This window comes from Chenopodium quinoa, unplaced genomic scaffold (genome assembly GCF_001683475.1).
Source record: "Chenopodium quinoa cultivar QQ74 unplaced genomic scaffold, ASM168347v1, whole genome shotgun sequence".
NCBI lineage: Eukaryota > Viridiplantae > Streptophyta > Magnoliopsida > Caryophyllales > Amaranthaceae > Chenopodium > Chenopodium quinoa.
The window spans coordinates 2,602-74,690 of NW_018743206.1; the positions used below are offsets into that span (position 1 = coordinate 2,602).

At 37.3% G+C, this 72,089-nt stretch overlaps 1 protein-coding gene and 2 long non-coding RNA genes across 3 annotated transcripts; all 3 read left to right on the forward strand.

Annotated features, from left to right (window-relative positions):
- Nucleotides 1-19,827: 19,827 nt before the first annotated feature.
- LOC110734005 lies at nt 19,828-20,280 on the forward strand. Its single transcript, XR_002513737.1, has 3 exons — nt 19,828-19,868; nt 19,960-20,064; nt 20,143-20,280. It is a non-coding gene; the product is annotated as an uncharacterized LOC110734005 (long non-coding RNA).
- Nucleotides 20,281-20,326: 46 nt separating this feature from the next.
- Nucleotides 20,327-20,829, forward strand: LOC110734006. Its single transcript, XR_002513738.1, has 2 exons — nt 20,327-20,397; nt 20,501-20,829. It is a non-coding gene; the product is annotated as an uncharacterized LOC110734006 (long non-coding RNA).
- A 22,506-nt stretch (nt 20,830-43,335) lies between these two features.
- On the forward strand, nt 43,336-56,913 carry LOC110734007 (protein MALE DISCOVERER 2-like). Its single transcript, XM_021914060.1, has 13 exons — nt 43,336-43,435; nt 43,554-43,686; nt 43,840-43,911; nt 44,069-44,212; nt 44,304-44,444; nt 49,198-49,251; nt 49,360-49,427; nt 49,508-49,891; nt 50,841-51,031; nt 52,232-52,364; nt 52,465-52,622; nt 53,622-53,789; nt 56,541-56,913. The coding sequence occupies exons 1-13, from the start codon at nt 43,336-43,338 to the stop codon at nt 56,799-56,801; spliced, it is 2,007 nt and encodes a 668-aa protein (XP_021769752.1). The 3' UTR covers nt 56,802-56,913.
- Nucleotides 56,914-72,089: the final 15,176 nt, after the last annotated feature.

The following is a 72,089-nucleotide window of genomic DNA, read 5'->3' on the forward strand; positions in this document are numbered from 1 at the left end:
GATCTTGTTTTTGATTTAATTATGATTTGTGAGTAGTTTCCTTAATCCGGGATCTTGCTAAGCCCGATTATGATTGATGTATAAAGTAGATCTTTAAATTCCCCAATAATAATCCCAATTGACATGCTTAATTGATTGTGTTTATGCCAATACTAGATTAGGGATAATTAGTATTGTTATCATCCCTTTGTTCTTATTGCAACGGAAGTTGGGTATTAACGGGATTAGGTTATTTCAATTAAGGGTTTGAAGATCATCACGGAAGTAGATGATTGAATAATTAGGAATCTAGGCATGGTGTTTAATGTCCCTTATTCGCTTGATTCCACGGAAGTAGGCTTGATAGTTAATTTGGGAAGCCATTGATAACTCGGAAGAGACCTTTGGTATTATTATTAGGGATTGCTTTTCTTCTTGTCAATTGATTTATATATTGGGGGTAGATTTATTAGTTTATCAATCATAATCGTGGTGATGCTTGATCTTGGATGCTTTAGTTTATTGATTAATATTTCCTCTAGTTAATTGTGTTATTTAATAAATTAGTTGATTATTATCATCCATTATTGATTGGTCACGTGCTTAGTGATTAATTGAGTCTGATTAATTGAATGAACCATAGTCTCTTGGGATTCGATCCTTACTTGCCCTACTACACAGTTAGAAGGAATAGTTAGGTTATTTTTGTTAGGTACGCGATAATTCCAGTCTCGGAATTGTAACTCTCCCGCAGGACATCAGAAAACCCCGAAACATTTGGCGCCGTCTGTGGGGAGAGTACTTCAGAGATGGCATCCAAGTCTGTACGACTCCTGAAGAGAGGCGTCCCTAAACGACCCTCAAGTTCAGTCGGACCATGACACCGAAAGTGAATTTGAAGTTGAAACTCATCAGCTCCAGACGGGACCCTAAGGGCCCGACGTACCCGTCATACCGAAAGGAGGGAACGGGAGCATCTTCAAACAGGAAGCGAGCCAGCAGGCGCACGCCTGCTCGGCAACAGCCGACTGATGGGTCTGCTCCCATCACAAGGAACGAACTCATGACCTTCATGAGGGACTTCAAGGGAGAGATTCAAGAGTTGATCAACAAGAAAGCCGCCTGCTTCAGTCAAGGAGCAGTCGGCCAAGAAAACCTCCACTTCACTAAAGAGGAAGCCAGTTCAAGGGCGAGAGGCGACTCCTCATCCTAAATCTAGAAGCGGGAGCCACCTGCCCTTGATTTCACAAAATTCCGTTATCCTACAGGAAATAGGAAACCGGTTCGTCATATTCAGGCGGACGGGTCAAAGCAAACATTCACAGATGCTCGGCTACTGCTAGAGCAGAAGAAGAGTGACCGATTGTCAGAGTCGGCTTCTACTTCAGACTTTCAAGACAGTTTGCGAAATGCCTCGATGAGGCATACTCAGTCGTACCATGAGAGTCAGTTAGGCGGCACCTCCCGTGAGTCCGGCTTTCATAGTGCCCAGGCGGTACCAAACTTACCATTTGTGCCGCAACAACAGTATTTTATGCAGCCACCTCCATTTGGTGGACCTGCAGCAAAAAACGTCCAACCTATGGACTGGCAACTACGGTTGCTTAGACTTGGTGAACAGCCGTCGGCCTTCTCCAAGGAAATTACTGACGCCGCTCAGCCGGCCAAAGTAAAAAATGTACAAGTAGGCGCCTATGACGGCACTACTAACCCAGAAGACCATCTGATGGCATTCACCAACCTGATGTACCTTCAAGGGTTGGATGATCCCACTTGGTGCAAGTGTTTCCCAGCGACTCTCAAAGGAATCGCACAACAATGGTTCGGCAACCTGCCGACTGGTTGTGTAAATAGCTTCAGGACGCTTGCTTACTTATTTGCCTCCAACTTCGCCATGAACATCCCTGCGAAGAAAACGACCCTTGATTTGGGAACAATTCAGCAGGGCGAGAAGGAGGGCTTCGCTCTTACATCAGGCGGTTCAACCTGATGAGAATACAGATTCAAGGGTTACCGGATGAGGTAGCTTATACCGACTTTTTTAGAGGTCTCAAAGACGGGTCTACCTTCAAATTTGATTTAGTTCGAAAAAAGGGTGGCGACTCTTCAAGAGGCCTTGATTGAAGCAGAAGCCTATATACAGGCGACTGATCTGTGTACGATAAAACAGTCGGACGGGAAAAGGTTCGACAAAAGAGAAGGACGACAGAAACAGTCGTCTAACAAAGATGAGAAAAGAAAAGAGGTCTGGGCGGCTGATTCCTCTAAACAGCCGACCCAGAAAAAGAAAAAAGAATTCAAACCATACTCCCCAAAGTATGTGTTTAACAAGGATAACCAGTTTATCCTAAAAGAAATAAAGGGACGGATCTCAATTGAGAAGCCGGTCCCCATGAAGGGTTCTGCAAACAACCGGAACCAAGATAAAATCTGTGCTTATCATGATGACGTTGGTCATCACACCAATGACTGCATCAGTCTCATGCGGTACCTAGACCGCCTGGCTGAGCAAGGTGATCTTGACACTTATGTCAAAAAATCTACGGGGAACACTTCCTCAAGAAAGCTGTCGGCCAAAAAGAATCAACAGGCCGACAGCTCCGATACAGATGATGCAGTCGTCTACACCATTGCAGGCGGCTTCTCAGGAGGCGGCCCCACTATTAGGGGCAACAAAGATAATATAAGGCGGTTAGATGTAAATTCCGTTCACCAAGAACGGCCGTCCAAATATACATTTCCTGAGATTGTCATCACAGAAGAGGATCTAGGAGGGGTAAGGGGGCCGCATGACGACCCTCTCGTTATTGAATGTAAAGTGGCCAACCAGAGAGTTGGCCGAATCCTCATAGATACCGGGAGCTCCTCAGATCTCATCAGCAGCAAATGTCTGTCGAAACTGAAGTATCAGACTGACTGCATACATCCGGCCTCCCACCCTTTAATAGGGTTTGGAGGAGGAGTCGTCCACCCACTGGGACGAGTAGATTTACCCATTCGCCTGGGCGAAAAAGGGGAAGGACGACACATGGTAGTTCGGTTCCTTGTAGTAGAGGAACTCTCGGCCTACAACATGATTCTGGGTCGACCAACCCTGAATAATTCCAAGGCTGTTATAATCCCGTCTCTTATGTTGCTCAAGTTTGAGAGGGATAATGGAACAGTCGGCTCCCTAAGGGGAGATCAGAGGATGGCCCGAGAGTGCTATCTCTCGGATGTCAAGCCCACTGTTATGGCCACTGGGTCAAGTGGAGAAAAAACAGACCTTGACATTGTCAAGGAGAGTGCGCCTGTTCAAGAAACAGGCGACAAAAAGAGAAAGGCGTCCCAGACAGAGTCCGCAAGAAAAGCAAGAAAATAGCAATCATTGGCAGAGGAGCGGCCAGATGAGTTCCGCCCTCAGCCGGCTGGTGAGCATGCGGACCTGATCTTAGACGACTCACGTCCTGACCGAACAGTCAAAGTTGGGACGACTGCTCTGAGAAACCTTGGTGACGACTTTCACAACCTATTGAAAGAATACAAGGACATATTTGCATTTGAAGTCCATGAAATGCCAGGCATTAGTCCTGATCTGGCGGTACATAAACTCGCTGTGGATCCGAAAAAGAAGCCGGTACGGCAAAAGAAGCGGAACCATGGCGAAGAAAGAAGTCAGGCGGCAGCCGCCGAAGTTAAAAAATTACTTGATGCAGGGTTCATTCGGCAATGTTACTTCCCAGACTGGGTTGCAAATGTGGTGCTTGTTAAAAAGCCGAATGGCACCTGGCGAATGTGTGTAGACTACACAGACTTAAACAAGGCGTGCCCCAAAGACAGTTACCCTCTGCCTAAAATTGATAACCTGGTCGACTCAACAGCCGGCCATGCCTTGATGAGTTTCATGGACGCCTATTCTGGTTTCCATCAAATTCCCTTATGGAAGAAAGATCAGGAGAAGACGGCCTTCGTCACTGATCAGGGTTATACTGTTACACGGTCATGCCGTTTGGTCTTAAGAATGCCCCGGCTACCTTCCAACGAATGATAAACACTGTGTTCTTTGATCAGATTGGGAGAAACGTCGAGGCATATATTGATGATATGATTGTCAAGACTAAACTTCAGAAAGATCATCTGACGGACCTCCGAGAAACTTTCGCCACACTCAGGCGGCACCATGTCATGCTCAATCCCAAGAAATGTGTATTTGGAGTTGAGTCTGGGAAATTTCTCGTATTCCTTATCAATCAGAGAGGAATAGAAGCGAACCCTGAGAAGGTGCAGGCGGTCATCGACATGCAGTCGCCTTGTACCATCCGAGAGGTTCAGAAGTTAACAGGTTGTCTGGCGGCCTTGGGAAGATTTCTAAGCCGATCAGGCGACAAATGCCTATACTTTTTCCAGGCAATTAAGAAAAAGGCAAGGTTTGAATGGGGGCCGGATGCTGAGGCCGCCTTCCAGAAATTAAAAGTTCACTTGCATTCCTTGCCGAGGCTGGTCAGCCCTTTGCCCAAAGAGGATCTCTACATGTACTTGGCCGTCTCTGATCATGCGTTAAGCGCTGTTCTCCTTGCTGAAAGGGACGGCTGTCAGCTCCCGGTCTACTTTGTCAGTCACGTATTGAAAAATGCCGAGTTGAGGTATCCCCTAGTGGAGAAATTTGGTCTTGCACTCTTCATGGCTGTTAAAAAATTGAAGCCCTACTTTTTGGCACATACAGTCGTCGTGTATACAGACCAACCTATCAAGCGGCCGCTGACCATCATGGAGTCGTCAGGCCGAATGATCAAATGGGCCACAGAAATACAGAGCCTCGAAGTTACTTTTGAGCCTAGAAAAGCAGTGAAGGGGCAAGCCTTTGCTGAATTTATTGTAGAGATGACTCGTCCTCCTGACTCTCAAGTTCCAGACCAAGTATGGAAGGTATATGTGGACGGAAGCTCTACTTCAAATGGTTGTGGAGCAGGCGTCATATGTCAGTCGCCAGAGGGCGACAGGTTCGAGTATGCTCTACGCTTCAGTTTTCAGGCTTCAAACAATGAGGCAGAATATGAAGCTTTACTAGCCGGGATCCGCATGTCCAAGGCGGCAGGGGCAAGATAAATAGACGCCTGTTCCGATTCACAATTGATAGTGAGTCAGTACAATGGCGAATACGAAGCAACCCATCCGGCCATGATCAAGTATTTACAGGCGGTCCGACAAGCAGTCGGCTCCCTTGAGGATTTCCATCTGATCCAAGTGCCGAGATCAGAAAACAATCAGGCGGATGCACAGTCAAAATTAGCATCATCCGCCTCCTCCGATACTCCTCGAACTGTTTTTTGGGAAGTAATGGAGAAGAGAAGCATCGAGGAAGACCCTATTGGAATCCTAGACAGAAGCTCAACCTGGATGGATTCAATAAAGGCATATCTGACAAACGGTACACTGCCGGATGATCCTCAACAGGCGGCAGCACTGAAAAAACGAGCCACTTGTTTTGAAATGATTAAGGGAGAACTTCACAAGAGGGGGTACCTTCAACCTTTCTTAAAGTGTGTTACTCCAGAAAAGGGACGAGAGATACTAGATGATCTTCACTCTGGTTACTGTGCTTCTCATATAGGTGGTAGGATGCTTGCTCAAAGGGCAAGGCGGCAGGGCTACTTTTGGCCTACTTTGGAAGCAGATGCAATGGAGATGGTGAAAAAATGTGACAAGTGCCAAAGGTTTGGCAAACTAATTCACCGTCCGGCTACTGACCTCACTACTATTCACAGCCCACTACCGTTTGCTAAGTGGGGCATGGACATTCTGGGTCCATATACGCCTGCTACAGGCGGCAGAAGGTACATACTTGTTGCCGTTGACTACTTCACTAAATGGGTAGAAGCGGAGGCTGTAAAGGGAATCAAGACGAAAGATGTAATTTCATTCATTTGGAAAAATGTCATCACTCGGTTCGGGTTCCCATGTCTATGGTTTTTGATAATGGTCCCCAATTTGAGACGCTTGTTCTCAAAAGCTGGTTGGGAGACCAAGGAATTGCACACTACTTTGCATCTATCGGCCGTCCACAAGCAAACGGCCAGGTAGAAGCCTTTAATAAAATCATCTCAGACGGTCTCAAGAAAAAGATTGAACGAGCAGGCGGCCTATGGGCGGATGAACTACCACATGTTCTCTGGGCCATTAGGACGACTGAAAAAGGGGCGACTGGAGAAACTCCATTCCTCCTAACTTATGGTGCGGAAGCTGTTCTTCCAATAGAACACTACGAGCCGACTCTTCGAGTAATGCTATATGACGAAGAGGCAAACTGGGAAGCCATGCGCCTGGAATTAGACTCACTTCCTGAAAAGAGGGGCAATGCTGTTTTGCGCCATGAGATCTATCGCCTGAGAATGACTAGATCATACAACAAAAAAGTACACAGGCGTCCACTCAAAGTAGGGGATTTTGTACTTAGAAAAATGGAAGCAGTTGGTAGGGCTAATGAGTCTGGCAAACTAACTCCCAACTGGGAAGGACCCTACCGAATCTATGAGGAAGTCAGGGACGGTACCTACCGTCTGGAAACACCAGACGGACAACCGTTGCCTCGAACGTGGAATGTAGATAATCTTAAAAAATATTTCTTCTGAATGATGTAAAGTAAAGAGCTACTTAATAAAGTTTGCACTTACTATTCAATTTTGTATTACGAGGGGCATGCCGTCTGTACCTTTACAGTCGGCTACTCTCCATTGAGTTTTTCACTCTATCTTCAGAGGGGCATGCCGTATGTACCTTTACAGTCGGCTACTCTCCATTGAGTTTTTCACTCTATCTTCAGAGGGGCATGCCGTCTGTACCTTTACAGTCGGCTACTCTCCATTGAGTATTTTACTCACAATACTTAGCTAAAAAGATTAGGGCCTGGCCGACCCTGTGCCTAACAGGCGGCTACCCTTCTTTTACTTAGCACCTACGTTCACCAAGAACTTACCAAGGCCACCGGCCGAATGATCAGACCAGGCGCCAAGCCAACTGATCAAATCTACAAAACTAATACGACCTGTCCCAACATCATAGCAGGCGTCCGACGGCATCCCTCCGGATGAAATTCGTCGCAGAGAGCAGCTCCCTTTTGGGTGGAACATTGTTCTATAAACTAATTACACGGCACCTATACGACTGTCCCCAAGGGCAACCACGTAGCCGTTTTTGAGACAAGGATAACTCTATCACTAACCAAACCAGTGGTAGCAGTTGACATCTGAGTCAGATGACCGCCTGCATTACTTGGGATAAATGCAGGGGTACCTATTGAGTTAATAGCCAACAAACATTGGCGAATCAAGGGGTCTAGCCGGCCTACGCCGCCTGGTACCTCTACTTCTCAAACAAAAGTGACGACGACTGAGTAACTCCAACGTTAACTCATAGTCACTCCTTCAAATTTGGTATGGAACCTAAAAGGTTTGAGTCGTCCGCCTGTTTTTAACAAACAAGGGCACTCAAACCCCTATTCCTACTAGGTAACCTATTGAGTTAATAGCCAACAAACATTGGCAAATCAAGAGGATCAGCCGGCCTCCGCCGCCTGGTACCTCTACTACTCAATCTAGAGTGTGACGAAGACTAAGTAACTCCTATGTTAACTTAATAGTCACTCAAACTTAGTATGGAGCCTAAAAGGTATGAGTCGTCCGCCTGTTTTTAACAAACAGGGGCTCTCAACCACTACTCTTGCTAGGTTAACAAATTATGAGTTAAAAGCCAACAACATTGGCAATATAGGGAAACAACCGGTACCCGCCGCTTGTTATCTCTACCACTCAATTCCTTGGCGACTAGGTAATATTCTATTTACTTGGTCAGACCACTTTCCTACTTGGTTAAAATTACAAAAAGACAGGCACGCCTGCCTAAAAAGGATCCAGACAAAATAGTTCGAATACCGATTGAATAAATGGCCGACTGATCGTCTATCCTGGAAACAGACAACTAGTCGTCCAGGGGCATAGGCGGCGTACTAACTATCCGTACCTGTCTGCAACGTTCGGCCATGTACAACAGTCGGTCTAGTAAACAATGGGATATTAGATATGGAATACTTGGACAAATTTGAAGAAAAACAAAAATTCATTAAAAATAAGCCGGTCATTAAAGACCAGCAAAATATTCAAAGCCCCGGCCCCCTGGCCGGGTAAATACAAAGCAAACGGCACGCAGGCCGTGGAAAAAAATACATTAAGCTTAAGAAGGGGGCAGTTCAGTATTAGCAGCTGCCGCCTGGTCAGCACTCTTCTTGCTGGACTCGGCTTCAGCTGCATCCTCTTTTGATGCCTTACCCCCAAGTGGCACAAGCGCCACAACCGGCTCTTCCTCCTCCTCCAACGCATCTCCCAACACCTCTTCTTCAGCAGCCGCCAGGATCTCTTGATTATATGTTTCCGAACACTGGCGGTACGTTCTTTCCCAAGAGGCAAAGTCGGCATTGGGGAACAGGCGGCCCCAGGTCATGCGCTGGATTTGAGCGGAGTCTTCCATCATCTCCCGGACGAGCTCTTTCTTCTCTTGCTCGGCCTTTTCCGAGAGCTCTTGGGTAAGACTCTTCTCTTGGCTCACCAGGCGTTCTTTTACGTTGGCCAAGGATTTCTCCATGGCTTCGTAAGAGTACATTTTTTGGCGAAGAGGTTTCAGCTCGGCCTTAAGATTTGTGATGGTCGCCTCCAGCTCGTCATTCTTCTTCTGGGCCGCCTCTAACTGAGCCCGAACAGCGGCGGTAGCCTGCGCCTGATAATAAAGAATATCAATGGTCAGTACTTCATTTTGGGCAATTTGAAACATTGCCTTATCACAGTTAGAGGCGGCCATAGCTTTTGCAGCCTTTACCTCTTTGTTTTTCCGATCAAGCGGCTTGCGAAGGCTGTTAACTCGGAGCAGGGCCTAAGTACAAAAAAAAAAAAACAGGCGTCAGTTTCCAAACCAAAAAGATAACAGGCGTCCTGGAATTCAAATACTCAAAAAGTATACCTCAGCAAGGACCCCTGCAATCCCATCAAGGTCAAGGGTGCCGGCACCCCTGACCGCCTCCCTTTCAGATGGAGGAACTACTTTGATCATGGACTTGGCTACCTCAACCAAGTCAAGCCCCTGAGGGCCGGCTGCATCAAGCGTAAAAAAGCAAGTTAGACCTAGTCAAGAAGGAAGCAAGTGTAAAAGTTTTTACAAGTAATTGTCCATACTTCTAGGCGGCCCCGCCGAGTTTTAGAAGAAGTGGCCGGCTGCTTCTCAGCCGCCACTGTTTTCCTGGAAGACCCAGGAGAGCTTGCAACAGTCGTCCTCCGGGCCTTGGGGTCCGGCTGTTGCGAGGAAGAAGCTCTTGGAGTGCCCGACTGAAAAAAAAAAAAAAAAAACGTCGGTACAAGAGTTAGTATATGCATAAGACAACTCCTAAAAGAGGAAGAGTTTCGAAGCCTACCAAGGGTGCCCCCTTGTTGGGGGAGTCGGTACAAGACTGTTGCATGAGAGAGGCCCGCAACATGGCCGCCGCAGTCTTGGATGCTATTATTTTACTCATGGCGTCAGCTGCAAAAAATAAACAGCAAAGTTAGTAAAGATCCCAAGTAAACAAAGTGTGAAAAAACAGAGTATTTGACAGGCCGGCTACCTCTAGAGCACCGACTGCTGAGACCACAGGCGGCCAAAAAGTACTCGTCATAGAGCCACTTGAAGCTCGGGACGCAGTTTAGGGGTACTTGCTCTCGTACCCCTGAAGTAGAGTTCACCCTAGTCTCTACTTTGAAGAGTCCTTTGTCTAGGATCTCTTTTTTAGCCTTGGGGGGAACAGGCGGCATGCTGCGGCCGCCTGCGAGAAGAGGCGGATCCCTATTCCACTTGTTTAAGCGTTTGTTCAGCTCCGTGTCTGAACCCTCGATGATAAGGAAGGTGTTCCGCCAATCCTTCCATTTGTTCGCCTTACCTCTCGTCATGAGGTAGCCCCTATGGCTTGTTAATTGATACCAGCTGGTACCTCCCGACTTAGGGGTCCGGCTGAGATAGTTCATGTGGGCGAAAGCCTCAAAGCTTGGCTCCACCCCGTACATTTCGCACCCGGCCACATAGCCGAGTACGTTTACCCAAGACTTGGGGGCTAACTGCCATAACCCCAAATCATACCCATCTAAAATCCGCTGAACAGCCGAATGTAATGGGAAGCGCAGTCCAGCTTTGATGGCCGCCACATAGCAGCCAAAGCAGCCGTCATCATAGCTGGTACCAGCCGGCCAGACGACAGTGTCTTCTGGATCCGGCACGAACAGTAAAAATTCCGGGCCCATTCTGTGGTTAGCTATAAAGCTCTCCACTTTGTCTTGCATGGTTGCGATCCGACCCCGGGGTACCGTGCAGTAGTAGGGGGTGTTTTCCTCTCTGTAAGAGGCGGACGGCTCCGCCCAATTGTCCCCCTTCTCAACTGCATGAGAAAGCCTCGCCTCTTGTAGGCGGCTGTTTCTTTCTTCTGAGCCTGGAGAAGCGTGGCCAGAAGAGCTGGACTCAGACTCGTCCTCTGACGATTCCGAAGAGGACGACTCCTCCCCTCTCCCAGAGGGGCCCGCCTCCTCTCCCTTAGAAGGAGCAGGAGGAAAATTAGACATATCAATGGTGAAATGGGAAGGGACCACCTTGACCCCTCCCTCAGAACTGCCGGCTGTCAAGCCGCTTTGCTTCACTTCTACATGTGGCGCCTGGTCAGATGTTTCACTAATGAGCACCCTTTGGGAGGAGCCGTCCGAGTTTGAGATCATAGCAGTCTTTTTCGTTCTGGCCATCACGTTCTGCATAGACACAGATACAGTCGGACTTTGTATAAAGGGCAAAGATGGGTCCAGAAAAGGGCAGGCGGCACTCCTAGTCCTAGATTCAGCCGTCCCCGGTGACCGGCTGATCACTAACTTAGGTCGTGTCGTGTGCTTCCGTGGTGCCATTTCAAAAAATAAAAAGAAAATTAAGAGTAAGAGAACTGAGTTACCTGAACGAGTGACGGTTGATGAAGTTCTGGAAATCCGGTGCAGTCGGCTTATCAGAACAGGCGGTAGGCAGAAAAGGTCCGAAATGTCAGAGCAAGTTCAGGGGTCCGAATGTTCTCGCAAAGTTCTCAAATGTGAAAATGACCGAAGTCAGCACTTCCTTATATAGGCAAAGTGAGAAGGCGAAGGGTCGCTTCCAAATTCAAAATTTGGGCGGGAAAATCTCTCGGCCATTTGCAAGGTGACACCTGTAGCAGGTCGTCGCCTGTCACCGTGCGGCACCTGTCACAGGTGACACGTGACCAGTCACGTGCCACCTGTGAGGGGCAAATGATTAGGGGATTTTTATCCACCAATCACCGTCTGACAAGTGGACCAACCAGGTTCCGCCACGTGTCCTTCACGTAGGCCAATAGGAGCCTGCCACATGTCAATCACAGATACGTCCTCTACGGACCAATTGAGACACGCCACGTGTCCACCCATGCCAAATGGGAAAACCGGCCAACAAGGCCCAATCCTGTTTAGAGGCCCGGTCAGCCCTAGGTTTACCCTAAACCTAGAGAGTGGCACGCTTCTCAAGACTATAAATACTTAATTAATCCTCATTAAAGGGGAGGAAGCAATTAATCTCACCTGAAGAACGGAACAGAACAGAAACGTTACGGAAGACACTAATAACCGGCTAATCTCGCTAACAAAGCAGATTACCAACATTAAACACTCTCACCTAGAGAGATCTTATTACTTTAATTTCCGTATTAATTACTCCTTAATCAGGTACTAACTTGACCGTTGGAGGCGGAGCTCTCAGGAGTCTCCGTTATTTTGCAGGTACAGGCGTCCGGTTCCAGTCTCGGAATTGTAACTCTCCCGCAGGACATCAGAAAACCCCGAAACACCTTCCACTAAACAAAAAGAAAAAACAAGTTGCAACTCCAGTGAATTTCTACAGCCAAAACACCCACAAATTCGACCCTTAAATCCAACAAATTCGGCCAAAAAAACACCGATTCCTCAGCAAATTCAACATTCAAAATCGCAATCAAGTTGAAGACCTATAATCGGCAGCAAATTGAGCAATTTCGAGCAAAAATTTGGACCAAAAACCCTAAGAAATCCGAACCCATAAACCCTAGAAAAATTGAGCATTTCCCACAAAAATTCCCCCATTTTGAGCAAAAAATCTACTCAAAACCATAGGAATTCGAACCCTAGAAACCCCAAAAAAATCAATTAAAATTCCTGGCCTCATATTCGAGCAATGACTGAAAGTTTCGACTGGAAAAATCGATTAATTTCACCCCCAAAAACACCGGGGAAGTTCTAGCAAATTACAACAACAATAATTGAAGTTTGATTAGTGTAGCAGTTCGACATTGTTGAATTTGTTGAGTTTATTTCACCTAAGGTAAGATTTCTTGTATTTAGTGAAGTTGTATTTTTTTTTCGTCCAATTCATTAGTTCTGTTCTAGGGTTTTTTTTTTTAATTTTTGATTTGTGTTTCTGTAATGCGAAAACATTTCATGAAATTGAAGTCATAATTGCTATAGAATTCAGAATATGGTTTGAGGGAATGGCTCAATCATTTATCTTAAAATGCAATTTATAATTTCTGAAAATGGTTTGCAGTTTTGTTCTCTGAAAATGTGTTGAAAATGTCAATGAAAATGTCAAAAAGTATTGAGAATGTTACAAAAGTTAAGTTATAACATATCAGAACAGAATCTAATGAAGAGACTAGAAAACGCTTACTTATTTTGATCTTAGTCAGAACACTCATAAGAGATCAGAACCTATAGATTGAGACAGTCATCATCGCGATCAGCTGAAGTTAGCTTCTGTCATTCTGATCTCAAGCTGACTAATAATGATACAAGTATATATGTATATATAGTCTATATCCTCTGCTAGATTATTATTATTATGTATGACTTCGATTTATTGGGTTTCGTCGAAGCTTTAAAGAATATGGCATCCTTATGATCATTGGCAGCTTTGATCATCCAACTTAGCTATGTTTGAGTTAGTACTTGAAGGCGTTGAAGCTAAGGATCAAATGAGAAAATTGCTAAATGATGCATGGAGCTTTTGTTAACTATGTTGGTTTAATTCTCTAAAAGAAAAAAAAAAAAAAAAACTATGTTGGTTTAATATATGTAATTTTTTATGGCAGATTCATAATTATGCGAAAGTGAATTCCACAAGTTGCTCGAGGTTCTGGTTGTGGACAAACGATTAAGGCGGTAGTACGCATACGAGATTGTCTTCACTTGTGGTATATATATCTGAAGCATTCTTTGCAATATTAACTTATTTGTTCTGATTGGTATAATGATTGTGAATTGTATGAGATTTTTAATTGTGATATAATTGATTGGAATTGCAATAATACTTGCATCATTGGCTTAGATACCCGTTCAGGGCTTACTCATTAGGAGTAAGTCTTGAATAGTCCCAGGTTTGGGACTGTTCTTGAATGTTCTATCTCATTTAGGTGACAACTACTTGAACTGTTTTTGGGTCTAAGAAGATCATGGATCACTATTTCCCGATTGTTCTCTGGGTACATATGTAGATAGACGATTATCTACATTGTGTGCTTGGAGAACTATAGGGAAATGCTGCCGGATTTTCTTTAGAACCAAACTTTACAAGTAGTTATTAGTGAGATAGGACATTCAAGAATGGGTTAGGTTGGAGTGATAAGAGCCTTATTGGATCATGTCGTTGCATTTACATGAGATAAACTTTGAATGAAAATGTTTGATGCCTTATATTCTTGTTTATGGTTAAGGAGCTATATATGTTAGAAAATATACACATTATCTTAAAATTAATTTTGTTTTTCAGTGGTTGAAAATGGATCGAAGTTGGATGTATGGTAAACGAAATTGTACAAGTTTTTTACGAGGAATTGAAGAGTTTAGCACTGTTGCCTTAAAACACCAAACAGAGAATAAATCAAAGATTATTCTTTGTCCTTGTTGTGCCTGTAATAATTCGAGGGGATATCGTGATATAGTTGATATTAAAGATCATCTAATTCATCGTGAGTTTAAAGATAACTACACAAGGTGGACATGGCATGGTGAGAGCATATATATTGAGGCAAGTTCTAGTTATTGTCCAAGGGAAGATGAGAATCATTGTGATAATGATAATGAACACCAAGGTGAGGATATCGATACAGCTGATATTGGTGTTGAAAGTGAGAGTGAAGTGGAGAAGGACAGGATAGATGAAATGATGCATGATGTTGAAGACCATTTCACAGAGTGTCCCCAGAAGTATGATAGTATTTTGAGAGCTGAAGAAACCCCGTTATATCCTGGTTGTACGAAGTTCACTAAACTTGGTGCTTTTATGAAGTTATTTAACTTAAAGGCGAGCAATTGTTGGAACGACAAGGGTTTTACGTAGTTGTTAGAAGCCTTAGTAGTAATGTTTCCCGAAGGGAATGAACTTCCAAACTCCACCTATGAGGCCAAGAAACTTATGAGCCCCTTGGGTATGGAGTATGAGAAGATACATGCTTGTCCCAATGACTGTGTGTTGTATCAAAATGAGTATGCTGATTTGCATGAGTGTCCAAGGTGTGGAGTTTCTCGTTACAAGATGAATGATACTGGTGAGTTGTGTAAGAAAGGGTCTCCGACTAAGGTATTATGGTATCTTCCAATTATACCGAGATTTAGGAGACTCTTCTCGGATGAAAAAACTGCAAAATTATTGAGGTGACATGCTGATGGGAGGAAGAAAGATGGGTTAATGAGGCATCCTGCTGATTCCCCACAATGGAGGAACATTGATCGAAAGTTCAAGGACTTTGGTGAAGAAGATCGAAATCTTAGGCTTGGTCTCAGTACAGATGGAATGAACCCATTTGGGACACTAAGTACCCAATATAGCACTTGGTCAGTTCTTCTAACTATCTACAATTTGCCTCCTTGGTTATGCATGAAGTCTAGATACATTATGTTGTCCCTTCTAATATCTGGGCCTAAACAACCTGGAAATGACATTGATGTGTATCTAGCGCCTCTCATTGAAGATTTGAAATTGTTGTGGAATGAAGGTGTCCAAATTTTTGATGCATATAGTAAAACCAATTTCACTTTACGTGCCATGATTTTTTGTACGATAAATGACTTCCCAGCTTATGGGAATTTGTCGGGGTACACTGTGAAGGGAACAACTCCTTGCCCCATTTGTGAAGATGATTTGGAGGCATTACGCTTAGACAATTGTGGCAAGCATGTATACATGGATAATCGCACACATCTTCCTGAAGACCACCCTTTTAGATTCAATAAGGATGATTTTAATGGAAAAGTGGAGTTGAGAGAAGCTCGTGGCCCTTTACGTGCAAGTGAGGTTTATTAGCGGGTCAAAGACATTGAGAATGAGTTTGGTAAGCCTTACAAATTCAAATCAACTGGGGGTTACAAGAAGAAGTCTGAGCTGTGGTCTCTTCCATATTGGAGACATTTGGAAGTTAGACATTGTTTAGATGTAATGCATATTGAGAAAAATGTTTGTCATGCCATTGTGGGAACTTTATTAAATATGCCAGGAAAGACAAAGGATGGAGTTAAAGTAAGAAAAGACATGGCTTCTATGGGTCGTTCAGAGTTGGCACCCGAATCTCAAGGAAAACGCTGGTATCTTCCCCCAGCTTGCTTTACCTTGTCTAAAAAGGAAAAAACTAGCTTTTGTGAGTCATTGCATGGTTTAAAGGTCCCGGCTGGATTTTCTTCTAATTTTCGTAGACTTGTGTCAATGTCTGACTTGAAATTGGGTGGCATGAAATCTCATGATTGTCATGTCTTGATGCAACAATTATTACCAGTTGCCATTCGAGGAATTTTGCCACCTTAAGTGAGGTATACGATTACAAGATTATGTGTCTTTTTTAACACTATCTGTAGCAAGGTCATAAATCCAAGTATTTTAGATGACTTGCAAGCAGATGTACTTGAGACAATGTGTCGATTTGAAATGTATTTCCCCCCATCTTTTTTTGACGTGATGCCTCATTTGGTTATTCATCTTGTACGTGAAATTAAACTTTGTGGACCAGTGTGTATGAGATACATGTATCCTTTTGAACGAGAAATGGGTGACTTAAAGGTAAAAGTCATGAATCCGGCCAAACCTGAAGCTAGTATTGTACAACGAACAGTTGCTGAGGAAGTGGCAGCATGGGTTGCTCAATATCTTGCACGTTCACAGCAAATTGGGTTGCCAAAGTCTCGACACGATGGGAGGCTTGGAGGTCAAGGTATTATTGGCAGGAAAAGGATATCCATGGGCTTTGAAATGAAAAATAAGGCCGAGCTTTTTGTATTGCAAAATCTTAGTGAGGTTCATCCTTACTTGGACGAGCACATGCTTTTTCTTAAAAATAAATATCCTTCCAAAAGTGATCTTCAGCTGATAAAGGAGCATAATTGTTCATTCGTTACATGGTTCAAGGAACGAGTGATGTCCCAACTATCCACCACACCTAACGATATATCTGACACATTGAGATGGTTGGCATATGGTGCTAAATGCCAAGTCATGTCATATGAGGGATACAACATCAATGGGTATTCTTTTTACACTAGCCGACAAGATGACAAGTCAACAATGCAAAACAGTGGTGTTAAAGTCATCTGAGTATGTTAGTGCACATGATAAAAACACTTGTCGTGGATAAGAAGAAATTTTATTATGGAATCATTGAAGAAATAATAGAGCTGGATTATGTTGATTTCAAGATTCCTCTATTTCAATGTAAGTGGGCTGATAGTAGCCATGGTGTAAAAAAAGATGAAGGGGAACTTGACCCTTCTAAATCTTGGTCGTCGAGGGCATCTAGCTGATCCATTTATATTAGCTTCACAAGCAAAACAAGTTTTTTACATGGCTGACCCAGCTGATTGTAAGTGGTCAGTTGTTTTAGAAGGTAAAAGAAGGATACTTGGCATTGAAGATGTGGTGGACGAGGAAGAATATGATGAGCAATTTAATGAGTCACCACCTTCCGTTTGGAGCACCCCTCCAATAGTTGATGATTTTGACACAAAGTTGAAACGAAAAGATCATAATGAAGGATTTTATGTCGCAAAAGAGAAGAATGAAGTAGGTATGAATTCTGTGATTTTTTTTTTTCAATTTGTGTTACTAATTGCATAAATTGCTTATTATTGTTATGTGTACAAGTTTATAATTTAAAAATGATACAAATCGATGTCTTAATTTATTTGTCTTTTTTTTTCTTTTCAGGTAAGGGAGGATGAGGATATGCATAATCGTTCCATATCTTCGCAAGGTGAGGAAGTTGAGCCACACAATCAATCACAATCAGAGCAACAAACAACCGACATTCAGAAGAAGAAAAAGAAGCCAAGAGGTCCTTCAAAGGGCCTGAAATCCATGTCTGGGGTTCCTAGAGTGCTTGAATGGGATGAATTGTGTCGACCCATTGGAAAGTGGGAAAAAGCATACAAAACTCATCTTGGTGAAATAAGCCGTGCAAAGGTGTCTATATTGTATAAAGATTAGAATCAAGTTCCACAAGGAATAAAAGACACTTTGTGGGAAGATGTTAAGGTAATATTCACTATTGAATGTTAAATGTTATACTATTATATGATCATTTTGACATTATTTGAATATGATGAAAACAATTTATTTGAATATGATGAAATTCTTTACTAACTTTTTTTAATTTTTTTAATTTTTTTTGTAGAGAGAGTTTCAAATAGAAGAAGATGAAGACAAGAAAAAAAAGGTCCTACGCACTTGTGATAAAACTTGGAGAGATTTTAAAACAAAATTGGTCAGTGGTTGGATCTCATGTACTAGGAATATGCCGAAGGAGAAAAGAATGACGTATGTACTCTATGATTTCATATCTGAAGATATGTGGAAAACATTTGTGGAGGAGCATAGTACAGATGATTTTAAGGTTTGTGTGTATTAATATCAATGATCATGCAGGTTATTAATACTTTGTTAACGGATTCTTATGTACTAATCTTCATTTATGCTCGTGAAAATAGAAAATCAGTGAGAAGGCAAGACAAAGCCAGTCTTTCAACGAATACCCTCACCATTTAGGAGCCAAATCATATGGTGAAATGAATATTGTATGGCGTAGAAAAGGGTATATTCCCACAGCTTCTTCAGCATCCAGTACTTCATCTTGTTCTTCGGTTGTGTCTAGTTTGCCTGATAGGACATATGCTTGGCTTTTAGCAAGATCAATAGAAGATGATAAGGGAAATCCTTATTTGCCGGATGAGAAAACAAGAGAGGTGAAAGAATCCATTGTAAGTATATAATAAGTCTTTATTTCAATTTTTAATATATTTTGTTAAGTTTATGTATTGCAACCAAAGTTTTCTAACTTGAAGTCTTTGTGTAGGATAATTGGAGAAAGCAACAAGCTGATGGAAAATTTGTTCCTAATAGGCATGATGATATCTTATCTCGTGCCCTTGGGAAAAAAGATCGTAATGGTCGGGCAATAGCATTTGGCAGTGGAATTGGCATTAAAACTGTATGGGGATCCGGAGAGAGGCGTAGTGGCCGACGTGGTAGGGAATTCGGAGATGCTGAGCTGGAAGAATTAGAGGCAAGAGTAGCCCGGAGGGTACGGGAGGAGACTATGCAGGAGATGGATTCTAAAATGGATTCCATGGTTCAAGAGAAGTTTATGTTATTTGCTAAACAAATTGGTATTCAAATTCCAACTGAATTGATGGAAATGAATAACATAGGCCGGACGACTCAACAAAATCCTAGTAGTTGACAATCAGTGGGTGATGATCCATTTGCAAACATACAGGTATCCAAAACTTTGTTATTTTATATTTTTTATCTTTTTTTTTTGTAATGATTTATGACTGCGACATACTTTTAACTTTGTAACTCAGTTTTCTTTTTTGTTTATAATGATTTTTTTCTATCTTTGTAAGGAACCGGTTCCATGTCTGCTATCATTGTTGAAAAATGACTCTGAGAAAGTCATTGTCGCTGAAGGTACATATCATCCGGAGTTAATCCTTGATCATCATAGTAACCTCCTTCCAGATCACGTGAGGGTAAGTGTTAATGATTTTTTTGACGAGTTCAAAGAATTCTCGGTTCCAGTTCCTTCTTCAGTCATCAAGAAACTTAAGCATGCTCACGGTACATTTACCCAATGGCCGAAAGACTTGGTTTCACTCATGCATGACAAGGTAAATTATTTTTGTAACAATTTACTTATAGTTTTCCATACAAAATATAGCAAATTGTTGAATAGATTTGCTTTACTATTGATTAGGAATTCATATCAAATAAGAACGATGATAACAACAAAGCGGCCAAAGAAAACATGCAAGACAAACTGAAAGTAGTTGAAAGTGGTCACGAAACAAAAGAATCCAACACCAATCCAAAAAAAGTTTTTCTTATGGATTATGCTTTGGAAAACTTGTCTCAGAAGTGTGGGTCTTTGAATGGTTTGTTATCTTCATTACCCGAAGGTGAAACTATTAAGGTAAAGGTTGATGCTTGGACCTTTAGTTATGAAGATAGTAAGGACATCATTATCAGACGTGGAGATGTCAATCAACTTCTCACGGGAGCTTGGCTGAATATTTCAGCTTTGCAAGTTTTTATGATGTAAGATATTCAAATTTCACTCTTCCCATATATACTTATTTATTACCATTTATAATGTTATTACATGATATATATGTAGGGCCTTGAGTGACTTACTCGATACGGTGGATGTGGCTTCCATTGGATTCATGTGTCCGGAAATGATTTCAGAAACCTATTTGCATAGTGTTGCATATCGTATCCTGCTATACATGACACATGTGATAACAAAAATCTAAGCAGTTCATCTTATGCCCATACCATGAAAAGTATAAACTTTGAACTTGTATTTATTTGAACTTTGCAAATTGTTGATATTATTTTACTCTTTTACAAATGTGTGTCTAATTTATTATGTAGGAATCATTGGGTTCTTTTGGTCTTATGCATGGCTAAGCGTGAAGTCATCATCTTTGATTGTTTGAGGCAGAAGCGAAATTTAGCAATTAAGTTTGCAATGACAAAGTAAGTCTAGTTTGTTATTAATGTCATGATTTTATGTGTGTAAGGATATCATATATGTTATTTGTTTCAAATGTGTAGTGCTTTTCGAAGTTTCAAGGCATTAAGTGGACAATCTAGGGGAAGTAAATTAACATGGCATTTGGGACAGGTTACCTTAATTTCTTACCCTAACTTTTAGTTTCTTAATAATTTAAGTATAGCAATTTAATTCAACTTATAAATATAATACATGTAGTGTCCTCAACAATTGGGTGGAGTGAGTGTGGCTACTACGTCATGCGTTATATGTACGAAATACTTGAACATCACCAAAGCAGTGAGGATCTTATTCAGGTATGAGTTGTCAAATATTTCATTTTTGTTTGATAAATACAATTTGATGTTAGCTACAATCTTGAATTAAAACTTTCCTATTGTATATTTGTTGTGTTGATAGGATTTTTCAAGAACTACACCGTACACCGAGGAGGAGATAAATGAGATTCGAGATATTTGGGCAGAGTATTTTATATGTAATGTTGAACTTTTGATTTACACTTAGCGCATGTTGGACTCTTGTTTTGGATTATAGGCTTGACATGAAAGATTTTGGTTAATTGGTGTTGGGATGATGAGTATAATGTCTATGATATTGAGATGAAAATTATTGGACAGGTTGTTAATATAATGTCGTCATTCCCAATTTTATGGGTAGGCCAAAATACAAAGGAGACTCTGCCGAAATTTACATTTGCATTATTCAATAATATTGCATTTTAATTTCAATTATATTAGCGTTAGCATATAACTTTATACCACTAGCAAGGAAAACAGGTACTAAAAACATATACAAGGCAATTATTATAATTAAAAAAAAAAATTCACCTCTTTTGCGTCACTCATTAAACAAACAAGTGACGCAAATAAAGCAATTTTGTATTGTCTAGTCAGTCATTTGCGTCACTCCTATATAAACAAGTGACGCAAATAACAAACAAGAAGTTTATCAGAAGACTCATTTGCGTCGCTCCTTTATAAAGGAGTGACGCAAATAACAAACAAGAAGTTTATCAGAAGAGTCATTTGCGTCACTCCTTTATAAAGGAGCGACGCAAATGATTCTTATTTGTGTTGGGCCTAGGAGCGACGCAAATGATTTTTTAAGTCATTTGCGTCGCGAGCAGTTGCGTCGCTCATAGAAGCGACGCAAATACACTATAAATGAGCGACGCAAATACCCTGTCACTCTTTGATCTTCCTTGGAGCATATCGTTACTACTTTGGGGCCAGGGTTTGACGATTGGAAATGGCGACCCTCCACCTTACTAGTTGCATTTGGCAGACTTGGTGTTTATTCTGCAGGTGATGTTCGTCATTATGCCTTTCTTGCCTCTCGGTTAAAGCCTGCTGGGTTACAGACAAAGCTTTTACGGCATGATGGCGTTGTTGGCCTTGGTTGAGCCTTCGCGGATGCGTTGCTTCTTTATAATGGAGTGGTTGAGTATGACATTCTGAGTAATCCTAGTGAGCTTGCTGCCCCTAAACTCATGAAGAAATTGGCAGATATATATTTCACAAAGGTTACCCCATCTGTAGAATTCACCTTCTCTTTGTCTCCTCGTCAATCAGCATTGTGGAGATCGCAGCAAGGAGTTCACACCTCTTCTTGGATATGGGCTGTCCCTATTTTTGGGTTGGGTCAGACGATGAACAGGAAGATATACCGATGTGTGCTGTGCTACCGGATGGGTGTTCCATTATTCTATGTCGGGACGCTGTGCTCTGCTTGTTCCCGAGTTTTTACTGGGGATATTTTCAGCGACCACACGGTGTCATGTTATGGTATTGTGGGTATTAGACATCGGCATAATGTTGTTCGGGATATCCATGTTGATATTTGCAACAGATCCGGGATTTCAGCAAAAAAGGAGGTTGACATAGGATTGTCTGGTGGGAATGACGGGGCCCTCAGACCTGTCGATGTGTTACTTTATTCATGGGATTGTGGTCGTGATGTATGTGTCGAATTCACAAGGTCTTCTCCTTTGACACATACAGGGCTAGCTGACTTTATTCTTGGACGATTTGTGGCTGATGTGGCTCATCGGAAGCGAGTTAAGAACGAAGCTCGTTGTAGGGAGAATGTATATGGTTTCATTCCCTTCTCCTTTTCTTCTCTTGGGGAATTAGAGAAGGAGGCTGTTGCGTTGCTGAAGTGAGTTCAGAGGTTATCGACGACATAAGACATTGGGGCTCGTGCAGCAGCTCATATCTTCCCTAGGTAGGCTTTGCTATAGCTAGAGAAGTGGGAGCCCAGATTGTATATCGGCTTCCCACTAATTTATTGTAGGTTGTTTGACTTTTGTTTTTGAGATATAATAATAATAATAATAATAATAATAATAATAATAATAATAATAATAATAATAACAACAATAATAATAATAATTGTCTGGGCTTTCTATAGAACTTTATGGGCTTTCTGACTTTGATCCTGGACGGGTAGTGACTGATGCGGACAATCGGAAGCGGGTCAAGTACGAATCTAATTGTCGAGCAATTGGATATGGCTTCCTTCCTTACTCTTTATCTTCTCTTGGCGAGTTAGAAAAGGAGGTTGTTGTATTACTAAAGCGGATCTACAAGTTCTCAAAGACTGATCACGGCATTGGGGCGCGTGCTACAGCTCATATTTATACTAGGATCAGTTTTTCTATAGCTAGAGAGTGGGAGCCCAGATTCTATATGTTGTATAACTCTATATGTGTAGACACCCATTTGTGTCTCCCCAAAACTAAACCCAGTGATGAGTACCTTTCACGTCGAATCATAATCGAATGAAGCGAAAGTGTGGAAAGGTCTAGTGTTGCGGAAAGTTTTTATTTTCTTTTCTCTTCTCTCTGTTTTTGAAAACTTATTTTAAGAAAACAACCAATCCAGTTTGGTTGGTCCATGATATGGGTCCAATAGTAGTGTAGTTGGATGGGGCTTGCAAAGACCTTTCCAACGATATATTATAAGCCCAATTCCGATGAATATTGAGGAAGTTATGGTCAATTTACTAAACTGGGCCCGGTTTGAGCTTTATGTACGGCCCAATGATCTTGGGGAGGGCCTAATATGATTTATCAGTCCTAATTCAATTAGCATTGATAATTTGACTTTGTTGACTTTTCAGAGTTTGAATCAAGATCAAATAGCATTTTTGAAGAAATTATATTATTTTTATCCTCTAGTACGGTAAACTTATCAGATTTTTCGAAAACGCGTTAAAATCGAGCTTGGCGTCCAACCCCAGGCCTTGGCGCGATTGCGCCTGGCGCTAGTGCTGGTGCCTGGCGCCAGCTAGTCAGGGTTGGCGCCAGCTCTGTTTTCTGAGCGTCAGACTCTGTTTTGTTAAATTATCCTTTTTGGCTGATTTTCTTTATAAATATCGTATTAAAAACTCCGTTTTCATTCACGAATTCTCACCATTCATTCACCAATTATCACCATCTACATTCATTCACCAATTTTCATCATCTACATCCATCATTCATCAACAATCATTATTCTTTAGCATTCTCTAAATCATTCATCTTTCTCTTCATCTTTCAATTCTCTAAACTTTGTTTTCACATACAAAATTCCGCATTCACAAGATCTAGAAACACCTAGCCATATTCGAAGTTGCCTTCGCCCTAGACGTGAAAGGTTTTAATTTCTGAGGGTTTGGTCCCAAATCTCTCTTTCAATTATTTAATTTAATTGTTTGATTATTATTTTCCTTGAAGTTACTAACGTGTGTATTTTGTTATTAGAAAGAGGTATGAGGCATCAAAGTAAGTACTTTAATGTTTTATTGATGTTATGATGTTGAAATCATGTTTACATTGTTGTTATGATATTCCTAGTATCATGTCTAGGGTAACTTTAATATTAAATATGATTGTTACGATGCTTCCTATGTTCTTCCTAATACTTATGATTGTTAGTATCATGTTAGGGTTAAAGATTTGATTTTTATTGCTTAGTGACATGCTAGGGTTTGTTATTAATCTTGTTAGTATCATGCCTAAGCTAGGATCTTGCTATGTTTATTATGCTTTAATATTAACATGAACATGATTATAATTGTTATAATTTATAATTATAATTATTGTTATGATTATTATTGTGTTGCTTGATATTTATATTGTTATTGCTTGATCACACCTTTTATGCATGTTTAAAGGGAATTTGTACTTGTAATCACGCTTAATAAGATAGTTAATAATCTTGTTTAGGTTTAATGTGATTATAATTCAAGTGATCGCCAATAATAGTTTATTTGTGCATTAATGTTCAACCAACATAGATTAAACAGGTTTAGGATTAATCCTATTGATTGCATGTTAATCAGAAAGCGCACATGAATACGATCAGAATAAAGTAGAGGCCTATTATTAGGGCAGATTCAATCTCTTTTAGGTTGGATTTGTACCTTCATCCCCGAACCCTTATTTGGTTCAAGACCTTATGGAGTTGAAGATCTCTTGGATCGTTAAAGGGTGTAACCTTTACCTCGTGAACGGTTCACAAGTTCCTTAAAAAACTTGTTGGCGACTCTTTTGCTCTATCTTCTTCCCTTTTGGACGCCACCGTACTTTAGTGTATGATCACAGTGGGGTTCAAGATAGTGGGATTTAAAGGCTTGAATTATTCCCTACAATATGATTTTGAGATATAATAATAATAATAACAACAACGGCTACTACTACTACTACTACTACTACTACAACAACAACAACAACAATAAAAAGAGATTTATAAGGAGGTATATGGCAAATTTTTCATCCTAATGTGAGATAGTGTTAGTTTTTGTACTACGTGTCCATCAACAAGTTGTCAAACTATGTAAAACTTATTTAATACTAAGCTATAATATGTAAAATGATTTTTACATTTTAAAAAAATCATCATTATAAAAAAATTACTCAATAGTATGGGTCTAAATTAGTTCTCAAATTTCTACATCGTACGAATTTTAAAAGATAATGTTTAATGTTTTTTTAAAAAAACTTTGTGACGTAAGCAGAAAGAATGTTTTTATCTGCTTAGGTATAATTTTATATTGTCATGAGTTCGTTAGTATTTCTCCTCCCTTTTCTCAGAACCTAATATTTAGTTTTTATAACACGATCTCTCTCCTAAAAATCATATGTTTAGATGTTGCTAAATTTTCCCCAATACCGAACCAGAAATATGCGTTTTAATTTCGACCGGTTTTTGGTATTGTTTGCTCTATCCTACTTCCTGATTGAATTTTTTCTCATTTTTCTAAAACCCATATGTGTTCTACATATGGACATAACCCTCTGGGAATTCATGCTCCATCTACCTGATTGAACGCTCCGTGCAACAAAGGGTACATCCGAGATGTTGAATTCACCAAACCATGGAAGCGAGTTTTTCCTAAAACTCGTGGTGTCCCATCCACTCGCGCCAACCCTTCACGGTTAGGCTTCCGCGCGGTGCATCCGGACAATTAACTATGGACCCTCTTTGACTAAACCATATCCCGAAATTTAGAGAACTAGAGCCATGGTTAGGTTGCGAACTCATTGCATCATATTGTGCCTACTTAACTAATTGTGCATTATTTGTTGTGCATATATATTCTATGTTTCTCTTAACCATTTGTTGACTTGTGTTGAGATTAAATAAATTAATGACTTAAAGAACTTTGCCTAATTGGTTAATTAATTAATTAATTTGAGTCTATAAAGTCTATTTTTATTTTAATCGAAATTGACCTAGTACGACTTTAGGCATACCCCAGTTGACTAATAACACCGAAAACAGTCCTACACCGAAGTTCCAATATTGGCGCCAAGGTCTGAGCTGTAGCGCCACACGGTGGAGTGTAGTGCCTGACGACAGCTATGTTGTCTGGCGCCAAGCTCTACAGTGTGACGCCAGTCCTGTCGCTTGGCCGACAGTTCGGATTATTTGTCGAGTCATCACCTAAGGTCTAATTAATCAGTTTTCTGTTTAATTCGGTTAATTTTGCTGTCAATAATGTTTAATTGAATTAATGATCGAGTTTAGGCACTAAGTCCCATGGTCTTACACAAGAGTACAAACATGTCACTTACACTCAACGCACACACCAATACACATACTTTGACCATGATTAAGAGAGTCTTGTGTGCGCGTTTTTCTGTCATTTTTTTAAGGGGGTAAGTCGGATATTAATCCTCCAATAAAATAATAATACTTAATTCCCTAAAAATATGTACATTATTTTTTGCCAAAAATATGCACCCTTTTTCTTTTTTCTTTTTTCCCTTAAAATAAACCATAAAGTCAAGATGATTCGAGTCAAGTAATAAAACGCAAAATGGTTTAATTTACAGCGCGTGGTCAAGAAAGAAAGGACGATTAATCAAAGATAACCTCTTCGAACAAGTCCAACTTTTCGATAAACCTATAGCTCGCAAGAGAAAAGCTAGGGTTATAATGGCAACTCAAGAAGAAGTCAATGATCTTAAGAACCAACTGGCTACTGTGACTGAGACACTGAAGCTTCTCGCACTTAGGATCGATGATCCCGTGAAGCAACAACAAATGGACCTCATGCAAGAGAGTTTAAGCAAGTTGTCTAGTGACTACAAGTTTCAAGAGCTTACATCACAAGGGGTCTCGGTGGACAAAGATCTTCTTCCGCAGAAGTTCAACGCCAACGACATCCCAAAATTCAGAGCAATTGACAACCCTTACTTCCATTTAAGAGCATTCGAAACAATAATGAGTATCAAGGGTATTGATACGAAGGTCTTCCCTTATCTTTTCTCACTATCTCTCGAGACCGTTTGCCAACAATGGTTCTTTTCTCTCGAGAAAGAAAAGACCTCTACTTGGGAGTCTATAGCAAATGCTTTCGTTGATAGGTACAAGTGCAACATTCAAGTTGAGACTGACCATAGAGAACTTGAAATCCTCAAACAGAAAGAGAATGAAGGCTTCACCTCTTTCTTTAACAAATGGAGAGAAACCTCAGCTAAAATGATTAAGGTGCCAAGTGAAAAAGAGTTTGTGAGACTGTTTATCAAGAATCTCCAAGAAAAATATTCCAAGCATCTTAAATATCAAAATAACCTCCATACCTTTAAGGATGTTTATGACATTAAGATCAATATTGAAGATGACTTGGCAAAGTCAAAAGCTGCCAACAATAACTCCAACAGTGGCTGGAAAGGAAAGAAGAACGACAATCCTTCTTCTTCCAAAACCGCCCACTCAAATAATGTTAGCACCTTTAATTTAGGAGAAGTTCTTGCCATGAACAACCAAGGACAGAAGAAACCATTTAGGAGGAACTTCACTCCTATTGGCATGAGTTATGACACCGCATTTGATCGATTAAATGCAAAAGGTCTTATAACTCCCATTGGACCATTTGGGGACCTACCAGTTGAGAAGAGGTCGGTTAACTGGAACCCCAATGCACACTGCAAGTATCACCAAGGTAGGGGCCATTCCATTGAAAGCTGTTGGAAGCTTAAGGAAGCTATCCAAGACCTAATCGATAATAACAAACTGCCATTGCCCCCTGCTAGTAAGAAGCCAAGCATCAACAATGCACCTCTAGCTCATACTCTATCTATCTCCGATGAGGAAAACAAGGTTGACCCTTCCTCTCTCATTAAACCTGTCAAAGAAATCAATGCCATTGAAAAAGAAGAGGAGACCTTTTTCGATGTCAAAGATAGTCTTCCAGAAACGACAAATAAGGAAGATATACAATTGCTCACATTGTCTATGAAGGAGGCATCACAATTACTACGTGAAGCTTTCAAGGTTATGAACTAACTCCATAAGAAATATGATGAGCTTCCATGTCCAAAGGAAGAACCTAAAAGAGAATTCACACTAGTGAGAACGACTTATGAGGCAAAATATTTTCCCTTACAAGTCACTGAAAAACCCAAGAAGAGCAATAGAATCTACACTCCTATTGGGATCCTATACGCGCAAATGTTCGAAATGCTCTCCGAGAGTGGTGAGGTCAAACCTCTCGAACCGAGACCATTCGAGTCATTGGAAAGGACAGATAGATATTACTATCAGTACCATCAATCAGGGGGGCACACTATAGAAAACTGTTTCAAGTTCAAGGATTTGGTACAGAAAATGATTGATGAAAAGAAATTAGTCCAAGTTCAACAAGAAGAGGATATAACCATCAATGGAGTTTGGGACAGTGATGAAGAAGATGTCTACCTAAAGGACATAGTAGGACCTTCACCTTCTGTATCATACACCACAGATGACATTTGGGCTGAAGAAGATTCATCAATGAATGTCCTCACAAGATCCGGGAGAATGCAACCTCCCGTTTGAACACAACCTATGCCCATCGTACATCAATTTCCCATACCTATCATCGAAGACAACGACATTGTTTAACAGTTTAAGAAGACAAAAGTTGAGATGAATGTGTGGAAACTTCTGGCAACATCTCGAGAGCATAAGTTGGCTGTAATGAATGCCTTGGATAAAATCAGGATAAATTCTGACACTACTCCTGAGGGACTAGCCAACTTCCTCACAAGTGACCTTCCTAGTCCGATTAATCTAATCACCTTTTCTGACAAAGATTTACCCCCAGAAGGTGACAAACATTACAAAGCATTAAACCTCACGGTAGTCTGCAAAAGGATGAATGTTCCTATAACTCTTGTAGACAACGGATCAGCTATCAATGTCTGTCCACTTAGAACTGCGAGGATGCTCGGCATAAGGGACGAAGATTTAACTCCGTCCACACAAGGAATAAGAGCCTACGATAACACTCGTCGTCAAGCTCTTGGCAAAATAACCCTAAATGTAACGGCAGGGGCAATAGAACATGCTACTACTTTCCAAGTAGTGGACATCAAAGCCTCATTCAATTTGTTATTGGACACCCTTGGCTTCATGAACTAAAGGCCGTCCCTTCATCTCTCCACCAACAAGTAAAAGCCATAGTTGGGGGAATTCCAATCACTATCGATGCTTCGCCAATGAGAATCAAATCAATAGAAAATCCAATCATCAATGTGGAGCACGACGAGGATGATGAAGACCTATGGGGCTTTAACGAAGAAGTCTCCTTAATCCAGGAGGATGAAAGGACATCTCTTTGCCACGACCCCCATTCCAATATGATTGTCAACACCATGTTGAAGAAACAAGGACACTTTCCTGGAATAACTTTAGGAAGAAGAAAGGAATAGCACAATCGCTGGAGTCATCTGGCCTATCTAAATTAGATACTTTTGGACTTGGTTTCAAATCGACTCGGAAAGATCTCAAGCGAGCCCAGGACAAGTTGAAAGCACGTAGGGACGCTCGCATTCAAAAGAAAGCAATTCCAATGGATCAGTACCCTCTTACACTTAATGGTCAGTTCATAAAAGAAGGAGAGGACTATCCATGCCATGAATTTCCCGAGCCATTTGTTGTAAACGGCATAAGACAACCGAGATTCGAGATTTTCTTGGATTGCTACTTCACTAATGAAATCCCAACTCCCGTCCATAAGGAGAAAGCACCCCCATGCTTTGACTTTAACGTCATGGGATTACTGTTTGGGCGAGAGAAGAATGAGCCAACTTATGAAGAAGATAACTCCTCGCTCATTCAAACGGTCCTACAAAGTGAAAAATTTGACCCCTCGAAGCTAATTAATCCAGCAGAAGGATCACTACATGGATGGCGCAAGACTATCAAAGTGACTACTCCAAGCGGAAGGAAGATATCAATCACGACAGGACAGGGACCGATGTTTGAAGAATCATCTGAGTCAGAGACTTTTCCTTTAGAGTCTTCTAAGTCTTTAGTAGTAGCACCTCCTCCTCCTACTTCTTCTCCTAGGATAGTTAGTGATCCAGTCCCTGAAGACATATCACTCTTTGATGTAATGATCTCAGAGTATAATAATATTTCTCATTCTCCTTACTTCTTGTGTTCTTCCCTAACCCAAGATGACGAGCATTGCTTAGCTAACGATGAAAAAGACAAAGAAATTATTAAAGCAATGGAAACACTCGAAAAGAAAACACCGGTAATTGAAGAAACTGAAACAGTTGACATCTTGAATGATTCAACCCATAAAAGAGAAGTTAAAATCGGACTAACATTGAATAAATAAGAAAGAACCGATTTAATTAACTTAAAGAATTTATCGATGTATTTTCTTGGTCATATGAAGATATGCCAGGCATTAATAGAGAAATAGCTCAACACACTATACCACTAATTCCAGGAATGAAACCTGTAAAACAAAAGTTGCGTCGAATGAAACCCGACGTAGCACTTAAAATAAAAGAAGAAGTTCAAAAACAAATAACTGCAGGTTTCATCAAGGTATCCAAATACCCTGAATGGGTCGCCAACGTCGTCCCAGTTCCGAAGAAAGACGGAAGGGTAAGGATGTGTGTCGACTATCGAGATCTAAATAAGGCAAGTCCAAAGGAAGATGTCCCTTTGCCGCACATCGATTTTCTGGTAGATAACACGGAAAATCACGCGCTTCTCTTGTTCATGGATGGGTACTCAGGTTACAACCAGATTCTCATGGCAGAAGAAGACATGGAGAAAACAACCTTTATAACACCATGGGGCACTTACTGCTACATGGTAATGCCATTCGGGTTGAAAAACGCGGGTGCTACTTACCAACGTGGAGCAACTGCCTTACTCCATGACATGATGCACAAAGAAGTTGAGGTATATGTCGACGACATGATTGTAAAATCAAAGGACCGTCCAGGCCATCAAGTAGCCTTAAGGAAATTTTTCGAAAGGCTAAGAAAATATAACATGAGGCTGAATCCATCAAAATGTGCTTTTGGAGTCACCTCAGGCAAGCTCTTGGGATACGTCATAAGCTCTAGAGGAATAGAGGTAGATCCAACTAAGATTAAAGCAATCATGTCAATGCCACCGCCCAAGACTGAGAAACAGATTCGAGGATTTATTGGCTGGTTGCAATACATAAGTAGGTTCATATAAAAAATGACGACGATATGTGAACCAATCTTCAAGAAGCTCAAGAAGAATGTACCAGTAATATGGGATGATGAGTGTCAAAAAGCCTTTGAAAAGATCAAAGCCTATCTCGCAAATCCTCCCGTATTAGCACCAGCACTCCCCGAAATACCTCTTAGGCTATATCTGACGGTTATCAAAGAGACAATGGGAGCCATGTTAGCACAAGAAGTAAAAAGAAAAGAGAACGCAATCTATTACCTAAGTAAAAAGATGCTCGAATATGAAACACGCTATACACCGCTCGAGAAATTGTGCCTCGCCTTGGTGTGGGCCACAACTAAGTTAAGACATTACATGTTGGTGCATACCGTTTTCGTAGTCTCCCGATTATATTCACTCAAATATCTATTCGAGAAATCTACACTCAATGGACGCATATCAAGATGGATAGTCAATCTAGCCCAGTTTGATGTACGGTTCATGCCACAAAAAGCTATTAAAGGATCCGTGGTGTTAGACTTTCTAGCAGATTTTCCAATAGAAGACTCGACGCCAATACAAGACAACGAATTTCCAGACGAAGACCTAATGGTCACTGAAGATGATACCTGGACCTTGTATTTCGACGGAGCCTCAAACCAAAAGGGATATGGCGTCAGAGTGCTACTAGTATCACCTAAAGAAGAACACGTTCCAATCTCAATAAAGCTTGATTTTGACGTTACCAACAACGCTGCTGAATATGAAGCATGCGTGGTAGGCCTTGAAACGACTTTGGCATTGGGAGTAAAGAAGTTAAGAATATTTGGAGACTCTTCTTTGATCATCAATCAGATATCTAAAAGGTGGAAAGTAAGGAGCGAAAGCTTAGCCCCTTACCAATCCTATCTGGAAACTCTTACCGATCAGTTAGAGAAGGTAGAATATACATATCTACCCAGAGAAGAAAACCAATTTGCTGATGCCTTGGCAAGATTAGCCTCAATGGTTAGGATTCCCACGTAAATCGAGCAGATGCCTCTAACTATCGAAAAAAGGAACAAACCAGCATACATCCAAGCTATAGAAGACGATGACCTAGTCCAAGAAGAAGAAGAAGAAGAAGAACCGTGGTACACGGACATACTCAATTATGTCACCAATGGAGAATACTCTCCTCATGCCGACAAAAGAGCAAAGCGAGCGTTGAGACTTTTGGCTTCTCAATATGTACTCATAGACGACAAGCTACATAAAAGGGTACCTAAAGGTCGATCTCTCTTATGTGTAGGAAAGGTGGATGCACAAAGAGTAATGAGAATAGTTCACGAAGGAATCTGTGGCACTCATGTAAACGGCAAAATGTTAGTCCAGAAAATAATGCGAGAAGGATACTATTGGACTACAATGAATAGGGATTGCCATCAATACGTAAAAAGATGCCCTAAGTGCCAAATTTACGCCAACTTACAACATGTCCCTCCATCTTTGCTCTAAAACTACACATCGCCATGGCCATTCTCTACATGGGGAATTGACATAATTGGCAAAATCACTCCCCCAAGAACGGGAGGCCACGAATTTATTCTAGTAGCAATCGATTACTTTACAAAGTGGGTCGAAGCGCAATCATACGCTAAACTCACTGCAAAATATGTAGCACTCTTTATCGAAAGAAATATTATCTAACGATATGGAGTCCCACATAAGATGATAAGTGACAATGGAACTCACTTTCAAGCCGAATGTGAAGAATTGCTCCAAAAATACGACATTCAACATCATCATTCTTCCCCTTATAGACCTCAAGCAAACGGAGCAGTCGAGGCAGCTAATAAAAATTTAATGACTATCATCGAGAAAATGACTGAAAATTATAAAGATTGGCCTGACAAGGTTCACTTCGCATTGTGGGGTTATCGCACGTCAATCCGTACATCAAAATGAAATACGCCATTTTCCTTGGTATATGGAATGGATGCCGTACAACCCGTCGAACTAGAAATACCATCTCTACGCATCGCGTTAGAGAGTAAACTCGATGAAGTTGAATGGACTAGGGAAAGATACGAAGAATTGATTCTACTCGAAGAGAAACGACTAGAAGCTCTACATCACACTCAGTGTTATCAAACTCGTATGGCTAGACATTTTAATAAGAAGGTCAAGGCAAGAAATATCAAAGTAGGAGATTTGGTATTAAAAGCACTAAAGAAAAATGTTTTAGACCCAAGGGGAAAATTTAGACCTAACTGGTCTGGACCCTACATTGTCAAGACAATCCTATCAGGAGGTGCAGCAAAACTAACTGATATGGATGGCAATGAATTCTCAAACATGACAAATCTTGACCAACTTAAGAAATACTACCCATAATTACTTGAGTAGGATACTCAAGAGAGCTACGTTCGGCCTGATTCCTTAAGAAAGGATACGTAGGCAACCCTTTACGGGTGCGGCCACTTTATTTTTGACATCTCCGCGTTCCAGATTTAATTAAAATTTCAATAGAAAATCGGCGAATTGTTGGCGTCGCAGAACAGAGCCTGGCGCCAGCTAGAAGTCATCAGCGCCAGCCGATGGAATTGGCACCTGGCGCCAGACCTCAATAGCTGGCGCCAAATGCCAATTACTGGCGCCAATTTGGGAATAAAATCTGGGCGACTTTCGGTGTTTTTTCGGAAAATTTTCGACTTCCGTACTCGAAGAATTTCTGGAAAATTAATTTTTTTTTCGATTTTCATTGCTTTAATAAAATAAATTTAAAGTAAACAATTTAATTGAAAGCTAAAATTTCATTAATAAAATAAAATTACATTATTGATGGAATTTAAATAAAAGCTGAAATAAATTAACTTTAAATGAAAATAACAATCTAAGTCCAATAAATCCAAAGCCAAGCAATGCTCTTAATCTTTCTTTTCCTTTTTTGCTCTATTCCAATTCTTGTCTGCTTCTTCCTCTTCATCCATTACTTTAGCTAGTAGGCATCCTTTAGAGGACCTACATTCAATTTTAGAGTAGATGGTCTCCCCTTCAGCTAGCACTCCATGCTTCTTTTCCACCAAAGCTTTTTTGTTTGTGGTGTTAGCTTTCCTTTTTCCTTTGTCTTTGGTAGTATTTTTCTTCTTAGGCATCGCAGGTGTTTTGAATTCAATTCTTGCACCTAAGCGTTCTTTGGCAGGAGTCACCCTGTCACCTAGACGATTCTTCACATCGGTTCTACCCTGATCAATCGAAGATTTCTTCAGCAACCACTTCTTTACATCATTGGGCAAAGAAGGAGGAACCTTTTGGGTAATCACTTCCCATAGAGGTCTAGCGCCCCAGTAAGCATCGAATCTGTTTACTTCTTGAGAAATAGGGTATTCAAAGGGAGGACGAAGATCTCCGAAAGGAATATTTTGAAGCAAGCCGTATTGTCTTTTTACCCTGCAGGGATAATAATAAGTTACACGAGACAAGCTTGGAAGACGACAGAAAGGTTGCTTGTTAACACCAACCATCCTCTCTATCTTCCACCATGGGGACCCACTTGATAGTAAAATCACGTGATTCAAAGACTTTTCTCCACCCATGGCGCCCAATTTTGGAGATGCGTTTTTTCCTTCTCTCAAAGCAATTGGGAGTATATTTTTCAATGTCATCCGGAGGGCTAATTAATCCTAGCCTCTCCATTAGCCACATCTGTAAAAAAAATTTTAAATTATTATTACAATACAAGAATATATTTTTGATTTATGTAATTAAAAATATTATTTTTCTACCTGTAATAAAATTGGAGAGCCGCGAAGAGGCGCCTTTGGGTCCCTTATCAATTCGTCTAGACTAATCATAGTCTCTCCAACTATTAATGGCATTGGATTCCTTCCTGATTCAATTTGTTCTAGTACAGTGGTGATAATTGATTGACCCTCATTATTTTTACCACTACTAAGAAAAAATTAGTTAAGCATGCAAAATAAGAACGCCCTTCTTCTATATATATGAAAAGATTCAGAAAGAGGTCTATCAAAATAATAGCGCGCAAATTCTTTCAAATTCACTATATTGCCATCTACTATTTTTTATAAATCCCTTTCCTTTAAATTAAAGAAGCGCTCAAAATCCTTATAATAGTATGCATCTATTTTAGGAATTGGTATAAGGTCTATCGCAGGGAAGCCTAAGATAGCACCAAATTCCTCCGGCAAAGGGCTAATCTCATCATACCCTATTCTGAAACAATGAGTATCAACATTCCAAAATTCTAAAGCGGTATATATGAAGTCTAGGTCAAGATCTACCCCTTTGATGCCATAAATTCCCCCCAGGTGAAATAAATCTAATTCTTTTCTCTCCCTCGCATTAAGAGATCGACACTATTCATGAGTGTATTGGGTGAAGGTCTTGGTGACTAAAGACATGATTATTATTTTTTCTAAAGAAGAGAATTGTTTATTCGCTGGAATTATGAGAAGAATCGGCTGGGCAGGGGGCTATTTATACACAAATTGCGAAGAATTTTAATCAGAATGAAACACGGAGTCAGCGTCAATTGGCGTCAAAACCCCGTGATTGGCGCCACACACTAAGTGTAGCGCCTGGCGCCACGCGCCATAATGTGGCGCCAGCTGGCGCCAAGTTGCCAGACCAACCCCGCGTGCTCAACTTATGTTTTTATTATTAGACTCGAGTCGGTTAATGATTTTATGGCTCCGTTTAATTCTCCTAAACATCTTTTCTATCTTTTTTCTTAATTAATTAAATATAGCTATTATTTTTTGGACTTTATTTTAATTTCCAAACATCCGACATTTCATTGGATTTTTTTTTTATTTTTTCCTTTTTGGGGGAGAGAGTTGGATAATATCCTCCATCAATAATAAAAATAACGGAATTTTTGCGCAAAATTTTTGTCACACTTTTCTTGCACACACTAACACACACATAATAACAACAATCGAATAAACTCATAATGGCATAAATATACAAGATGTGTCTCTAAATGATGAGTCAAAGGCAAAGTTCTATAAAAAAGTCAAAATAAAATATACACAAGAACAAGTTACGCCGCCGGAGGACGTAGGCCCATCATGTCATAAAATTGCGCCGTACGAGGAGTCATCTCTCCACCAGCTCCAGCTCCAGTCTACGTGGGAGGAGGAAGACTCAAGATAGGACCACTTCAACCAAGATCAACCTAAGCTGAGGCCGCGGAGGCTGCTGCGATGACGAGCCGACCTCGTACATCCCACCACCTCTGAAAGCCGAGGTAGCCTCTCCTACCGGTGCAACAGGAGCACCCTCAAATTAAGATCCCGAGCCCTCAGCAACGTCGGCTCGAGCAGCCTCAGAACGACCACCTCTACCCCCTGACAAAGTGCGACGACGTCTCAAGCTAGACCTCGCCGGATCCCTCCGCCCCTCAGGTCTCGTGCGGGTGTGAGAAACGATAGGCTGGCCCTGTAAAAAGAATTAAATCAGAAATAAGGAAAAACTGAAGCAGTGATGCAAAAATAATGAGTAAAGAAAGATTACCTCTCGGACAACGTCATCCCGACGACAGGTGGCCGCGTTCCTCATCCGGACGAGCTGGCTCCGGAAGGCATCTATGCATCGTGCCATAGCCGAAACCACCTCGCGTGAAAACTGTCAGAAAAATAAGTCAGTAAAAATGCATGATAAATGAACACAAAAATCCTGAAGTAAAACTAGGCTTACACTAGTCTGGTGGCGAGGAATCGACCGCTCTACGAAGCGCTCACCCTCGGGAGCCGGAGAAATCATCTCCTCGATCGGCCCGTACATCCCCTGGTAGTGGATAGACATACGGGGTGGCACTAACTCAGCAGCACCGTCCAGATAAAATAGAAAAAATCAGTAAAGTATTACTTGGGGGGCTACTTAGCGAAAAATAAAAAGCTAAGAATCTTACCCTCACATCCTCAGCCGGTACAGTGGCTGGAGCTAATAAAGGTAGTAGCTGCTCAGCATAACACCGCCCGAGGATCACATGGGACCGCCAAAGGGTACCATCTCCCTCTGACATGCTCGACAACCGCACCTCGTCGAACATATGACGTGGCGGAGCAGCAGGAACGACGAAGACATTAGAAGAGTGCTGTCTAGCGACTCTCTCTCCCAAATACGCGACCGCTCCATAGGTCCCCAGAAAATAGTTACGCTCAGCAGAATACTGTGCGGCTAATCCAGGGACTGTCCAACCGCTCCACGGTCGGTATACCACCTCAGGTCCCTATAAAGAGCAATCAATCAGGAAAGAATACATCTAAAACACCGCGGAAGAGCAAGATAAACGATAAAAGTCGTACCGAGATGATCCGGCTCCGGACATGTGTAGTGGACATGTCCACATGGTGGCCGCCCCAAGAGGCGCTCACTGGAAATCCCCGCGGCGATGGTCTCGCCGGCGCAACGAAAGAAAAGTACTCGTAGAACCAAATCTACAAGGAGCTAAAAGTGTGAGCAAATGCTAACTAATATGCAGAGCTCAACTTTATAGGGATTAAATGTTTACCTCTATGACCTTCCAAAAGGCAGACAAAGCAACGTTCGTCCCAAAAGACCGGTGGCGACACGAGTCCCTCGGCGCACGAACGAAGTCAACATAGGCCAAGCTGGCCTAGTCGTAAGTCTCGATCCGATGGAGATCACGGGCGGCAGGAAGATAGTAAAGCAACGCTCTACTACCTCTGTCAGGGGAGAATGTCCCTGACAACAACATCAGCACAAAGATGCGCACCCGCTGCTCTCGGGTGGTCGCATCGTCATCAAGAGCCGCTGCCAGCGTCGAGCGGCAAATTCCTCTAGCACTGAACTGAGTCGTCTCGACCTCAGCTCGGGCCCGAATAGCAATCGGCCCCAATAGCTCCTCGACCTCCGAAGAAAAGACGTCGATTCCACTGTCAAACGACAGTGGCACAAAGGTGAACTCCATTCCTGTGATGAGACTGAAGTCCGTAGGGGTGACCATCATCTCGCCCCAGGGGAAATGAAAAGTGTTGGTGGTGTCCCAGAAGAACTCCACCAAAGCGCGTACTACGTGATGACCCCCACTGGAGGCGACCATAGCCTCGGAGGTTTCAAACAGAGTAACTAGCCTGCAAGACTCCCATAGGAGCCTCGTCTCAAGATCCCTGGCGATGTGCATCCTGTACAAATCGCCTAAACCGTCACAGCCAGAGCCGTGATGCCGCGTCCTCCCGGGCTCGGTGCCCTGTCTCACCCTCTCAGAAATGTGGTGGACAGGGGCGAAAAAAAAGGTCCGCTCTTCCCACTCCGGAAGCCGACCAAGCGAAGTGGAAGGCGTGATGTCATCCTCTACGGGCTCATGCTCCCGTCTAGTGTTTCGGGACCGTGAACCCGAGCCTCGTCGCCCAGCCATGCTACATTGTGCAGAATCATCATAAATTAAGGTTCTATAGTATATAAGGTTCGCCTAGCCGCATGATACTATGTTCGCAAAAACAGAGTACGTAGTACTAAAACAGAGCATAAATTCAAATTGAGCATGATAGCATTTTTTCAAGCAATCAAACAATTTCTTGCAACACTGTAGTGATTATTGTGACAAATTGAACAAGAATTGCTAGCAAAAAATGTCAAAAATAAGTCACGTTGTTCTTCACGACCTTAAGAGGTTCAACAATGGCAAATTGCTCATTTCTTCACCAAATTGAGTCAAACAAGTCTCAAATTACTCCCAAGGCAATATACAAACATAATCAAGCAATTTTATGGCATAAAACTTGACAAACAAAGCAAATTGAGCATTATAAAATTCGAATTTTCATGAAATTCGTGAACATTCATGCTAAGAATTCATAAAAACTGATGTGTTTGAAGAAAACTTACATAGATCGGGAAAATAGATGAGAAAAGCTTTGATTTGCAACAAATTTGAGCGAATTCGGTTGAAAAACGAGCAAGCAATGAGAAATTGAAGCTTTCAGTTTGCTCGTGCAGTTTCGCGACGAACAGAGCAGCGAAATGAAGAGAAAATGGGTATTTAAAGAGATTCCCGTGCTGGCGCCAGTCCCTAGGCATTGGCGTCACAAGTTGGGCTTGGCGCCTGGTGCCAACATTAGCGCTTGGCGCTAACACCAAATATCTGGCGTTGATGGTCTTTCAGCGACGCCAAAGCATCTAGCCACCTGTTGAGGTTGTGCTAGCCTTCTGCAACATATTTTTGGGTTCCTAGGTACGCCATTTAGCCCCTCTAAGAAATTTGACATGATTTAGTAATCGACTTGATTACATAAAGTGATCGACCTGATAAGATATCGTCTCACTTAGCTTAAAGCGCCTAAGCATTGGCTCATTAGCAAGAGGCACCGACATATAGGTTCAAGAGCAAGAGGCACCGACATATAGGTTCAAAAGCAGAGAGCACCGACATACAGGTTCAAAGCAACGGAAACGCCGATGTACTGGCATAGCGGGAGCAAAGTTCAGGCGAACTTTTAAAGATCGATAGGCGTGGATCTTCGGTAATTTCCTTTGGGAAAATTTCGCATCAAATGAGGATGACTTCAAGAGAAGATGTCTTCGACAGCATTCCCTAGCTTGCGGAAATTTGTCACGAACAACTGGAGATTGTTTCAAGAGAAATAATCTTTGATAGTGTTCCCTAGGATGTGGAATATTATCAATGCGGATGAGGATTGTTTTAAGAGAAATAATCTTTGATGGTATTCTCTAGGATGTGGAGTATTATCAAAGCGGAAGAGGATTGTTTCAGGCGAAGCAATCTTCAAATTTGGAAGCAGTTACGGGCGTAGCAGTTTTCAAGCGGGATGGCATTCTCTAGCTTGCAGGAGGTCATCAAAATAATCGGTTACTTTCAGAGACGTGTGCTCGACGGTGCAAGATACGCATTTCTTAACTCTTTTATCTGTTTAACTAATGCTAGTTTTGCAGGTATCGGCGTTACAAGATTGATTTAGGATCGCAGAACGTTATGAATCATTCTCCGTCCCTATCGCTACTTTGACTTTTGTTTTCGAAACTTGCGTTTCTCCAAGCTCAGTCAAAGTGGGGGCTTCTGTAGACACCCATTTGTGTCTCCCCAAAACCAAACCCAGTGATGAGTACCTTTCACGTCGAATTATAATCGAATGAAGCGAAAGTGTGGAAAGGTCTAGTGTTGCGGAAAGTTTTTATTTTCTTTTCTCTTCTCTCTGTTTTTGAAAACTTATTTTAAGAAAACAGCCAATCCAGTTTTGTTGGTCCATGATATGGGTCCAATAGTAGTATAGTTGGATGGGGCTTGCAAAGACCTTTCCAACGATATATTATAAGCCCAATTCCGATGAATATTGAGGAAGTTATGGTCAATTTACTAAACTGGGCCCGGTTTGAGCTTTATGTACGGCCCAATGATCTTGGGGAGGGCCTAATATGATTTATCAGTCCTAATTCAATTAGCATTGATAATTTGACTTTGTTGACTTTTCAGAGTTTGAATCAAGATCAAATAGCATTTTTGAAGAAATTATATTATTTTTATCCTCTAGTACGGTAAACTTATCAGATTTTTCGAAAACGCGTTAAAATCGAGCTTGGCGTCCAACCCCAGGCCTTGGCGCGATTGCGCCTGGCGCTAGTGCTGGTGCCTGGCGCCAGCTAGTCAGGGTTGGCGCCAGCTCTGTTTTCTGAGCGTCAGACTCTGTTTTGTTAAATTATCCTTTTTGGCTGATTTTCTTTATAAATATCGTATTAAAAACTCCGTTTTCATTCACGAATTCTCACCATTCTTTCACCAATTATCATCATCTACATTCATTCACCAATTTTCATCATCTACATCCATCATTCATCAACAATCATTATTCTTTAGCATTCTCTAAATCATTCATCTCTCTCTTCATCTTTCAATTCTCTAAACTTTGTTTTCACATACAAAATTCCGCATTCACAAGATCTAGAAACACCTAGCCATATTCGAAGTTGCCTTCGCCCTAGACGTGAAAGGTTTTAATTTCTGAGGGTTTGGTCCCAAATCTCTTTTTCAATTATTTAATTTAATTGTTTGATTATTATTTTCCTTGAAGTTACTAACATGTGTATTTTGTTATTAGAAAGAGGTACGAGGCATCAAAATAAGTACTTTAATGTTTTATTGATGTTATGATGTAGAAATCATGTTTACATTGTTGTTATGATATTCCTAGTATCATGTCTAAGGTAATTTTAATATTAAATATGATTGTTACGATGCTTCCTATGTTCTTCCTAATACTAATGATTGTTAGTATCATGTTAGGGTTAAAGATTTGTTTTTTATTGCTTAGTGACATGCTAGGGTTTGTTATTAATCTTGTTAGTATCATGCCTAAGCTAGGATCTTGCTATGTTTATTATGCTTTAATATTAACATGAACATGATTATAATTGTTATAATTTATAATTATAATTACTGTTATGATTATTATTGTGTTGCTTGATATTTATATTGTTATTGCTTGATCACACCTTTTATGCATGTTTAAAGGGAATTTGTACTTGTAATCACGCTTAATAAGATAGTTAATAATCTTGTTTAGGGTTAATGTGATTATAATTCAAGTGATCGCCAATAATAGTTTATTTGTGCATTAATGTTCAACCAACATAGATTAAACAGGTTTAGGGTTAATCCTATTGATTGCATGTTAATCAGAAAGCGCACATGAATACGATCAGAATAAAGTAGAGGCCTATTATTAGGGCAGATTCAAACTCTTTTAGGTTGGATTTGTACCTTTATCCCCGAACCCTTATTTGGTTCAAGACCTTATGGAGTTGAAGATCTCTTGGATCGTTAAGTGGTTAACCTTCACCTCGTGAATGGTTTACAAGTTCCTTAAAAAACTTGTTGGCGACTCTTTTGCTCTATCTTTTTCCCTTTTGGACGCCACCGTACTTTAGTGTATGATCACAGTGGGGTTCAAGATAGTGGGATTTAAAGGCTTGAATTATTCCCTACAATATGATTTTGAGATATAATAATAATAATAACAACAACTACTACTACAACAACAACAACAATAAAAAGTGATTTATAAGGAGGTATATGGCAAATTTTTCATCCTAATGTGAGATATTGTGTTAGTTTTTGTACTACGTGTCCATCAACAAGTTGTCAAACTATGTAAAACTTATTTAACACTAAGCTATAATATGTAAAATGATTTTTACATTTTTAAAAAAATCATCATTATAAAAAAATTACTCAATATTATGGGTCTAAATTAGTTCTTAAATTTCTACATCGTACGAATTTTAAAAGATAATGTTTAATGTTTTTTTAAAAAAACTTTGTGACGCAAGCAGAAAGAATGTTTTTATCTGCTTAGGTATAATTTTATATTGTCATGAGTTCGTTAGTATTTCTCCTCCCTTTTCTCAGAACCTAATATTTAGTTTTTATAACACGATCTCTCTCCTAAAAATCATATGTTTAGATGTTGCTAAATTTTCTCTAAGGCTTTAAAATTTTAGAATATAGTATGTGGCTACCAATATAGACAATATATCTCTCTCCATCTCTCTTCTTTTCTCCTTCTCCAAAAACAATAGACCAAACATAGGAAAAAAATTAGGAGGGTAAAAAATTGAGAAGCAAATTTTGAAAGAAACAATTTTATTCAGGTTATAATAATCTAACATTTGTGATAGGTAAGAGAAGAAACAAAACGGAGAAAGAAGTCTTATTTTCTTTTTGGTTATGATATTTGAGCAAATAGTTAATAAAAATACTGTTGTTCATCTTCCAACAACATTTCCATTTCTCTTAAAGTTTTCCAATGTTATATATATATATTTTTTTTCTCTATTCATTTTATATTGAACAGTATCTAAATTTAAAATTTAAATAACTTTGTACTATTACATTCCTTAAGGAACATGATCCCATTTGTTTACATTGTAAATACTATACCTTATATTTACCTACTTTTAGATATATTTCGTTTATTTAACTTTGTAGTTTTAAGAAGGATTAATTAATTTTAAAGCTATTTAATTTCAAATTCTCCAACATTTCTAAAAACCATGTATGACTTGAATTTATCCACATTTCAATTCTTTGAGTCTCATATCTTTTTTTTTCTAAAGTAAGAAAAACAAAAGGAAATATAATTCTTGAAAATAATCTTATAGGAGGCTCAAATATATCAAAGTTTCATTTGTTTGAAAATGAAAATTATGTGTGTGTACCTTGAAGCCTGAGTAGCGAAAAAGAAAAAGAAAAAATGAACCATATTATTTTTGTTGGGATAAACGATGAGTATGATCAGGTTAACATCTTTTAAAGCTAGAATAGTCTAAAAAATGGTCAAGAGGTGGAATTCATATGAAATTCAACTATCTTGCATTATGGTATTAGCAATTCTTGCAAAGATTCAAAAGTGTGAATCCCTCAATCTTGAAGGTATATATTAATCTTCATTCACTCTTATTAATGAAATATATATTTTTTTTAACCTTAGATTGATAGTGTCATTGGTTTAAAATGACATGCCCATATTCTAATTGCTCTGCTTTTGTAGGTTTAGCGTTGCTTGAGTTCAGAGAAAGAATAGAAAATGATCCTTACGGAGCTTTTGCTAATTGGAATCCAAACCATTCTGAACCATGTGCGTGGCTAGGTGTCCAATGTTTAAATGGAAAAGTGAAAATGTTGTAAGTGTGTACGTGACTTAACTTTTATGATTCATTTTATGTTACATATTTTCCTTCGGAAGTTTTTCATGTTCCTTAAAAAATCATATATTTTTTAATTAACTCATAGTATATTTATCAAATATTAAATCGGTTTTTTCCTCCTACTTTAAGAGATCTAAGTGGGCTTTCATTACAAGGAACATTGACACCAACATTAAATAAGCTAAGATATATGCAATCCTTGTAAGTCCTCTTCTTTAACATAAACATGCACTTGTGTTGTTGCATGATTAATCCAACTCTATATTTGTAGCTTGCTACAATGGTTGGATATCACACCATAGTTGTTGTCTTACTTGTTGGAGTAGGCTTAATTCTCAACCTTTGTTGCCTTTAACAGAGTGATGAGCAACAACAGTTTCTCAGGTTTTATTCCTAGAGAGATTGGAGAGCTTAAATTACTAGAAGTTTTGGATTTGAAGCATAATAATTTTAGTGGGAATATTCCTCTAGAGATAGGTGGGATGTCATCAATAAAATGCATGTGAGTTCTTATTTTTTTTAAAAAATGTTCCATGCAATCAAGGTATATATAAATGTATCAAGTTGAGTGGATCTTTCTTATATTATTGTAGGTCTTTTTGTGGGAACAATTTACTTAGAGATAACCCGCCTACAATTGGAATACTTGATTATCTTTTTGAATCAAGTTGTAATCAACAAATCAGTTCAAATGGCTTCAGATTTGAACATTACGTTAAAAGGAATATAAGTTGGTGAGATTCTTTTCATTAGTTTGTTAACAAAAAATGCAATTTTATACATTAGTCAATTGTACACCAAATATATTAACCACCAATTAAAAATACAAAAAATTGATTAGTTTAGGTATTTTGAAGAATTTAGTTACATGCAATTAAACAAATAGGAAAGTATGAAAGATTAAGTAATTTAATTATTAATTTTTGAATGATAACATTACGTTAAGTGTGGTAATATATAATCTCATAATTATGTAAACAAGAAATTACAGTTCATCCATCCCTACTAGTTATAAGGATCAAAGCAAATGCTAATTATTAAGGTATGGAAAAAAAACCTAATTTATATGCTTTTTTAAAAAGCGAAATTTGTTAAAAATAATCCCAACTTTCACGTATTCGCTTTAAATAATCCCAACTTTGGATTATTATTAAATAATCCCAACTTTGGTGTGTATTCTCTCAAAACAGGCCCAAATCGATTACTAACTTGTTATAATAGGTTAAGGTGACACGTGTCACCAAGTGATTGGTTGATAAATTAAAAAAATACTTACACAAAAAGTGAAAAACTTAAAAAAAAAATGTAACCCAGCCACCACCCACCACCCACGAACCATTTTCCCCACCACCCACGAAACACCTTCCCCACAACATATGCGGCAGTCGGAACCCCCTTCCCCACCCACGCGTCGGTCAGAACCCTCTCTCTCACGCCAGTAGCTCCCTTTCCCCCAAACCCACCAATTTCCACTAGTAGAAAAAGGCTCATTTGCGTCGCCATATTTGCGTCACTCATTCTAAAGAACGAAGCAAATGTGTATTTTTACCATCCTTTAAAGTTATTAGCGTCGCTTGTTATTAAAGAAGCGACGCAAAAATCAAGTGTATGTTAGCTTTCTATCATTTGCGTCGCTCTTATTTATTGAAACGACGCATATAATAAACTTATTTGCGACACTTATTTATTGACAAGCTAAGCGACGCAAATAAGGGAGTGAATAAATTGCGTCACTCTTTTAATAAATGAGCGACGCAAATAACAAATTTTCAGCATTTCAGATTTTGTTATTTGCGTCGCATTTTTATTATAAAGTGACGCAAATAACTCTGTTGCACTTTAGGTTATTCATTCTGCGCTTTTTTGACCTTAGCTTTTCACGCCTACTTTTCGCACCTAGGAGCGACGCAAATGACTTAAAAGTCATTTGCGTCGCGAGCAGTTGCGTCGCTCATAGAAGCGACGCAAATACACTATAAATGAGCGACGCAAATAAGCCTTTTTCTACTAGTGTTCGTAGCCTAACCCCCCCCCCCCCCACCCACCAAAAATCCCACCCACCCGACCACCCAAAATCCCTAAAACATCTCCCCCACTGTATAAAAACCCCAGCCGCCCTTTTCCCACCATCGGAACCCTAGGGATTTCAGGCCTAGGCTGCGGGATTGGTTGTTTAAGGGAAGGGGTGTCGGTTAAGGCGGTGCCGGCGTAGGCTAGCGCGAGGGAGGGGTCTTGTCGCAGCAGGCTGAGGTCGGGGACTTGGGCTAGGCCGGTGGCAGGCCCAATGATGGTGGTTGTCGTGGGTTGGGGGCTTGGGTTTTTTTTTGTTTTTTTTTTTAAAATTTTTTAAATACATTTTCAACCATTAATACGATGACACGTGTCAATTATCTGTAAAAAAAATTACATGTTTAACAGATTACCGGTCACATGGGCCTGTTTTGAGCGAAGACACCCCAAAGTTGGGATTATTTAATAATTATACAAAGTTGGGATTATTTAAAGCAAATACGTGAAAGTTGGGATTATTTTTGGAAAAAATTCCTAAAAAATGATATAGGAACCAGGCCAACTTGTAATTATTTGACACATAAATATTTGTTTGTTATCAAGCAACTTACTGCCTTTGTAGTAATCTAAAGAAGTTTCTACACACGGATTCAATTAAAATAAAATCTAAAATCTCATACCCACCTCACCCTATAAGATTCCCAATATACGCCATAAATGAAGTGTAGAAACCATTCTAACAAATGAACCAAACAACTTCAAACTATTAAGAGATTTAGAATCAAAATATTTAAGCTTGAGATCTCATTTTTCCATTCATTTCCAGTTCAACATATGTAGTGTAATTTTTTAGTCCACTGCAAATACCTCATACGAAACATAATCAATATTAGGTCAATATAAATTATTTGGTAGTAATAAAAGGATATGCAAGAAGGAAAACCCTACAATTAAAATGTCGGGTAGATAATTGTTGTGTCAATATGGGACGTGTATCAAACCATATTTATTCCCGACACTTCTACTATCATAAAAAAATGTTTAAAAAATGATCTAACAAAATCAAATAATTTATTTGGCAGTATCTTTTCTTAAAAAATGAAGAATATTTTGATGATATAATTGAATCATTTAATCTATACTAGTTGTGTACCTATATAACCAAAACATGCATGATATTAATATGATGAACTTGTTTGCTACTTTTATGTTTTTATGCTATAATTTAGGAATATCATTTTCTCATTATCTTAAGAATAATATTAGAAGAATCTAAATATATCATATCACTAATATATAAAGTTGGTCTCGCAGCCAGGCCATGAGACAACGACACTTGGCATTACAGTTTTTTGCCAAGTGTCGCGCCACATATACGTATTTTTGTGACACATATTATGCTAGGTTTTAAGATAAAAATTTTGTATAGAGTTTTTTTTTTTTTTTTTTTTTTTATTGATATACTTCTAATAATTCAAATATAAAAAATTAATCATAACTTTTAATAAATATATAACTCAGTTCTATTTCCATTATAAAATTAGTTTAAAAAAGTTTTTAAAAAATGATATCCATTTATAATATATTTAATATATTTTTAAAAAATAATAGAGAATTAGTATAAATAAGCTTTAATCAGTAAAAATTAATTTTTAATTTGATAAACAATACTTTTAGTTCATTAAAAAATAATTTACATTCGATAAAAATAACTTCAAGTCAAAATAACATACATAAATACCAAGCCACGAGACTGAAACAATTGACATTTCAGTTTTTCGCCAAGTGTTGAGTCACGTAGGCGATAAATATATATTATTGTGATTAGATTTGATGCCACGTTAGATTAGATTGGATAAATTTGTATAGGATACAAATATATACATAAAAAAATTATAATTCTTTTAAAAAAAATTATCTTTTTACTGACAAAAGAATTTCTTATAACAAAACATCACATAATACAATTGATATGAGTATTCAATTTACAATAGAATTTTACTCTTATATTAACGACCCAATTATAATTATAAATATGGCCATGTATCATTAATTTTTTTAATCTACCTTTGATTTACCATCAAAGCTTTTGAATCATGTATTCTTCATATTCAATTTTAATTTTTTTTATTTAAAAAGTGTTTTAATTTTTTTTCGTGAAAAGGTACTACTAAATTTAATGCTGCAATTATTATTAATTTTATTATTAAATTATCACAAATAAGTACACTCTTTGAATGGGTTTTTAGGGAAACACTCGGGGGCACGTACTAGTATGTGTATAAATAAGAGTTTTTTCATGAGATTTTAGAGCACCACATAGGATTTTAATTTTTAAAAAATTATTAAAGCCTCACGTAGGATTAATATTTTTAAAATGCTATAGTAGGATTATGCCACGTAAGATGAGTTTTTTGAAAGAGCTAATACGATTATAATAATAATAAAAAGCGCCAACTAGGATTAATATTTTTAAAATTTTACATAAAATTATGCCACATAAGATTAGTTTTTTTTTTCTCAAGTGCTACGTAAGATTATAATGAAAAATAAAAAATTATTAGAGTGACACATAAGATTATTATTTTTTAAAAATTATCATGAATAATATTAAATGATTTATTTGTCTTAAAAAAAATTAAATGATTTATTTGGGTAATTAATGTAACCAACATTATGACAAATTTTTACAAAAATTACATAAAGGAGAGTTCTTTCATGATATTTTAGAGTGTAACATAGGAAAGTGTTATATTTTGGATGAAAAAAAGAATTGAAATTTTTTATATTAATTATATACATAAAAAAAATCAGCGTGTTTTTTTGTGTGGCCGGCTGAGACACACCAAAACACTAACAGGGGTACCCTAACCAAGTAATCATGATCACACGGTGGGGCCAGCCACACATGACATTTTTTAAAATAAAACAATATCTTTTTATATTACGAATTTTATTATCTAAATATGAGAAACAAATTAATAATTTATTTTATAATAAAAAACAAATCAAGCAGTAAGCAAGCGAATATAACCAAGTTTATCAAATAAATAGGGTTTCATCTAGTATTACAGTAGTTTTAGGTTACATAAGGATTAACATCTTTTGTTGTCAAATTAAAGTGCAAATATTAGAGTAAAATTAACCTTAATTACACCGAACAACGCATGATTTTATCATGCATTACTAACTTAATACCATTTCAACCAAATAATTACTCCTTATCTAATGCCCCGGGGCGCCCGTTAGCAATATCCTAATTAATTTTATCTCAAAAAATAGTAGTCCGTATTATGTATTTATTGTGAAATAGGAACTTAATTCATTTTGGTAATAAATGCAAATGTCTAATTTGATATTGTAATTTACATGAAAAGCTATCAAAATAAGATTTCATGATAAGCCTAAATATTAAGATATTGGTCTCACATGTCTTGTCCTTTTTTACTACAAATTAATTCGAATTCTATTGGGCAGTAATTGGTGGCGCATTTTGAATCAATTAAGGACCTACTTTGGATTTATCTCTATGTAAGTATGATTACAATCACAAGATATAATTTGTTTCAAAGAAATGACAAATTTGTGTTTATAAGAGTTATATTGATAATATTTTCTTACGTATTACTTTCTTTACAGGTTGGAGACCAAAAATATGAAATGTTGTTTCTATGACAGAGGAAACAATTGTTGCTGCAATGAATCAAGTTCGTAGAAGTTCAATGTTCTTGATTTTATTTTTAAAAATAAGTTCTATTCTCTAATACTTTTTACATTATTCCATTAGGTGCAATTGAAGATAGTTATCGTCGTCATCTGGTTGAACAATCAAGTAATAATCTTGTTGTTGTACGAACAAAGGTTGTTAAAGACCAACAAAAGAATTCCCCTATTGTTTTAAGTACCGGAGCTTATCCTGTTCATTTACAAAAACCTACAATATTAGCTCAATCTTCTTCTTCTACTACTTTTACTTCTACCACCTCTCACGAGCATTCTAAACCAAACAAATTTTTTCTTACGACTACTTTTATTATCTTAGTTGTAAGCGTAGTAGCAACTCTTAGTTTTTGTTTTGCCTTAATAGCCATAAAACGCTATTGTAGTGCTAAGGTTGTACAAGCACAAAATGCATCTTTACTTCATCGGTTGAGCAAGGTCTTTGTAACAGGTTAGAATTTCGTTTGGCTTTTTCATCACATACCCTCAAGTTTTTTTTATTCAATACATACTCTTGTCTCAAATGCACCATATAACCCTAAAGATTTGTTTGGACGAGAACAAGGAAGGAAAGGAAGAGGAGGGATAGAAGAGGAAGAGAAGAAAGAAGAAAGGGAAGGGGAGAGGGGGGGAGGTGAGCTTCATTTTCCCTCCAAATCTCTCCAAATTTGGAAGGATTATGCTTATTAAAGAGAGAGGGTGTAAGATAAAGGTGGATAAAATAAGAGAGAGTGTGAAAATGTTTTATAATTGTTGGATAAAAGGGGTAAGATTGTATATGTGGTAGATCTAAAATAAAATAACGCAAGTGCCTCTCCTTTCCCTTCCTTTCCCCAATTCTTTACCCAAACAAGATAGTGTGTCCCCCTCCCTTTCTTTTCTTTCCATTTCCTTCTATCCAAACAAGGTGTTAGTTTTCTTAAAAATGCACTAGATATTCTTAGTAACTAACGTAACATATGTTAACTTTGTTAGTTTTTAGAGTTAATTTTGCCCCGCCACCCCAAATTTCTTTCCTCTAACCCCAAAACCAACTGCGCTCCCTTCCCCTACCCACGAAACCACCCTAGATATCTTTTTTTCCACCCCCAAAACCTATCATACATACATGATTTTCAAGGGTTGGGGAAGGAAAAGGGTGGTTTCGGTGGTAAGGGAAGAGGTCTAAGGTAGTTTTGTAGCATATAATTAATCAAACTCCACTCATATTATGGTCATTAAGGGTATATGAAACATTTTTGTAAAAACTGATGGGTATATTTTTTTAAAAAAATTAGGGGTACTCGGTGAATAAACTAAAACTCATGGGTATATAGCACGTGAAAAAACGTTATTGCTAATTTTATTTTTTCTATTAGTTTGGTGATCAAATAATAAATCCAGTTAAATTTGGAGTACAGGAGTTCCGGTATTAAACTCATCTGAGTTACAAACAGCTTGTGAGGATTTTAGTAATATAATTGATACTTTCTCGGGATGCTTAATGTATAAGGGAATACTTTCAACTGGGGTGGAGATTGCTGTTTTGTCAACTTCAATCAGGTCATCACAACAATGGTCCAATTACGCAGAAAGGGAGTTTAAAAGAAAGGTCTTGAAATTTTCTTCTTATTATCCTTTTTCTCATTTTGTTAATCATTTTTTAAACTAGTTTACTATCTTAGTTATTAATTATTATCTAAATTATCATTTGACATTAGTATAAATATATTATTGGTTTAAAATTTTTTTTTTTCGATATGTTGATACATATAGAGGTGCATACAATAAAATACTCTCATTGTTCCTATATATTGACCTTTTTCCATATAAAACTTCACTTATCTATTAAGTACAATTCACTTTCTTATCATAAATGGAATGCTCATTATTTATAATTAATTCTATCACTTTACTTTAAACCAACTATCCACTATATATATAGCAAAATATTTCTTAATTTCCACTAAATATAATAAACAAGACCTCATTATACATAATTATAATTTATAATACCTTGTAATTATAATGAAAAAAACTACTTAACTACCAACTACAATGTATTACATATTAAAATAAAACATCAATTAGATTGCCTAAATATTTCTCCCATTTTGTCAGTTACATGGGAACAAAGAGAGTACTACACAACCTTGATTACGTGTAATTTAATGATAATTAATTTATGAGAAGAATAGCATGTCCCAATTTACTTAATATGTTCACATTTATAGTTAAGGAAATCCTTAAAACCAATAAGCTTACATAGTCTTAAAGTTTTCTCTTGACATAAAATAGTCATTCGATATGATGTGACCAACCTATAACTTTTGCGCATAATGTGTGAGTTTCTCAGTGTGATGATGATGACAATAACGTATGCATCTTTATGAATTAGTAATTTGATATGGTTTAATAAATAAAAATAAGTTAAGCACATGTTGTGGTTAAAAGCTAAGGTTAGAATTTAAAGACTCGACAAAATAGATAAATTTTATTATGCTGTGTACACAACATGGGAGGTTCTTGGAAGAATTATGTAGTGCGTACGATTTCAATATTGTTTCTATTCACTTTTTCTAGATATTACCAAAAATATTTATAGAAATGTGTTAGAACGAACTTAAATTATATAATAATTAATTTAAATATTTGTTTTAGGTATAAGGTGACTACTAGAAAATTCCTTTAATTGCATGTAAGATTCATCATTTTGTTTTATGAAATGCACACTAAAATTTTTATTTTACTTTCATTAATCAAAGAGATTGTCTTGCTTTAATTTCATATGATTTATAATTTATGTTTGCAGATGGATACTTTTTCAAAGATAAATCATAAGAACTTTATAAATCTTCTTGGCCATTGTGAGGAAGATAACCCATTTGTAAGGATGATGGTATTTGAATATGCTCCAAATGGGAACCTTTATGAGCATTTACACGGTAATAGCTAGATTGTAAATGTAATTTTTATATTTAAGTAAAGTCTTTGACAATGATCTAATTTATTCATTCATTCTTTGCTCCTTTTATTCCTCCCTATTTAAGGATATAGATCATCTAGATTGGACTACTAGAATGAGGATTATCATGGGAACTTGCTATTGTCTTGAGTACATGCATCATGAGCTTAATCCTCCCGTCGTCCATCCAAATCTCCAGTCAGATACAATCCTTCTAACAGACGATTATGCTGCAAAGGTTAATAATTATTTACCTGAATTTTATCATTTTCTTGAAAGTTTGTTTGTTACATACTTCCTTAATTCTAAAATAATTAGAACATTTGATATATTGTTAAGTAGTTTTTAAATTATTACAACATTGTTTTATTTAGCTAAATAAATTCATTCATTTAGTGTATAAGCCTGATTTTTTTTTAAAAAAGGGTAATTCAGGGTAATTATATTACTCTCTCCGGCCCTAAATTACATTCCTGGTTTTTATTTTGGGTATTCCAAAATTATATTCCTCCTTTCCATTTTTAGTAAGTTTTTTTTTTTCCAAATATCCTAAATCAACTCTTTTTTTCTGTTGTATATTTAATGCTTTCTCACTCTTTCTATCCTAATCTCACTCAAGATCCTTGTGCCTAATTTAAATGAATATGATTGGTTCTTAATTTTCAATTAGAAGCATGTTATTGGTCCTTTGTTTTTTTTTTTTTTTTTTGCAAAGGATCGATGACATGACATCATTAATCATTAATCTATCTTTGCTTTTTTTTTTCTTTTTTTTTGACCGGGTAATTTATCTTTGCTTTACTCAAAGAAATCATTTAATATTTTGTATTTCCCATTGAAATATTTCATTATTGTTATTTGTCTTATTATTTCCTCCTTAATTCCCGAGTAATTTTACAAACAGGAATGTAATTTAGGGACGGAGGGAGTATCATTTTAGATAATAAATTGGGTAGTTTTATCATTTCATTTAATAAATGGGGGTAGTTTTGTCATTTCATCTATTTTTGTTAAAAAAACCATAAAAAGGTGGTTGATTTAAAAATTTGTAAATCTTCTTTATAGACTTGAATTTTCTCTTACACAAATGTACATCCCTTTATATTGAATTCTATTTGGTACAAATGAAGTATCAATAAATCGAACAAACCAAGTTCATGATACTTGTTCAAATTATGCTATTATAAACCTTATTCAATTGAATTGATAATCAATATTTTTTAAAAATATTATTAAGGTCGCAGATATTTCATTTTGGGCTGATATTGTATCCAAAGCAAAGATTTCAGATGATGAAGAGTTGGAACCTTTACATTCAAATCCAGGTCCCACTTGCGAAGATAATGTATACAATTTGGGGATATTGTTACTTGAAATTATCTCGACCAAGTCACTGAATGCACAGGTTAGGTCCTTAATTAAGTGTCAACTTTTTACACAAGTATCCATAATGATTTGGTTGTTTTTTGTTTACATTAATTATAATTAATATTACTAAAACATAAAATAATTATTAGTAGATCTGATGATTAATTAATAGGAAAAATTGGTATTATTAATTCCAACTTTGGGCTATTTACTTTAAATATTCTTAACTATCGATTATTCCTGAATAATCCCAACTTTAGGGGTTGTTTTCTTCTATTAGGTCATCACCGGTTAACAAAATCAATAGCCTATTATACTAGGTTACTAGTATACATGTCAACGTGTGATTGGTCTAAAAATTTTAAATAAAAAAATTCAAAAATAAAATCAAGAAAAACATTTAAAAAAAAGTAAAAGTTAAACCATCCCTACCCCAGCCTTACCGCCGGTTGCCATCACCAAATCAGTCGTTTTCTCTTCCCCAAGACAACCCCCTTAACCCTTGCTGGTTGCCGCCCCACCCTACAACCCTATAAACGAAACCGGCCATTCAAATAGGGTGGCTAGATGGGGAAATTGGGTTGGATTTTCGAGGTGGATAGATGGGGAAAACGGGTGGTTGAGAGCCTGAGAGGTTTTTGGGGTGGCTAAGTGGGGAAATCGGGATGGTGGGGGATTTTTTGGGGTGTAGCAAAGGGGTTTTGATGTGGATTTAACCACAATAATGTATACTTGAAATTAGGGTAAACTTAATTCAATAAAGTTTTGATATTTTCGACTTTAATCAAGAAGAAAAGGCAATATTTTGAAATTAACTCACACGAATCAATCTTACAATTAATTTTCTTAAACTAAAAAACATCTAATTTTATTGATGAAAACAATCATATTTATAGGCATACAATCCCATGCCCAATAGGATAACTATAACCAAAAAGATAAAATTAAAGCTTAACAAATTGATAATCTTAAACCAACTACTAATAAGATAAAATAAATAAGGAAAAATAAATCCTAAACAAAATAAATCTAGACCAAGATCCTTGATCCGCATCATTATCCCCCTCTTGAAAAAAATATGTCCTCAAGTTGTTTCAACAACAGAAGGTATTAAATCTGAAGCTTGGAATGTTGCTTGAAGTCCATGTCCTAGCATTAGCTTGAAACGATCTTTTCAAACCAATTTGACAATATGAGATGGTCCTTTATCAATAGGTATAGAGTAGTCCCCCATGTATTTTACCATTGCCGCCTCATTCACCCACACATAATCACCAACACTAAAATTTGTAGAACCTGTAGGAGTTTGAGGTGGATTATCATTGTTGAAATACGGAATAAGGTTCTTTGCATGGAATGTAGGCTTGTTGTTGTTGCCAAGCATAATCTAAAATTTTCCCTTGCCCGTAGTTTTAACAATTTGGTACAAACCATCCACGAAAGGCTCAGCATATCCCCTCGAATAATATTGATTTTCGGCCTCATCATCAAGCCATACAAACTCACCGGTCTTGAAAACATGAGTTTTGGACAATTTCAACGAAGAACTTCGTGGGGTGCTAGGGGATATATCCAACTCGGTGTACCTAGTTAGGAGCATGTTTGTTTCACTCTCTGCATAACAGTCCATGATCTCCTCTTCACGATCTCCCTTGTCTTGATCATCATCCTCAAATTCATGTTTTTCTTGCTCTGTACACAGGACATGTTCCTTCTTTGTAATCAAAAATTTATTTGGGCAATCTCTGCTTATGTTTCCTTGGCCTTGACAATTGAAGCAAATTGCCTTCTTGGCAGCGTTTCTCGACAAAATGTTTTGGGTTAGGACTAGCCATAGTTTCACCTTGTCTTTTCTTGTTTTGTGTGTACCCTTTTTCATGCTTCAATGCTTCTGTATGTGGTGTAGTTGCCAAAGTATTATCTTGTTTGTGTTTCCAATCAAACCTAGAAGAATTTCCTTGAATTTCCTCTTGTTGCTTCTCAACTTTAGAGGCAAGTAGACAAACATCATCAAAAGTTGTATAAGATAATAGTTCCACTTTATGCCTAATTTGTCTTTATAGCCCCATTAAAAATCTACTGATTTTTTGCTCATCTTCTTCCTCACATGCACAAGCCATATAATGGTTCTCAAACTCTTTCAAAATATTATTCAACAATAATCCGTGGTTTTGTTGAATTGAGTTCAGTTTATTGTATAGAATTTGATTACAAGAACTTGTCTCAAACCTCTTACGCATCTTAACCTTCAAGGCCTCCCAAGAATCAAAATGTTCCTTGCTATCTTGTAATCGTCTATCCTGCATACTCTCATACCAAAGGCTAGCAAACTTTGGCAGTTTCAAAATTGCAAAAGAGAATCGCTTAGAGTCTGAAGTCTTCTTATGGTATTTGAAAAGTAGATTTTTTAGACGAATTCAACTAGATCGCACATGTTTATGTTTTTTCTTGTGCATAAAACACAAAAGATGGTTAAAGAATATTGTGTTATAATAGTGTAAAAATCCAAATTGTGCAGTAAATAAAACGGAGGAATCATTATATATATATATATATATATATATATATATATATATATATATATATATATATATATATATATATATATATATATATATATATATATATATATATATATATATATATATATATAATAACATCCATAGAATGTTAAGAACATAATGATGTCTTTTTATTGCATTTTCTTTGAGTTACTTGTCATTTTGATGATGTTTTTTTTTTTTCATTTTTTTTTTTTATTTTAAATCTATATTTTACATACTTTCAGGCTATAGAGTACTTGAAAGATAAGAAGAAATATTGCAACTTGGTTGATCCTAGTTTGAAGTCCTTTAAGAATAACGAGCTAGAAATTATTTGTGAGGTCATTCATGAGTGTCTAAATGAAGATCCAAGGCGAAGACCAACACTTAAAGATGTAACCTCCAAACTACAAGAAGTAATTAAAATTACTCCTGAGGCTGCTAGTGCTAGACATTCACCCTTATGGTGGGCAGAGCTTGAGATTCTCTCTATAGAATCTGGTTAAGTGGCTCTGCACACACTTTCTTGCGTGTGTATTAGATGAATTTTAGAGGATTAAGAAGTGCAGAGATGGTTAGTCCCTTCATATTCGTCCGGTGTGACCAGGGTTCGATCCTCACCCCATCCTTCCTAGTACGCCCGTATCTTATCTTATAAAAAAATATTAGAAGAATTTCGTCAAGTGGGTGTTGTATATTTGTGTTGATAAATAAATTTTATTAAACCAATGTTTGTGTTAATAGTATTTTAATCCTTATTACATCAAGTTGTAATGATCTCATTTATAAATGGCACATATTTCAATAACAATGGGGTAAGGATATCATTTACATTTACATTTTCAAATATCCATTTTATTATTTAGCCCGACGTGTACATAATACTCTTAATAAAGTGCGTCATATTTTAGAAGCCTTATATGCTACTTAAACTTACTTGGTTGGTAGTATTCGGGTGAGTAACATTCTAGGTGTTTTCTCAAGGTGCACATAAGAGATTGTGGAAATATAGCTTGGTCTAGTGGTCAGGTTTGTATCTCACGACGATGAGGTTGTGGTATTGTAGGGAATATTTCAAGCCATCCCACACTTGAACCCCACTGTGATCATATACTTAAGCATGGTGACGTTTGAAGATAAGGAAGCTAGAGTAAAAGAGTCGCCAACAAGTTTTAGGAACTTGTAAACCGTTCACAGGGTGAAGGTTACACCCCTTAACGAACTAGAAGATCATTTACTCCAATAGGTCTGGAACCATGACTGGAAGTTCGGGGATGAAGGTACAAATCAAACCTAAAAGAGATTGAACTTGCCCTAAAAAATAGGCCTCTACTTTATTCTTCTCGTATTTATGTGCGCTTTGACTAACATGCAATCAATATATTAACCCTAAACCTGTTTAATCTATGTTAGTTGAATATTAATGCACAAACAAATTTATTATTGGCGATCACTTGAATTATAATCATATTAACCTAAACAAGATTATTAATTATCTTATTAAGCATGATTACAAGTACAAATTCCCTTTAAACATACATAAAAGGCGTGATCAACCAATAACAATAAACAACATCAAGCAACATAATAACAATTATTATAATTATAATCATAATTAAAATAATCATGTTAAAGCATAATATTATTAGCAAGATCCTAGGCATGATACTAACAAGATTAATAACAAACCCTAACATGTCACTAAACAATAAAGATCAAAGCTTTAACCCTAACATGATACTAACATGATATTAGGAAAGAAATAGGAAGCATCATAATAAACATACTTGATATTAGAAATTTTAGTTAACCCTAAACATGATACTAGGTTGTAATAAAACATCCTAACATGATACTAGGAATTAATTTAATAATCTAAGCATGATTTCTATATCAAAAGATCAATAAAACAATTAAATTACTTAATTTGATGCCTCGTATATCTTTCTAATAACAGAATACACACGTTAGTAACTTCAAGGCAAATAATAAATAAACAATTAAATTAAATAATTGAAATAGAGATTTGGGACCAAACCTTCAGAAATTATCAACCTTTCACGTCTAGGGCGAAGACAACTTCAAACTTGGCTAGGTGTGTCTAGAACTAATTTATGAGGAATTTTGTAAAAGGGAAGGTTTAGAAAAAGAATAGAGAGAGAGAAAGCTTCTAGCTTTTAGAGAGATAGAAAATAGAGAATTCTGGGAGTTGATGATTTGAAAATAGGGAGATACGACCCCTATTTATAATAAAAATAGCACTGGATCGAAGAAAATCATATTCGGAATAAAATACCTCATATTGCAAACAACAACGCTCAGCGCCAATCAACGCGCTTTTCCACGCGTAATTACCTTACAAACCGGTTGCAGGTAATTATGCGTCCGAGCTGTTTTCAAAATCAGATTCAATGTATTTTATTCTAAATAAAACATCTTTAAATATATTTATCAATCTTAACTTTTTTAGAATTAAGAAGAACCTTCTAGAAGATTAAAACCAATCCTAATCACTTTAGGAATAATAATTAATAGGCCCTCATCAAGATCATTGGGCCTAATCTAATTTAATCGATAACTTCCTCATAATTCATCGGAATTGGGCTTATAATATGTCATTGGAAAGATCTTTTCAAGCCCAATCCGACTAAACTATTATTGGACCCTTATTATGGACCAAACCAAATTGGATTGGCTATTTTTTCATAAATAAGGTAAGAAAAGAAATATTTTTGAAAACAGAATGAGAAATATTTTAATAAAAACATCCTCATCACTAGACTTTCCACACTTTCACTTTGTTCGATAATCAAATGACGTGAAAGGTATTCATCACTGGGTTTGGTTTTTGGGGAACAATTGGGTGTCTACCGGGATCTTACCCCACTAGAGACAATTTGGGATGGGGATTCCCTTACCCGTACCTTCCCACTCTCAAAAGTGTGCCTAGCTTGCTAACCGGTCTGGGAGGACCTCTAAGAGGTTCCGGCCTAACGAGCCTTATCCTTATGTATACACCCAAATGTGTCTCCCCAAAACCAAACCCAGTGATGAATACCTCTCACGTCATTTGATTATCAAACAAAGTGAAAGTGTGAAAAGTCTAGTGATGTGGTTTTTTTTTTTTTTTTTTTTTTTAAAAAAAAAAAAAATTAAAAATACTTCTTTTTGTTTATGAAATTATTACTTTTTTATACTCTATTTATGGAAATAGCCAGCCTAATTTAGTTTGGTCCATGATAAGGGTCCAATAATAGTGTTATTATTGAGATGGAAAAGAGCTTTCCAACTATATATTATAAGCTTCTTCCGATGAATAATGAGGAAGTTATTGCCTAAACTAAATTTGGGCCCGAAATGAATTTTATATGTGGCCTAATGATCTAGAGGAGGTCCTATTAATTATTATTCCTAAATTTATTAGGATTGATTTTAATCTTATAGAATAATCTAGAAGGTTCTTTTAAATTCTAATGAGATTAGGATTGATGATTATATTTTAAGAGTTTTATTTGGAATAAATAAGTGATTTATCACAAAACTGATTTTAATCTGATCAACGCGGAATTAGCTGCTTAATCATATTATGAGGAGGATTCCGCGTACAAAGTGTGTCTTATCTTTTAATTAGCACTATACGACAGAGTCTGTCGCCTGGCGCTGATGTCTATCGTCTGGCGACATATGCCAGTTTTATTCTGTATAGAATTTGAAGTATTTTCTATCATTTTCGCCTATTTTTTTTTATATATAAATAGGGGTTGTATCTCCCCGGTTTCATTAATTCACAACCATCATCTCTCTCTAAAAGCTAGAAGCTTTCTCTCCCTCTATTATTTTTCTAAGCCTTCCCTCTCGTAAAATTCCACATAAATTAGTTATAGACACACCTAGCCAAGTTCAAAGTTGTCTTCGCCCTAAACGTGAAAGGTTTATAATTTCTGAGGGTTTGATCCAAAATCTCTATTTCAATTATTTAAATCTATTGTTTGATTTATTATTTTCCTTGAAGTTACTAACGCGTGTATTTTGTTATTAGAAAGAGATACGAGGCATCCAAGTAAGTTGTTTTAATTACTATTTTGATATAGAAAGCATGCTTAGATTATTTTATTGATTTCTACTATCATGTTAGGATGTCTTTATGATTCCTAGTATCATGTTTAGGGTAATTGCTAAAATTTCTAATATCATGTATGTTTATACGATGCTTCCTATTTCTTCCTTATATCATGTTATTATCATGTTATGGTTAAAGATTTGATCTTTGATGTTTAGTGAAATGTTAGGATTTGTTATTAATCTTGTTAGTATCATGCCTAGGATCTTGCTAATATTATTATGCTTTATTGAGATTGAGAATATTATTAATATTATCATGATGATTGTTATTATTGTTGCTTGATATATATTATTGTTATTTCTTGATCGCACCTCTCTTGCATGTTTAAAGGGAATTTGTACTTGTAATCACGCTTAATAAGATAATTAAAAATCTTGTTTAGGCTAATATGATTATAATTCAAGTGATCGCCAATAATAAATTTGTTTGTGCTTTAATATTCAACCAACATAGATTAAATAGGTTTAGGATTAATATATTGATTGTATGTTAGTCAGAAAGTGCACATGAATACGAGAAGAATAAAGTAGATGCCTATTATTAGGCCAAGTTCAATCTTTTTTAGGTTGGATTTGTACCTTCATCCCCGAATATCCAGTCATGGTTCCAGACCACTATGGAGTTAGCGATCTCATGGATCGTGAAGGGGTGTAACCTTCATCCTATGAACGGTTTACAAGTTCCTAAAACTTGTTGGCGACTCTTTTACTCTAGCTTTCTTCCCTTTGGACGCCTCCATGCTTAACTGTATGATCACAGTGAGGCTCAAGAGTAGGATGCTTGAAATATTCCCTACACCTTACCTACCAAAAAAATAAAAAATTGAGAGATTGAGGAAAAAATACATTAAAAATGGGTGTGTTGATATGTGAGGATACTTTTAAATATTCTACGCATAGTTCGTAAGAATTAGATTCAACCCAATATAGGATTGAGGTGTTACAAATGGTGTCAAATCAACTTGACAATTGTGTGGTAGTGATGTGGATTTAAACCCCTTAACCCAATACAGTATCTAAAATCACACAAGTAACACAAACCTTCCAAATTCCTTAAGAAAATAGAACAATTCTAAGAACAATGAACTAGATATGACTTATAATTCGAGTAATCCTGGAACGATATCAAGACTACTCAAACTACTTAGACTACTCCTATAACTAAGTATTTTGATGATCAAAACATAGACTACTCCTAGAACTAAGAATTAAACATTCTAATTATCAAAACAACTCCTTGAAAAGTTTAAGCAAAGCTAAACAATTTGAATTGAATTTAAGATGATTTTCCATGACTCTAAAAGCCATGAAATCACCTTACTTATAGACTAAAAATTACCTTATTCTACTCCAACAAGGATTAGGACAAACCCCTAACCTTGTTCCCCAGATATCCTAACTAGAATAGCCTTACTACTCTAACTAAAATAGGAAAACTTATTCTAATCAAACTTGAATTAACTAAAAACTTTCCTAACAATCTTAGTCGTTTAAAAATTAAATAACAGAAAATAAAGCTTATCCTAAGTACTTAAACCAAGAAAAACACTTTCAAGTGAAAGATAAAAACTTGCAAGCAAAAACTCTAGAAAAAAAGTATGGAATTTCTTCCATTTCATGTCGCCGCTGTCAGACCGCCATACGCACTTCTGTTCAGCTGGGCTCATGCCAGAGCCAGGGAACCGGCGCATGGCACCCAAGTCAGTGTGTCGCCGTCGCTGTCTTTGTTGGAAGGTAACAACTCTTTTCCTCCTTCCTTGATAAACAAGCAAGTGACCCAACCTTCACTTTTTCCTCCAAGTTTGAACCCTATTGAACTCAAAATCAATGTAATTGATCCTTTAAAAGAATTTTCCTCTTGGTTCACATCATTCTCCCATTATTTAAAAGAAATTTCCCTCAAATTCACATCGTCTAAGTAAGGAGACAAATCACCAACATTGTAAGTAGCGCTTACATTCCCACACTCACTTGGCAAGTCAAGTATATAGGCACTCTCATCGTATATTTCTAATACCTCAAAGGGACAGTCGGAACTAGGCATAAGTTTGTTCTTCTTTTTGCTTGGAAATCTTTCCTTTCTCAAGTGTAACCAAACAAGATCTCTTGGCTTGAAGGTATTGCGCATCTTATTGGACTGAGCTTTGTACAAGTTATTCATCTTCTAAATTTTTCCTTAACTTGTTCACATGTCTTTTTGAAAACTTCAAGCCGCTTCTTAGTATCAATATGAATGTCCTCTTTTTTTAATGGTAGAAAATAAATAGGCAAGAAAGGATTAATACCATAAACAACTTCAAAAGGCAATTATTAAGTAGTAGATGAAGGAGAACGATTATAAGCAAACTCTTGATGGCAAAGTTGCATATCCCAATCCTTTTGAGTCTTACTAACCAATCCCCTTAGTAGAGGACCTAAGGTTTGGTTTGTGACCTCGGTCTGACCATCGGTTTGTGGATGATGAGAAGTACTAAACATTAGCTTTGTTCTAAGAAGCCACCAAACACTTCCAAAAGTGAGTAAGGAACTTTGAATCTCGATCCTAAACTATGCTTCTTGGAACTCCGTGAATACGAACAATTTCTTTGAAGTATAAATTAAATCTGCTACATGTTGCACATCATCGGTTTTGTGAATCAGGGAATAAAGTGATCTATCTTTGAAAATCTATCAATCACAACCATAATAGCATCCTTTTCCCTTTGGGTTTGTGGTAGTCCAATGATGAAATACATGCTAACACTATCCCAAGGACAATCAGCCACCGGAAGAGGAGTATATAAACCCTTAGAAAAAGAAATGTTTGCCTTTTGACAAGTAGCACATCTTGAGATCACACTTTGAACATCTTTAATCATCATTGTCTAATAGAAATACTCACTAAGCATGTCAATTGTTTTGTGAACACCAAAGTGACCCGCAATTGCACCACTATGTATTTCTCTAACAAGTAACTCGTGTACACCACATTGTGGAATACAAAGTCTATTTCCCCGAAACAAAAATCCATCTTGAAGAAAAAAGTTGCGTGAGAGATTCTTGTATTCACTAGTAGAAAAAACCAATTTGGAAGCCCTAACACTACTACGAAAAAGGGATTAGAGAACTGTTAAAAGTAGCTTTATAGAATGCCTTACAACCGTTCTTCAGCTAAGCGATGTATAAAGTATAGAGAACGAGTTAAATAGGCGATTTGTATGCTTTGCAATAGAGAACGGTTCTTGGAGATAACAGTTCTCTTTTCCCTTCCTAAATTCAATAAAGAAAGGAGGAAAAAAACAACGGTTATCTAACTTAAATGTTCTGTTTTCCTTCCCCTAATAGAGCTGTTAGGCAAGATAACAGTTCTCTATTCATCGTTTAAAATTAAAAAAAAAAAAATTGAAATTTGAAACATGTAATTATATAATTGACAATAATATTTTCTAAATTAGAAAAATTATATTCAGTGGGATAAAATTCTACAAGTCAATACAATGAAATCGAATTTGTTATATATTGAAATAATCTTTTCCAAAGATTGTATAATTATAATAAGTAAACTAATATTTGCAAGAGATTTAGCATTCTTAACATAAGGAGAACAAATTAAAATTCTGGCAATCACTCATTTCTTCCGTACTCGTAAATATGGTATTACTTGTGTCTTTCATACTTGTTCTTTCATGCTCGAAAACCTACAATATATATATAAAGAAATTGTATAAGTAAAATTCATACAAAATATATGATTACAATCTATTCCAACTAAAACGATGTAACAATTGTGAATTTGTGATAGCTATACATTATATGAAAGACGACACAATAAATTCGCTAAAATCATAGAAAATAGATTGAAGTATCAATTGTGAATTTGTGATATCTTTACTTATGAATGATACAATCATAAAAGTCACAAAAATATAAAGAAACATCAAGTGATACCAAAATTTATAGTTGTTCAGCAAAACATCCGAGGTATAAACAACACATTAAATTAAAAAAAAAATGCAAAAAATGAACTTACAAAGTCATGCTTAATTTGTTGCAGCTCCATTAATTTATCAATCTCCAACTAATCCAACCTCGTTTTGGCTTGCACCCTTCAGTATACCATACAATTATTTCCAACGTCAAACAATACAAATCAGTGATCACACTAAAAGAGAAAAAAAAAAAAGTAGATCTTAATTTTCTTTTAATAAAAAAACAGATCTAAATTTACCACAAAATAGAATCGTATTAATATAATTGGTATGTAAAAGTGATGTGAATCGAGTCCCCTTCCTTATAACTATTTTTATTGCTTTATTTAGGTACTCTCTTGGTTTTGCCTTACTCTTAAAGTAGGGGTTTTACAAGTGAGTTTTTAATAATGTTTTTATTATTTTCTTAGTAGTAGTTATGGGGCCTTGGGCTTCCAAAGTTGTGTTAATTAATTAGTGGGCTCTCTTGGTTCATTAATTAATTATTAGGGCTTTTTATTTAGTTTGCTTGCAGGGCAAGTAGGATAGATTTATTTTTCCTATATATACTAGTTGTATGTCAATTATTTTAACAAGATGTTTTATGAATTATAATTTGAGATTATTGAGCTTTTGCTTGAAGAGAACTTTGTTAAGGTTCAAACTAGTTGTTAACTAGGGTTTTGGGATCGTTACTCCTAAAATCAAACTTAGAAGTCGTTGCCTTCTAAGACTATCTTTCAAATTTCCACCCTTAAAATCACTCAAATCCTTCCATCAAATATAAACCGTCAAAATACACATCAAATTGGTATCAAGAGCCAGGTTTTGTAAGTTCTCCCGACTTACACGATTGATAAGAAGAAAAAAAAAATCCTTATTCGTACTCAAGCGGATGAATTGCAGAATTCGTTGGTATCTGTGCAAAAGGTACTCGTAACTTCTACATAGTAGTTTACTTGTTGGTATGTGCTCTTAATTTGCTTGGTGAGTTAGTGGAATTGCTGCCAAATTACAAAGTATTGGTTTAGTTAGAAGAATAAGTTGTGCCGTCATTATTGTTGTGTTGCAGTTATCGTAGTCGGTGGTATTAATTGAATTTTAAAGCATACTAATTTAAGGTGATTGTATTTTGGTAATTAGTTGCTTTGTTTGCTTTATCAAAATATTTTTATTGCCTTTAGTACGACTTGCTGCAAGATTATTATTTTTGGAGATAATTGGCCACGAATAGGACTGTGATTATTTTGACATCATGAGTACTTTAACAAAGGAAGATCTGGATACTATGCTTGTTGATATGATGAGAAATTTTAATGCGAGTCTTGAACGAATGAATGAGAAAATTGAGAAGAGTACACAAGAAATTGCTCAAACCAATCAAAGGGTTGAAACTTTGTCTACTCAAGTGATTGGGGAAGGAAGAATAATCAACAACGAACAACCTAGGGGAATCATGAGAAATTTTCCAATTGACAATGATCGAGATTTGAAGTTGTTGGAACTTCCGGAATTTACAGGTGATGGGGATGCCGAAGACTTTTTAGATTGGGTTCGTCAGATGGAAAAGGTCTTTGATTATAAAGGTTTTGATGAGCAAAAAGCCTACAAGGTTGCAAACCTAAAACTGACGAGATATGCTTCTCTATGGTTTGAGAATTTACGTGCCAAGAGATTGAGAGAAGATGAGCCACGAATTAATACTTGGAACGAGTTGAAGAGACAATTAAGGAAACGGTTCCTACCACGGGAATTTATCCAAGATCAATTCTTGAAGTTGAATCATCTTGAACAAAAGAATCTTAGTGTCGCTGAATACACTAAAGAGTTTGAGAAATTGTGCATGCTTTGTGATTTGCAGGAAAAAGAGGAGATGAAGATTGGACGATACATAAAAGGGTTAACACCTTCGATTTCTCACAAGGTGGAAACATCAAATTATGTGTTCTTTGATGATGTCTTAAGGTTGGCAGAGAGATTTGAGAAACAGGAGAAAGAAAAGAAAATTTCTTATTTCAAGGAGAGGAAGTCATTCTTTAATGGTGAGGGTTCGAATATCAACTCTAACAATTCAAACAATGAAGGGAAGATGATTGTTGTTACTCCCGAACAAGCTGCATTGGCGAAAAAAGTTTGTTTCAAGTGTCAAGGCATGGGACACATTGCTAGAGATTGTGGTAACAAAGTGACGGTATCCAAGAAGGAACATAGAATGTTGTTGGCTTATCTTGACCAAGAAGAGAAAGAGAAGGAGAGTACATGTTTGCTCAATACAGAGGAAGAGTTTGATTTTGAAGAGTTTGAGGGTCAAGAAAAGATTACTCCTGAACCTGAACATCACCATATCGGTATCTTAAGGAGAGTTTTGCATGCTAATTTTGTTCCTCCTACTACACATGAGCAAAGGGAAAATTTGTTCCATACTATATGCAAAGTGGGTGATAGGAGTTGCTCGTTGATTATAGATACGGGATCGTGCACCAATGTTGCATCTACTAAGTTGGTTGACACTATGAATCTTTCTACTAGGGACCATCCTACTCCTTACAAGCTTAATTGGTTACATGATGGAGATGGACTACAGGTTAAAAGGCAAGCTTTGGTGAACTTTTCCATGGGTTCATATTCTGATAGTGTATGGTGTGATATTTTACCTATGACTGCTTGTTCTATACTCTTGGGTCGTCCTTGGCAATATGATCGAGGGGTGTTATTTAATGGTGTTACAAATGTTTATTCAGTGAAGGTTGGGGATAAGAGAGTCCAATTACATCCTTTACCCCCTAAGGCGCCACCTATTCAAGCTCCTGCTAGAGAGTTGTTGATTATGCCTAAACTTAACAAAAAGGAAAGAAGGGCTAATATGTTGTCATTGAGAAACCAACACCCTTTTGAGATTGGTGAGTATGTTTTCTTATCTTTAAATGCTCAAAAAATCTTTAATAATTCTAGAGGTAAGAATGAACCATTAGAGGAAGGACCTTTCAAGATTGTGCATAGGGAGAATTATGATACTTTTCAAGTACTTCTTGGAGCGGGAATTTGCGCTACTATGAGGGCTAGTGACTTGGTACCTTGTCTTCCGAACGAAACTTGAGGGCAAGTTTTTTTTTTAAGAGGGAGGGAATGATGTGAATCGAGTCCCCTTCCTTATAACTATTTTTATTGCTTTATTTAGGTACTCTCTTGGTTTTGCCTTACTCTTAAAGTAGGGGTTTTACAAGTGAGTTTTTAATAATGTTTTTATTATTTTCTTAGTAGTAGTTATGGGGCCTTGGGCTTCCAAAGTTGTGTTAATTAATTAGTGGGCTCTCTTGGTTCATTAATTAATTATTAGGGCTTTTTATTTAGTTTGCTTGCAGGGCAAGTAGGATAGATTTATTTTTCCTATATATACTAGTTGTATGTCAATTATTTTAACAAGATGTTTTATGAATTATAATTTGAGATTATTGAGCTTTTGCTTGAAGAGAACTTTGTTAAGGTTCAAACTAGTTGTTAACTAGGGTTTTGGGATCGTTACTCCTAAAATCAAACTTAGAAGTCGTTGCCTTCTAAGACTATCTTTCAAATTTCCACCCTTAAAATCACTCAAATCCTTCCATCAAATATAAACCGTCAAAATACACATCAAAAAGTACCGACCTCTTTAATATACGAAGAATTGTTCATTATTGGAGAGCTTTATCATCAGTTTTATTCATAAAAGCTCAAATCAAAGTAGAGAGAGTATTAATGATTCTAATGAAAGAGGTTGACGATCGATTTTGACGAATTGAATGAGAAAAATAATTTCCACAAAGTTTAAGAGGGTAAGTGATAAGGAGGTGGTTAAAAGTGAGCGTACAAGTAGGGATAGGTTTTTAGGTGGGTTTATTTTTACCTTTTTTTTTCTGGGTTAAATTAGGAGTAATTGTAGATTGATGGAGTAAGATGGACGGAATATGCTCAACTGTTGGGAAAGAACACGGTTCTCAAACTTCTTAATTTTTTAATTGAATATTATTTTTTACGGGTTAAAACAATACATAACGGTTAGGTAAGTTAGCTGTTCTATGTTCTTTTACTCATAAAACTGTTAAGAGAGAAATGTGTTCTGTATAGTGTTAGAAAACGGTTATCTAAATTAACCGTTTTACATATTGAGTTTCTTAAACTAGATTTTGTAGTAGTGTAAATTGGAAGCGGTTTTCCAATTCCGCTTCCAAAAACCCACAAAAACCCTCCAAAAAAAAAACCAAAGAGTTGCAAAGGGAAGCGGTTTGAACCGAACCACTTCCATAAATCAAAAGGAAAGCGATTCAAACCGCTTCCTTTTTTAAAAAAAATTGCCTCCCAGCAAAAAAACCTCCTCTGTTTTTCGATCGCCCTCCTCTCATTTTCATTCCAACAAATTCACATTTCCCTCCACTCCTCTTTGACTTTCGTTCCTTTCTCATTTCAGTCCAACAAGACTCCACCACCACCACTCCTCTCCGACTTTCGTTCCCTGTCATTTCGGTGTTGCTGCTGGTCGTGGTTGTTGCTGCGGGGGTGATGGTGCTCGTTGGTGGTTCCGGGGGTGCTGTGATGTGGTTGTTGTTGTGGTGTTGCTGCATGTGGATGGGTTGCTGCAGCCGGAAGCTGGTGGTGTTCGTAGTGTTGCTTCTCGCGTTTGTGCAAGGGGTTCACCTCTCCTCCCTGCCATAAGTACTTAGCACCACCACTACACCTCTCTTTCTAACTCTCAAATTAGGGTGAGTTGTTGCTCAATTTTACTTTCATTTGATATTATTGTTTGTTTATCCCAAACTTAAAAGTTAGGGTTACAAATTTAATTAACACAATTTTTACTTAATTGTTTAATTAATTGTTTGTTTATTTCATATTGTTAATTTTTTGTTTAATTGTTTACATGTTATATATTTATATGTTGTGTGAATTAAAGTAGCTTGAAAGTAATTTTATTGAATATACTACTTGTTAGTTAACTAGTTAGTTTGTTAAAATTGGTTAGTAAAATATAATTTATGAATGGATTGTTATGAATGAATGTATGAATTGTAAAGTAACATTAGTTTGCTTGTAGTTACTCAAATTAGCACTATATAAATGAATGAACTTGTGTATTGTTGAATGTCAAATAAATACAAATTATTGAATGCTTGCATCATCATTTGCCTAGGTACCCGTTTAAGTCTTTCTCATAAGGAGAAAGTCTTGAATAGTCCCCGGTTGGGACTGTTCTTGGACGTTTGATCTATTTTAGGTAGTGAATGTATTTTCTATTTTAATTAATATCCTGGCTTATAATTTTCCCACCTTGTTCTCTAGGTGCATATGTAGGTAAGTTATTACCTACATAGTGTACTTGGAGAACTGGGGGGAAATGCTGCCGGATTTTCCCTAAAATTGGAAAGTTGACATACATTCACTAGTGAGATTAAACTTTCAAGGATGGGTTAGGTTGGAGTGATAAGGACCTTTTTGGAGCATTAATTTTTACGCAATATGAATGATATATATGGATTGTACTCTGATTGACATAATAAATGTGTTGGTATGCTTAATCATATACGTATTGGTATTCTCAAAGGCAATTTAAAACGTCGATGGATCACGGTTGGATGTATGGTAGACGTGATACATTGGAATTCTTTAATGGTGTTCAAGAGTTTTGCAAGACTGCTTCACAATATCAGCTCAAAACGGGTGTCAATGCCCTTTATTGCCCTTGTGCGAATTGTAATAATGTTACATTGGTCGATATTGTTGATAATATCATGGTTCATGTACAATGTCATAGGTTTAGGTCTCAATATCATGTGTGGGTTTGACACGGTGAAAAGGGATCGTATAGAGAGAATGTTGTTGGAAATGATACGCATGATAAGAGTGCCGAGATTCGTATAGAAGAGGAATATGGGACTGATGATGGTGGAGATGGGGATGAGGGGAGGGATGAGATCAAGGATGGTGGCGTTGATCACTTGGATGAGATGATGCATGATGTTGAAGGTGACTTTGGGGACCGATCCGATGTATTTGAGTCCTTATCAGAGGCTGCCAAAAAGCCTTTGTATCCCGGGTCCAAAAAATACACAAAACTCTCGGCCATGTGTAGACACCCATTTTTGTGTCCCCGAAACCAAACCCGGTGATGATTACTTTCATGTCGAATCATAATCGAATGAAGTGAAAGTGTGGAAAGTCTAGTGTTGCGGATAGTTTTAATTTCTTTTCTTTTCTCTCTGTTTTGAAAATCTATTATAAGAAAACATCCAATGAAGTTTTGTTGGTCCATGATATGGGTCCAATAATGGTGTAGTTGGATGGGGTTTGAAAAGAGATTTCCAACGATATATTATAAGCCCAATTCCGATGAATATTGAGGAAGTTATGGCCAGATTACTAAACTGGGCCCGGTTTGAACATTATATGCGGCCCAATGATCTAGAGGAGGGCCTAATATGGATTTATCATTCCTAATGCAATTAGAAATGGTTTTAGTCTTCTAGATTCTTCTAGAAGGTTCTTTTCATTCATAATTCAATTAGCATTGATAAATTGACTTTTGTTGACTTTTTAGAATTTTAATCAGAATAAAAGAGTGTTTTTGAGGAAAATACGATTTTGTCCTCCTGTACGGTTAATTTCTATCTGATTTTAGAAAACGCGTCAAAAACTTGGTTAGCGCCTAACGCCAGCATTAGCGCCTGGCGCTAGCATTAGCGTCTGGCGCTAACTCTGTTTTTCACTCAGAACTCTGGTTCGATTTTCTATCTTTTTGGCTGATTTTCTCTATAAATAGCCCCCTAAAAACTACGTTTGGAATCATCTACAATCATCAATTCTTATTCTCTCTAATTCTTTTCTTTCTTAAAGCTAAAGTTTCTCTTTATCTTTTCTAAACCAACCCTTTTGCAAACAAAATTCCGTATTCACAAGACCTAAATAAACCTAGCATAATTCGAAGTTGTCTGCGCCCTAGACGTGAAAGGTTTTAATTTCTGAGGGTTTGGTCCCAAATCTCTATTTCAATTATTTTATTTAATTGTTTTGTTTATTATTTTCCTTGAAGTTACTAACGTGTGTATTTTGTTATTAGAAAAAGATACGAGGCATCCAAGTAAGTGTTTTGATTGTTTAATTGATATTATGATGTAGAAATCATGCTTAGATTGTTATTATGATTTCTAGTATCATGTTAGGATGTTTTTCTTAATTTAATGTTTAGGGTGACAAGAATAAATTCCTATTATCATGTTTAGGGTAAAGAATATAATGTCAATTATGATTTTTATGATGCCTTTGATTTTCTTTTCTAATATCATGCTAGTATCATGTTAGGGTTAAAGTTTTGATTTTTAATATTTAGTGACATGCTAGGGTTTGTTATTAATCTTGTTAGTATCATTCCTAGGATCTTGCTATTATTATTATGCTTTATTATTAACATGATTATTTTTATGATTATAATTGTTATAATTATTGTTTTGATTATTATTATGTTGCTTGATGCTATTTATTGTTATTGCTTGATCACACCTTTTATGCATGTTTAAAGGGAATTTGTACTTGTAATCACGCTTAATAAGATGATTAATAATCTTGTTTAGGGTTAATTTTATTATAATTCAAGTGATCACCAATAATAGTTTTATTTGTGCATTAATATTCAACCAACATAGATAAACAGGTTTAGGGTTAATCCTATTGATTGCATGTTAGTCAGAAAGCGCACAT

Bases quoted from the DNA above. Each gene is read 5' to 3' on its own strand.
- LOC110734007 (XM_021914060.1), top strand. From the start codon at position 43,336: ATGGTCAAGAGGTGGAATTCATATGAAATTCAACTATCTTGCATTATG. The intron at 43,436-43,553 runs GTATATATTAAT...CTGCTTTTGTAG, and splicing joins TGAATCCCTCAATCTTGAAG to GTTTAGCGTTGCTTGAGTTC. The intron at 53,790-56,540 runs GTTAGGTCCTTA...ACATACTTTCAG, and splicing joins CCAAGTCACTGAATGCACAG to GCTATAGAGTACTTGAAAGA.